A 59781-nucleotide genomic window follows, 5' to 3' on the forward strand; every position below is an offset into this window, starting at 1 on the left:
TGTTTTGATAAATATAGTTGTTTTAAGATAACATTATTAGGTTTTAATGTGTATAATTATATTAGCTGTTGAAAAATTAAATAGAACATGGTTTTTAAGTTTTAACTCGTGTCTGTAGAAATTTAAAAGAATTTTATTGAATTTGGTTGTTTGGTGAAAGTCGTGTTGTATTACATTTGAAGGAAATCGGCCTCAATTCTACATTTAATATGATGTTTAAAAGGCTATAATGTCAAGTTTCAAAACTTACAGTCACCTTATTAACTTGCCCAATATACCACAAGTAATATATTTTGACATTATTTTATGTGTAAATGTTGCATGAATTAGTGGTTGCCGTTTATTTGCCATAAATTTCTATAAATCAGATTCTCAAATGAAGCTTTTATAAGACCGTTTGTTAAGGGCGTGGTTGTAGCCTCCTTGTTATCCAAATCTTCGTATTTTATTGTCTCACTACCCTCAACCTATACTAGTTTAACCAATTAGTTTTAACTTAGTATTAGAAACATTTTAAAATAATGTTCTAATGTTAGCAAAAAGGTCAAACTTTATTAAAAATGTCAACCATAGACTATCCCAAATAGCAGACGAACCTAGTAACCACCACCCCAACATTTTTCCCTCCCTGTCTCTTTTATCTCCTTCCCATCACAAAATGATGTCCTGGCTGCCAAACGTCCACCCTCTCACTCATCCACATATGCTCCACGTTGGAAAAACCATTGTAGATTCTCTACTGACTAAAAAACCAAACTGCAGTAAATCGTCAAAGGAACTCTTTTCAAAAATCCAGAATAGAGAACGGTTATTTTTTCCGTGTTATATTAGCTAATAATTTAACCAATTTAAATTAAGGTAGTAGTAAGCACAAAACCTTAAATTTTTTAACAAAAACCCTAAAGTTTTCATAACTAAGAACATTAAATGACGTATGTGTACCACTTTCTCGACGGGGATTTGGACATTTGGTAACAACAAATACCCATATTATTTACGACCTCCAAAAAACATTCACTTATTTAAAAATTTTAATACAAAATTACAATAGTAGTGGAGAAGACAAGGGTGTGGTACGTGTGCGAGATTAGTGGATTATGGAAGGATCATAATTCATAACAATGATAAGACCAAATGGTATTGTGGAGGGAGCAGCAATCTTCTTTCTTGGGATAAGCTTCATCGGACGGTCCTCATTTCATACGACCAAACCTTAAATCCAACAGTTAATTGAGTGTTGTGGTGGCACGTGTCAACATATCACTCGATAAAACCTTTATAAGTCCAAAATTCTCTCATAAAATTTGACAAGGATAGTCTTTTTTAATAAGAGAAGCGAATATGACTTGATTGGGTGTAAAACTGGTGACAAAATGGTAAAATATTTATTGTAATGCCACAGGTATAAAATCTTTTTTATAATAGTGTTTATATATAGTATTTTCTATATTTATACTAGTGTATCCATAATGTATTTTATCCATAGTAATCAAATGGTGCGATCAATGAACTGTTTGTGTGACATGGGTTTTGAAAAGATAGGGATGGTTATCTTTTGGAATAGCTCTTTGAAGAATCATGAGAATAAATGTTTGGTCGTATGCTTTTATTGAAATTCAGTTAACTTATTTAAATAAAAACTTGATCATCATGCATATTTGCTTTACGCGATGCAAGAATGGTAGTATGGCACTTTTATTCCATGTCTAGCATGACGCAAAATGTGTTGTCATTGCAAAGGCACGCCAAATGGCATGATAGGGCGTGCGCCAAAGAATTACATGTTGCTCAACCATTGGTTATGCTTGGTATGAAAAGCTTAAAAAAAGATTTATTGCATAGGTACGTTAATAAAACAGCTTTGGTCTCTCGTTTGAGAAATTACATACTATATCATTACTGGTTAATCACGGATAACACATATAGTCCTTGGTCTCCATTATTTTGTTTAATATATTTGGTCAATCGTACTTTCCGTGATTTTCTTTTCTAACACTGCATTCTTGAGTTTTTTATTTAAAGGTTTAGAAAAGAAAAGATAAGAATATATATATATTTTTTTCATTCTTGAGTTTTTTCATTAAAAGAAAAGAATGAAAAGCTAGGGTTTTTTTCATTCAAAACTTTCCTGTCAAATATGGCATGATTCGGAAGGAAAGTTTATAGTCATATACAATATTACTAATTTAACCTATATTTTCCTTCCTATTTAACTCAATAATGAAGATATGATTGTAAAGTTACAATCTTTTTCCTATCTTTTCCTTCATATCTAACTCAAGAATGTAATTAACACTTTCTTTTCTATTATATTATTTTCACTCGAAAATGTCTTTTAAATATATAATTTCTTTTCTTTACCTATCCAATCTTATTATTTCTTTTCTTCGTATTTTAAACCCGAGAATGTAGTGTAAAGGAACAAAATGAATATCTTTTGTTTGTTTCCTTTATGATTTGCCATATTCTATTGATTTTAGTTCGTAGAGGTTTAGGAAGAAGACACTAGCTCTAATAATTGATGATTCATTTTATTTTTCTTTTACTGAAAATTGCATTCATTTCAGGTTATCCCTCTTTTCAAAACCAAATTGAATCATACCATATCAAAACCGTATATAGAATCGCAAAACCAAACCACATTGAACTTTTTATAGTGTTTTTTATACGATTTATTGCCCAAACTTTTTATTTGTTAAATTTTTCGCCCCAAATTCATTAATAAGTTGCAATCAAATATTTTGTTGAAAGTAAAACGAAAAAATTATTTTTGACCGAATCGTATGTACCCTAAATCGTAGGTGGTTTTGTACGCATTCCTAATAGATATATTATGTGCTTGGTAAAGTAGTGCACTTTGAGTGGTTCTTGCCTCATCTTAGAGGAAGTGATCCAAGTTGAATATATGCATTGTGATAGATATCAATAAACTATACTTTAGCAAAAATATCTGCATTATCATGCACGTTATATTCCCCTTTTATATCAATTTTTAAAAAGAAAATAAATTGTTTAATCTTTAATGTGTTATATTAAATACCATTTTAAATATTGGCATTGCCATCGAACGACTTCAAAATGATCTTCTAATACTAGTGTTAAATAAATAATTAAGAAAAATTAAATTTTAATAATCAAAACTACCATATGTTAGTCATTAGTAATTCATACTTATATTTTTACCAATGATAATTCAAAGTGTCATCTATTTCAGTTAGTGTTTTTTTTTTCAAATTTCTTTTAATTCCTATGGTGATTCCTAATGTTTTTATAAGCAGAACAAAAACGGGCCCTCGGGAGCAAGGGGTTCGCCGCCTTGGTCACCAAAATTCATTGGATTTTTTTTTAAATTTCTATTTTTATTAAATATGAGTTGTTTTTAGCAAAACATGAATAGACCCCTTCCCTAGTACTATAGAGTCTAGTCCGTAAACAAAATGACTTCATTATGATGGTTGAGCAACGAGTTCTGTTTCCGCACGTGTTATAAGGGAATAATTTGTGAGGAAATATTGTTTGATTGATAATTTATAAAATAAAAACAAATTGAAGTCAATTTTCTTTAGGTTTTCGTGTATGATTTCTAAGGGTTATATTCAAATAAAAAGTTTGATTTTTCTAAGAAGGCTAGGAAGGAGGGTATGTTAGTCTAACACTTAAATATCAAAACCCACTTACATTAATTTCAAAAACCCACTTACATAAAACCCAATTACATATTTACTCTCTACAACCAGCACCACTCCACCTCCCACCGCCACCACAACCGTCACCCATCGCCACCACCTCGCCGGAAAAGTCCGGAAAAACACAATGGAAAACACTATGAAAAACACAATGTAAAAAAAACACAATGGAAAAAGAACAATGAAAAAAAAACACAGTGAAAAAAACACAATAAAAAACACAATTGTATGACACAATGTAAAAAATACAATGAAAAAAACACAATGAAAAAAAAACACAATGAAAAATACTATTGTATAACACAATTTTGTAAAACACAATTTGTAAAAAACCCACTAATTTTTTTTAATTATATTACAATATGGTACGCATATGAAAAATGAAAGATAAAAAGACACTCGTTATTATGATGAATTTGTTTTTCAATAAAAATGTCGTAAAAAAAGTTATGGACGTTTTAAAATGATGGGGGAATTTGGCATGTGTCTTGCATGTGGAGAAAGAAAGTTGTCACACCCCGACCAATGAAGGTGGAAACATCGAGGCGCGACATGATTGCTCATTGCACAATGACGCTATAAATTAACAATATTTAAACAACTCATTTAAATCCATATCATCATAAATAACACAAAAATTGTTCATACAAAATGCCAAATAGATAGATAAACAAATAACTTGTTCTTTTATTTTCTAATATCCTAAAGCCAAGATAATAAGTTTCTTCAAGTAATCCAATCAAGCTAACATCAAACCTATAACATTGCATAAAATAGAGTTTGTCAACAAGAAAGTTGGTGAACAATTTTTATAGTTTTGGACAATAAGTATATAGTATGAAATCCACAACTAGTATATGAAAACAATAAATAATAGCAACAATTTAGATAATAAACCGTCAATAAGAATACATTGACGACAATAATGAAATCGTCAATAAGAAAACATTGACGACACCTTTCTATATGGGGATACCATATATACTCGGAATTAACGTATGATCATACTTTGATGAGGCTACCCGCCTTAGCATTCAAGAGGCTACCCGCCTTAGCATTCAAGAATTTGCACATAATCATGTAAAGCATATAACACCAAATCGAGCATTTATTTAAGTAAACATATACAATACGTGTTGTGGTTTAAGACGCAAGTATAAATCATTTAAATTTGAATAAGTATGCAATGCCACCCCCAAAATGAAGATGGAAAACAGGGGATGAAAAAGTACTCACATTAACAAGTAACTTGAAAGATAGTGTCGTGAATAATCGGAGAGATCGGTTTAACGAGCAAGACCTATATTAAACGGGTCTTGTGTTAGTAAGTAGTCTTGGAAGGGTTTAAAATAAAATACATGACAAATAAAGTAAATAAATAAAATTTAGGATTTAAAATGTAAATATTTGAGAAATTAAATAAACGAGTTTTGTAAAATAAGTTTACTCGAAACCGGGTCTCGGTATTCTATTCATTAGTTTTTTTTCTTTTTTTACTCAACCTATGTTAAGTAATAATGTGGGTTAAAATGCGATATTTCAAAACCCTTGGTTATAAGAATACCCAAAACGAGGTTTAAACGAGTGTTCGGGTTTGTCGGTTCGAGACTTGATAATTGACCAAGCTCACAGTTAACTTCCCAAAATAATAAATGTTATGAGATAACTCAATAAAATCAAAATAGACTTAACCAAGTATGTAGTTCTATTGTGAAGAACCTTAACGTTCGTTAAGCGAGTATACGACCTTATCGGTTCGAACTTGTTATAAGATCAAGTTGGTTACCGACATGCCAAGTATGTTTAGAAACTAACTAAAATTGATTTAAAATATAATTTTGAGGAAAAATATGAGTTTTGGTGGCTAAAAACACACTTGTGTGTCTTAAACGAGTGAACTTTGTTTAGTTCGGTTTTTGGTTCAGTCCTTGACTCGGAATAAGACCGAGGATGGTTACCACATACCCAATTACCATGGAACTTGTAAAATAACTTATAAATAATAATACTCAAGTTTTACATTCAAAAAGTTAATAATAAAGCTTTTAAACAAAAGTTCGGTTTTTGATTCGATCCTTGACTCGGAATAAGACCGAGGATGGTTACCACATACGCAATTACCATGGAACTTGTAAAATAACTTATAAATAATAATACTCAAGTTTTACATTCAAAAAGTTAACAATAATGCTTTTAAACAAAAGTTCGGTTTTTGGTTCGATTTCTCAACTCGGGATGAAACTGAGGCTAGTCACCACATACCCAATACCATGGAACTTGACAAATATGAACAATAAACTAAAATATGTAGAAGTTAAACAAGTATAACAAGTTATATGGTTAGATTTGTTAAATATATAAACAAGGACTACAAAGTCCTCCATGTAACCTTGCCTTAGTAGCCCGACATTTCAACCGGCCGAGACCGGAGAAATGAAAGACCGAAGGTAAACAAGGAGTGCATATTATATATATGTTGTAACATCAAGTTTTATGTGTTGATAATTTAGTTAAAATGAAAGATTAGCTTATGAAGAACAACCTTAGAATTCAAGAATTTGAGAGAGAAATGAAGAAATGAGCAAGCACAAATGAAGAAGATGGGTGTGTATATATAGAGTAAGTTGAATGGGTTTTTCATAAAGGGTGTTTCATGAAAATGGGTTGGTTATAGACCCAAGAAGCACAAACTATAAATGGGTCCTTCAAGTCTCCATTTTGGTAGTTTTAGTCCCTGGAGTTCGTTTTGAGTGTTTTCGGGGAATTTTAAGAACCGAAAAGGGTGTTTTTTTTATCCAACAATTATAAAACAAATATTTAACATACAATTCATCATTTTGATAATATCGAAAGGTTCGGGATACAAAACGGGTCGGGTTTACATTAAGAATACAAGTATAAAATAACCCGAAATAGACAAATGTCACAGTATCCCCTACTTTAGGAAATTTCGTCCCGAAATTAAGATGATGTAAATAAATATGGATATTTCTCCTTCATCGAGTCTTCTCGTTCCCATGTAAACTCCGCGCCACGCCGTGATTCCCATCGAACTTTAACTAACTTAATGCGACTTCGCTTGGTTTTCTTTTCACTGCGGTCCATGATTTCAACGGGTCGTTCAACCATAATCATTGATTCATTGACTTGTACTTCGTCAAGAGGTATATGGAGACTACCTTCGGCTAAGCACTTCTTGAGATTTGAAACATGAAAGGTTGGATGAACACCGGTGAGTTCTTCCGGTAGTTCGAGTCGGTAGGCTACTTTTCCGACTCTCTCAAGAATCTTGAACGAGGAGCTAGTTTTCCTTTCTTTCCGAAACGAACAACTCCTTTCCAAGGGGATACCTTGAGAAGGACGAGATCGTCGACATTGAATTCGATCGGTTTTCGCCGTGTGTTAGCGTAGCTCTTTTGTCGACTTCTAGCGGCAAGTAGGTTCTTGCGAATTTGGTCGATACGGTCAGTGGCTTCTTGGACCATTTCGGGTCCGGTAATTTGAGCTTCACCGATTTCGTTCCAACTAATCGGGGAACGACATTTGCGACCGTAGAGAGCTTCGAAAGGAGGCATACCGATGCTAGTATGGAAACTGTTATTGTAAGAGAATTCAATGTAAGGAATGTGAGAATCCCAATTCCCACCGAATCGAGTACACACGCTCGAAGCATGTCCTCAAGTGTTTGAATCGTACGTTCGGATTGTCCATCCGTTTGAGGATGATAAGCGGTGCTAAGATCAAGACGAGTTCCCAAGGTTTCTCGAAGTGATCGCCAAAAATGAGACGTGAATCGAGCATCGCGATCGGAGATGATAGTCAAAGGTAAACCGTGGCGACACACGATTTCGCGAACGTAGATTTGGGCAAGTTGCTCAACGGAGTATTTTTCTCGAATTGGAATAAAGTGAGCGGACTTGGTTAATCGGTCAATAATCACCCAAATGCTATCGTTGCCTTTTTGTGTAGTGGGTAGTTTCATTAGAAAGTCCATAGCAATGTCTTCCCATTTCCATATGGGGATTGGTGGTTGCTCGAGTAACCCAAAGGGTTCTTGATGTTCGGCTTTGACTTTAGAGCAAGTAAGACATTTCGAAACGTACGTTGCTACGTCTTTCTTCATACTCGGCCACCAAAAGGTAGAACGAAGATCGAAATACATTTTATCCACACCGGGATGAACAGAATATCGTGACTTGTGAGCTTCATCGAGTATGCAAGTACGAAGGTCATCACGATCGGGAACCCATAAACGATTTACATAATACAATAAGCCATCGGGTTTTGTTTCGAGTTAAAGCTCGGCTCCACATGACATTTCGTCGTACATGTTTCCTTCGTCAACGGAGGTACGTTGGGCTTGATAGATTTTGGCTTGGAGATCGGTTTGAACGGTGACGCTAAGAAGCAAGACGGATTTGACATTAGCCTTTCGACTAAGGGCATCTGCCACGACATTCGCTTTACCGGGATGGTAGCGAATTTCGCAATCGTAGTCACTAAGTAACTCAGCCCATCTTCGTTGTCTCATGTTAAGATCTTTTTGGTCAAAAATGTGTTGAAGGCTTTTGTGATCGGTAAAAACCACACATTTCGTTCCGTAAAGGTAATGTCTCCAAATTTTGAGTGCGAAAACGACGGCACCAAGTTCAAGATCGTGAGTCGTATAGTTCTTCTCGTTGACCTTGAGTTTCCTTGAAGCATACGCGATAACTTGACCTCGTTGCATGAGAACGCAACCGAGACCTTGATGAGAAGCATCGCAAATACTACAAAGTCGTCGTTTCCATCGGGAAGGGTTAGAACGGGAGCATTGCAAAGCATGTGTTTAAGAGTATTAAATGCTTCTTCTTGTTTGGATCCCCATTCATAAAGCTGTCCTTTGTGAGTTAGGGAAGTGAGGGGTAAAGAGATCTTGGAAAAATTTTGGATGAAACGCCGATAATATCCGGCCAAACCGAGGAAATATCGAATTTCCGTGGGTGTAATCGGAGTCTTCCAATCTTTTACGGCTTCGATTTTTGCGGGATCAACATGAATACCCTTGTCATTGACGATGTGTCACAAAACTTCCTCTAGCCAAAATTCACATTTTAAGAATTTGGCGTAAAGTCGTTCTTTTCTTAAGACTTCGAGAATGGAACGCAAGTGATGCTCATGCTCGGCTTTGGATTTAGAGAAGATGAGAATGTCATCAATAAATACAATAATGAATTTATCTAGAAACGGTTTGCAAACGCGGTTCATGAGATCCATAAATACCGCGGGTGCATTGGTTAACCCGAAGAGCATGACCAAAAATTCAAAATGTCCATATCGAGTACGGAATGCGGTTTTCGGAATGTCTTCTTCGCGAACACGCAACTGATGATATCCCGATCGAAGATCGATTTTGGAGAAACACGTTGCGCCTTGGAGTTGATCGAAGAGGTCGTCGATTCGTGGCAAAGGATAACGATTTTTGATAGTAAGTTTATTGAGTTCACGATAATCGATGCACATGCGAAATGAGCCATCTTTCTTTTTCACGAAGAGGACGGGAGCGCCCTAAGGAGAGGAGTTTGGACGAATAAAGCCTTTGTCGGAAAGTTCTTCGAGTTGGTTTGATAACTCTTGCATTTCCGACGGGGCTAAACGGTAAGGAGCCTTGGCCACGGGCATTGCGCCGGGCACAAGATCGATTCGAAATTCAACCGGACGAATGGGTGGAAGACCGGTAACATCATCTGGAAAGACGTCGAGGAAATCACAAACAATGGAGATATCTTGGATTTTTCTTTCCTTGTGGTCTTTTACCACCGCTTGGGCTAGGAAAGGAACATACTTTTGGCGTAAGTATTTTTGCGATTGAGAACACGACATGAGATTGAGCCTTTTAGGAAACATTTTGCCGTAGACTTTGAGAGTTTTACCGTTGACAAGCGGAATCCGAATGAATGTATCATAACAAACGACTTCGGCACGGTGCAAAGATAACCAATCCATGCCAACTATGACATCGAAACTTCCCATTTGCATCGGAATGAGATCGATGGAGAATTTATGCTTATGAAGAGTGAGAGAACAATTACGAAGGACCGAGTTTATGGTGATAGAATTTCCATTGGCGACTTCGACAGAAAAGGGTCGAGAAACTTTAGTGCGAGGTACGGCAAGAGTAGATTCAAACTTTAATAAAATAAAACTTCTATCGGCACCGGTATCAAATAATATAGAAGCCAAAAGCTCTTTCACTAAAAACATACCGTTCACAACATCGTTTGCCACTTGAGCTTGATTAGCATTCATCATAAAAGCTCGTCTTTGGTTACCCGGGATTTCCTTGAGGTGCATGAGGTGGTGGAGGAGGAGGTGCTTGGATGGCTTGCATGGGTTGGATGAGTGGTGCATTGAGTTGGGGAAGTTGAGGTTGGTAGGTTTGGACTTGGTAGGCTTGGGTTTGATAGTAGGGTATGGTTACGGTGTGGGCTTGGTTTGCAAAAGTGAGTCGTGGGCAATTGTTGCGGAAATGATTTGGGTCACCACAGTTAAAGCAAGCTCGGGGTTGTTGAGTAGGGTTTTGCGGGTAAGGTGCAAAGCGGTTTTGGGTGTTTTGTGGAGTGGTTCTTGGTTTGTTGGGTTGAGTACGTTGTGCGGAACGACATGTGTTATTTAGATGGCCAAAACGGTTACAAATGGTGCAATGGCGACAAGGTAAGTGAGATGGGTGATGAAGTTGACAATTGTTGCATAGTGGAAAAGTACCGGTATAGGGTTTTCAATTTTGTGGGGGAGCTTGGGGTTGTTGTTGCGGTTGCGGTTGGGTAACGGCATAGTTTCGGTGGTTTTGTTTGGGTTTCTTTTTGTTGTTGTGGCGGGAAGAGTTAGAGTAGTTGATGGCTTGAGGTGGTGGGTCAACTTTGGCTTTAGGTGCGGGTTCGGTTTTGCTTTTATCACTTTTCTTCTTGATGGTTAGGGTACCCGCCTTAACATGGTTCTCCGATAGCGCACCGGCTAGAGTAATTGCATCCTCAAGGTTCTCGGGTTTGCTACTCATGACTGAGTCCCGAATTAGCATGGGTAAACCCCCGATGTATTTGTCGATTTTACGTTCGAGCGGGGTAACCAAATGAGGTACAAGGGTGCTCAATTCATGAAAACAGAGCGAGTAAGCGGCATTATCACCACTTTCCTGTTTCAATTCCCAAAATTCGGCTTTAAGCTTTTGGAGCTCGTGTTTGGGACAAAAATTCTTCATCATGAGTTCCTTAAGTTCGGTCCATGGAAGCGCCATGACAATTTCCGCCCCTTGGGGATGCATAACACTACCCCACCACGTAAGAGCAGTTTCCTCAAACATGCTCGAAGCGAAATTAGTTTTCTTCGCTTTGGGGCACTCACTGTGTCGGAACACACTTCCATCTTTTCAAACCATTGCAACAAGGTAGTCTCACCGTTCGTACCAAGGAATTTGGTTGGGTTAGCACCTGTAAATTATTTATACAAGTAGGGAGCAGGTGTGGGTTCAACGGGTGCTATAACGGGTGGAGGTTGGTTTGCTTGCAAGTGAGTTAGGAGTTTGGGAATCACAGCGACGACTTGTTCGGCTACTAAAGCGGCCATCTTGCGTCTGGAGTCCTTGAGGTAGTGGCGTCGTAGCGGAGGCATTCTAAAAATTATAAAGAATTGTAGTGAGTTTGAGGGCATTGAGTTTAAAATAGAAGATGTGTGTAACCATTTTTTTTTACGTGAATCCTAGTGTCATAAGGATGAGAATGTTAGTAGAAATAAAGTTTATACATAAACCAAATGATAAAAACGTATATATAAGTATATGTTTCAAAGTTTTGAGAATTTAAAATTTGGACGTTTTGAAGTGTTGAAATTTGTATATAGTCGAAAAAATCGTACATGAACCACCATGATTTGATATTCCGAAAAAAAATAACATAATTTCTTGTGAACATATATATAGTTGGGAAAATCGTACATGAACCACCATGATTTGATATCCCGGCAATAAAAACTTATGTAAAAGTAATATATATGGAGTCGAACAGGTGCACGTATCACCGCGTCTTTCATGTTGTTGACTCAAATCATGATAATAACTTACAATAAAACGGAGATACAACGAGATGTTAAAAACACTTGTCCACGTATCACCGTGGCTTTTATGTTTTCAACACCAAAAAAATAAGGAGACGACTGGAACGCTCGCATACGACAACTTAAAGTGTCGGCTCATATAACTCGAGTTGCTTGACTTAGAAACCAACACTAAACCCAATCATCCCAGGTAAGTAAATCACCTTCGATTCTTGGAATTTTTTTGTCAAATGTTCGAATCAAGTGTTTCGTTCCATACGGTCGTCACAAAACAAATTATAGAACCTAGCTTTAAGGAGATTGTAAACAACGAGATCCAAGTTAAGCTTGTGATCCATAAAACACAATATAAAAACTAATGTTTTGTTTTAAGGTAAAAATACCTTAGAACACTGTTGAAAGTGTGTGTATGTGTACATTTATGATGAGATAGATTTTTAAACAAGTTTATAAATAATTAATAAATGCAATAAACAATCAAGTAGGGTAAACACGTATGAGCACACGTATAAGGACCCTAGAGCATAAACTATACTAGGCTGTTACGTCTAACCACCTATCCTATAGTCGATGGCTCTGATACCAATCTGTCACACCCCGACCAATGAAGGCGGAAACATCGAGGTGCGACATGATTGCTCATTCCACAATGACACTATAAAGTTACAATATTTAAACAACTCATTTAAATCCATATCATCATAAATAACATAAAAATTGTTCATACAAAATGCCAAATAGATAGATAAACAAATAACTTGTTCTTTTATTTTCTAATATCCTAAAGCCAAGATAATAAGTTTCTTCAACTAATCCAATCAAGCTAACATCAAACCTGTAACATTGCATAAAATAGAGTTTGTCAACACGAATGTTGGTGAGCAAATTTCATAGTTTTGGACAATAAGTATATAGTATGAAATCCACAACTAGTATATGAAAACAATAAATAATAGCAACAATTTAGATAATAAAACCTTCAATAAAAATACATTGACGACAATAATGAAATCGTCAATAAGAATACATTGACGACACCTTTCTATATGGGGATACCATATATACTCGGAATTAACGTATGATCATATTTTGATGAGGCTACCCGCCTTAGCATTCAAGAATTTGCACATAATCATGTAAAGCATATAACATCAAATCGAGCATTTATTTAAGTAAACATATACAATACGTGTTGTGGTTTAAGACTCAAGTATAAATCATTTAAATTTGAATAAGTATGCAATGCCACCCCCAAAATGAAAGATGGAAAACGGGGGATGAAAAAGTACTCACATTAACAAGTAACTTGAAAGATAGTGTCGTGAATAATTGGAGAGATCGGTTTAACGAGCAAGACCTATATTAAACGGGTCTTGTGTTAGTAGGTAGTCTTGGAAGGGTTTAAAATAAAATACATGACAAATAAAGTAAATAAATAAAATTTAGGATTTAAAATGTAAATATTTGAGAAATTAAAGAAATGAGTTTTGTAAAATAAGTTTACTCGAAACCGGGTCTCGGTATTCTATTCATTAGTTTTTTTCTTTTTTTACTCAACCTATGTTAAGTAATAATGTGGGTTAAAATGCGATATTTCAAAACCCTTGGTTATAAGAATACCCAAAACGAGGTTTAAACGAGTGTTGGGTTTGTCGGTTCGAGACTTGATAATTGACCAAGCTCACAGTTAACTTCCCAAAATAATAAATGTTATGAGATAACTAAATAAAATCAAAATAGACTTAACCAAGTATGTAGTTCTATTGTGAATAACCTTAACGTTCGTTAAGCGAGTATATGACCTTATCGGTTCGAACTTGTTATAAGATCAAGTTGGTTACCGACATGCCAAGTATGTTTAGAAACTAACTAAAATTGATTTAAAATATAATCTTGAAGAAAAATATGAGTTTTGGTGGCTAAAAACACACTTGTGTGTCTTAAGCGAGTGAACTCGGTTTAGTTCGGTTTTTTGTTCGGTCATTGACTCGGAATAAGACCGAGGATGGTTACCACATACCCAATTACCATGGAACTTGTAAAATAACTTATAAATAATAATACTCAAGTTTTACATTCAAAAAGTTAACAATAAAGTTTTTAAACAAAAGTTCGGTTTTTGGTTCGGTCCTTGACTCGGAATAAGATCGAGGATGGTTACCACATACCCAATTACCATGGAACTTGTAAAATAACTTATAAATAATAATACTCAAATTTTACATTCAAAAAGTTAACAATAATGCTTTTAAACAAAAGTTCGGTTTTTGGTTCAGTTCTCAACTAGGGATGAAACCGAGACTAGTCACCACATACCCAATACCATGGAACTTGACAAATATGAACAATAAACTAAAATATGTAGAAGTTAAGCAAGTATAACAAGTTATATGGTTAGATTTGTTAAATATATAAACAAGGACTACAAAGTCCTCCATGTAACCTTGCCTTACTAGCCCGACATTTCAACCGGCCGAGACCGGAGAAATAAAAGACCGAAGGTAAACAATGAGTGTATATTATATATATGTTGTAACATCAAGCTTTAAGTGTTGAGAAGTTAGTTAAAATGAAATATTAGCTTATGATGAACAACCTTAGAATTCAAGAATTTGAGAGAGAAATGAAGAAATGAGCAAACACAAATGAAGAAGATGGGTGTGTATATATAGAGTAAGTTGAATAGGTCTTTCATAAAGGGTGTTTCATGAAAATTGGTTGGTTATAGACCCAAGAAGCACAAACTACAAATGGGTCCTTCAAGTATCCATTTTGGTAGTTTTAGTCCATGGAGTTCGTTTTGAGCGTTTTCGGGGAATTTTAAGAACCGAAAAGGGTGTTTTTTTTATCCAACAACTATAAAACAAATATTTAACATACAATTCATCATTTTGATAATATCGAAAGGTTCGGGATACAAAACGGGTCGGGTTTACATTAAGAATACAAGTATAAAATAACCCGAAATAGACAAATGTCACAAAAGTTAACAAATGTGTTATTCCTTTTATGCCCTTTACCTTGTGTTCACACTTGATTTCCCCATAAACTAATCTCAACTCTCCATATTCAAAATCAATTGAAAGATTACTTCTTATCATTCCTACAAAAAGTATACTTCTCATTATAACCTAATTATAACCTAACCCTGATTTCTATATATATTTTAACTTTTTAGATATAGTTTGAATACAAATGTTTGATAAATATTTATTTCATCAACAACAATATTAATATAATAATAAGTGTTGTAGTAATAGCAATCATGAGCTATCTTGGGTGGCTATGGTGATTTTTCATAGGGTTTTCCTTTTGGGAGGTCCTCGTTTTGATTCTCACAAATATATGCTATTTATTGAGAAGAACATTATTGTAAAAGGATTTGAACTCGGATAATAAGCGGTTGCCCTTCATGACAGCAGGGAGCTTCTAGCCAGACTAACACCATAAAGAATAAAAATAAAGGCAATAGCACTAATAATACCAAAGATAATTAATAATCAGTAATAGTTGTGATAATTCTAGTAATAAAAGTATATTTAATTTTAAGATTAATCTTGGCCAATGTTATATCAACGGGAATTAAAATGGTTGAAAATTTGGAATTGATCATTTCTTGAACAGCAGCATATGATACGTTAATGTTGATTATGTACATGTGGGGACGGCAAACCAACAAGAATATGACACAGTTGTCTTTATGAATATGCACACTACAAGTCTTGTCCTTGTTGAAATAAGAAACCAATAATTTATATTTCATTTTTGTTCACTCGGGCATGAAAAATACTTTATTTTTTTTAAGACAAATTGGAAATAAATAATCTCATCTTTTATATTTTGGTCGATAATAATCTCATCTTTAAAAATCACTACCAATGGTCTCACATTTCAACTATTTTTGTCACAATGGTCATTCGTTAAAAAATACTTAACACCGTTAAGTTTTTTCCTAGTTTCAAATTGATGTTTTAGGGCTTTTGATCGCAAGAAGGATGAGTCGATTGATGTAAAACTTATCTCGAAATGGTGATTCAATCGACGAAACAATGTTTCAATTCGAGTGCTTGAATTTACAATTAACAAAAATCAAGCATTTTGAATCACCGTTTCTAGATAAGTTTTATCTTCTGATCAAAAGCCTTAAAACATCGGCTTGAAACTAGGGAAAAAAGTTAACGACGTTAAATATTTTTTAACGGATGACCATTGAGACAAAAATAGTTGAAAGGTGGAAGCGTTGGTAGTGATTTTTAAAGGTGGGATTATTATAGCTAAAATACAAAAGATAAGATTATTTATTTTCAAATTTCCTTTTATATTTCTTATACTTTTTTGTAGTGTATCTAGTCTAGAGTCTTGACCCGTCCGGACTCACCTAGGCGTTGGCATAATCAATATTTCTAAACTGTACATTATTTTCAGATACTAGCCTTTAATCCTAAACTGTACATGATCAACCTTTAATCCTAAACTGTAAGAAAGATACTAATTAAATTTAAAAGAACTGAAAATGATAATACCAATTAAATATATTGATGAATCTACCATCATCTAGAAATACACATTTTTCATAAGTTGTAACGGCCGATTAGTTGTAAGTTGTAACTAACTCATTTATTGCCACTAGTATAGTGCAAGTTTGTTTATAAGACTGTGCGTAGTGGGGCGCTATTCCACCCCATGAAGCCCTTATAGCGTGGGGAACACCGTTCTCCTAGACGTTATAAGCAGTGGCGGACTCAGGATTTTTTGCCAATGGGGTCCCATATTTTCGGTGTTCAAATTTTTCGGGTCGGTCGTTGTTCAGGTCGGGTCGAGGCGAAGAACATAATAAAAAACAATATCATAATAAAACTTTCTTTTCAATCATCACTACCTGAACGGGTCAAAATGGGTCGGGTTGACACATAAACACTTTGTTTTCCCTTTCTTAAACATTTTTGAGATAGAACCTAGATCCACCCTTTCATAAGCATGTGTTGAAAACCATTAACTTAAACTAGTGAAAAATAAAACTGATATTTTAAAGTGTTTGAATGTTTCTAAAGAAAACCATGCATAAAGTTGAAAACAATGATATGTATTTTAGAGGTGTTTGAATATTTCCAAAGTTATCATTGCAACATTAGCAATCAAATGATTGATTAACACTAAAAATTAACACAAAAAACAAAAAACTGAGCCTTGTAAGACTTGAACCCATGACCTTTCAAAGATAAAACAAGGGATTTTCCACCAGACCACATCAACATTAATAGTATGGGTTCCAAGTATTAAATCTTATGGGGTCCTCAAAAAATTTAATATACCGCTTCTAATAAATTTTTAAAAAAACATTGGTGTCCCGGGACCCCGATCCACACTATGTGGGTCCGCCCCTGGTTATAAGCGTTATGGGGGGGGGGGGGGGGCTCCCCTTAAAGCACTGGGATTTCTCCTCTTTTGGTCAACATAGTCGTTGATACGGCTAGATTTAAAAAAATCTATTTTATTTAATACCATCCACCTTATATATATCAATCATACCAATTTTTTTAAAACACCACGACTCCTTTTTACTTTCAATCAAAATCAAAACAAAAAACCTTACACTCTCTAACCACCATAAATCCATTCAACCATTCCATGTTCGATTTTGGACATTTGCAACCAACCAACCAACCAACGCCCGAACACCACCCAACAGAACGCCACACAACCGAACACCGCACAACCGACTCAACCGAACATCACCCGAGCGAGTTAACCAACCCCCACATTCCTAGCCGGTTTGAATTTCGACCCTAACATGTTGTCATACATGCAATATTTAGGGATGCCCACCAACGTACCACCTGGTCTTTTTAACCCATCGACTCATCCGAACTTCCTAGCGACACAAGAGGAGACGGTGTCAGAGACTCAACTCGATCAAGCGCTTGCTGCGCTTCAAGACGAGCCGAAAACACAACCTGGTTTGAGCAAATCTAAAAAAGTCGGTTTGAGTAAAGCCGGATGAGTACGGTCACAAAAAAAGACATGACCGAGCCTCGTAGTAAAAAAACAACTCAACAATGGACCCCCAAAGAGTATTTGACCCTTTCACGGTCGTGGGGCGTAGTCTCGGAAGATCCCAAATGTTGTAAGTGTTGTTTAATATTTTTTTCATTTATTTACTTTTTCTTAAACAAAATATTAACGGTTACTAGTATGCTTTATATCAAGAAAATGGTATGATATAAACGGTAGATGCCTACTCTCTCAATGGGTTTACAACCGGCTTTGTAAATCGTGGGGCAGTGGTGTCGGTGATGCTGAAATTATTGTAATGGCGTTGACTTAGTACCAAAGTGCTCGGGGGACCTTTATATATATATGAATTGTTGGAACTTTCTTCGTCATCACGCGAAGTAGGGGGTTGTACCCCCCGGAGGCCGAGTCTCGAAGTAGGCGACGAGCAAAAGGTTCAAAACCTTGTTCTCGGTTGATCTTGAATCGCCATAGTCAGAAGCTCGAAACTTCGACTTAAACGATGATGAAGTCGGCGATAACGAGGATGAGTATGCGGAGTTGCCTCGACCGGGCGGTAGAAGAAGTCGTCGAAAGGGGAAACCGGCGGGGTTGTCGGTGGCGGGTGCAAGTGTAGACGTTAGAGAAGAATTCACCGAAATGAACCACCGACTCGTCGATTTACATGACCTTGGGAGTCAACGTTTCCAAGTGATGCAACAAAATTCTGATTCCAACAAGGTGTTCACCGATGTACCGAACGAGAGGCAAATGGACACAGATTTTGCTTTTTTGCAAGAACTGATCGACCACCTTACTGGACATGCCCGGAGGCTAGCGGAAATAAAAAGGGATAAAATTATTAAAAAATATAAGCTCAAAGAGTAATATTTATTTTTAATACTAGTGATGTTTTTTTTAAGGTATTTGTTTTAATTTTAATGTAGTTTTTCTAATTTATTTTATTTAATAAAATGTTATTTGCGTTATTTTAAATAAAAAATAACACCTATATTGCATAGTCAACCGCTTCCATTTATCCCAATCTATATCTAAACAATGGATATATATTTTATCCACAAATACCTTAAAACCTTTATTCCTCCAATCACTTTGTCAATCCTTAAGGGCTTGTTTTCAAACATCAACTCATGACGAGCTCTCCAAAGACACTAGCAAAAGACCATTATTATAGACCGCATCATGCCCCTCTTGTGCACAATCATTGAAACTTTCTTATGGACACTAAGAATTTCTTGAACCAAACCAGCATCAAATTACGGAATATTGCACCACCAGCTGATATAACTCCAAATCACTGAAGCAACGTAACAATGTGTCAATAAATGATCAATCTTTCCCCCACAGCCAAGTAACAATTACAAAAATTTCAATCGTTTCCTCACAGCAAAGCAACAAAAAATAATCAAATTATTTCTATTTCATTAGTAAACAATTTATAATATTAATATATATTAGTAAACAAAAAACAAAGTAATGAAAATACTAATGTTTCATCCCTTCATGATAAAAGTAAACTATCATGATTTGTTTTTTTTAAATAAAATGTGAGAATTGAATGTGAAAAAGGTGAGGTTGGGTGGCAAAGAAATGAAGTTGGAGTTGATTGATGGGGACCTTGGCATGGAGTAGTAAATATTGGTGGGACCAACGCAGATATTTAGCCTAAAACGAGGAAACATTGGCGTCATCTATTACAAGTGAGTGGGCCACTTTCTATTTTAGGAAATGAGTTCATTTCATTTTTCCTCCCAACTTTACAATGTTCACTTTGGTCTTTGGCCCTCACCACACACATACACGCATGCATGCTCTCCTATACACCTGCACAATAGCCTTCTAAAGTTACTTTCTCCTAACTTAAGTCTATCTGAAGACAAAAACACATTATAGCCTTATAAAATTGCATATTCTAATGTTATAAAACAAAACAAATATGTGTAAAACTAGTTATATTAATATAATATTTAAATCAACACCTGAACAAAAAAAATGTCGCGTTTAAATTTTGAGCGGGCAACTTTTAATTTAGGTCAGACGATATTTATTTGAGGTGGAGAGATAGTTTTCGTTAATGCTGTTATAGGTTTTGTTAGTTGGATGCCGATTTTTAGGGGATATTTTCACAAACTTAAACTAAGTTTTGGACTATAAAAAAACCATGGAGAGTATACATTTTGGGATTACAAAATAATGATTATTTAAAACCAAAAATCGAAGTGAAATCCTTACTTTGAAATACAAAACCAAGTAATGGTTGCATGTTATCAACTGTAAAGCATTAGTGTGTACTTCAGCCCAAAATATTTAAAACTGGGCATAAACACAAAGAACTCACCTAAACACACATGCACCGCTAAATGTACATTTCTTAACTTTAGTCTGTCACTCACAAATAAATAGCTTACATATAATTGTTATGAAATTGAACATGATGAATCAAAATCAAGATGAACAAGTAGTCACAAATGACTCGTATATTGTTAAATTATAGATTTACAAACGATTTACAAGAAGTGATTACAATGAATTGAAGGAATTGTGTTGAACCCTAATTCTTAGATTGCCCCCTTTTTACTCACATACAATGGCTACTAACGCCCCACTTCTAATTTGACACAATTAGTCCCGACAATTCTACAAACTTAACAACTAACATCCAAACATGTAACGTACTATAGACAAGATACACAATTAACTAATAAAGAATGTTTCAATTGATGACATTTATACAACTAACATCAAAACTATGTAACCACAGGCAAATTACATAGTTTAAGCTTAAACAGGCTCGACTATATGTGAATCTTTGGCAGCCTACTCTCCAGGAAATTTAGTAACTTGTATTTTTTTATTGGTTTATTAGTTTGTCAAAGTAAGTATAAATCCCCTTTTAGATTATTATAAGTAATCAAAATTTTTTTAATCAATTTAATTTATTTTGGACAAATTAATAGTGGCATGGCATACCGTTCTTGGTTGTTATAAAGATTACTTACATTTAATTATAATAATAATTAAAAAAAAAGTTACAATATGATGTATTGCTTTTCAACCTATTAAAAGAATACAATTATGAACTTGAGACTGGAGCATTTATTTGGTGTCTAGGGTTGGTGATCCATCTATTGTGTCTAATATAGTTACATCAACATCATTGTAGTGATTTACTATTGTACAATGTACATTACTAATTAGCTTCTTCTTTTAAGATGTTTTAAATTGTTAATTCTTAATACAATATTTTTATTGGTGCTTGCAATGTCATATGTGATTCTGACTATTTTACATATTAGAGCATTTATAATAGCTTCTTATCTTTATTCATATAATTTTACTAAGGCATCAATCCATACAACTTTTTCTTTTAAATAATTATTTGTTCATTATTTTTGTTCTATTTACATTCTCAACTACTAACAATTTTATCGAATTATCCTTTTATTTTAAAAATTGTGACATATGAGATCACTCGTTTTGGTAGACCCGCGCAAAATCCAAGCACAAACCTGAGTTTGAGTATTGTTAAACCCATTAATTTGCTCAGCAATAAATTGCCAGTATGATGTAAGCATATTAAATCATTCTAGTATGGATGAAATCTATCAACAATAATGTTGCTTTGTTAACAGAGAACCTACATGGTTATGGTTATGACGAGGGTGATTCATATACTATAAATGAGTTCAACAATCAGATTTGCAATATAGTTGAACTCAAAATGATCATCTAAAGCTTCTAACAAGCTCAACAACAAATGACAGAATATAGTCAAGTAAACTATATTAATGTGGTTGCGGCCCAATTATTATAGGCCCAATTTGAATGTTCATCCGTCCACGGTCCACCATCAATCGAACCTTTTATTAGATCTAAAGAATTGAACGTCAAACAGTAAACAAAGGCACATATTCAAATATTCAATAACGTGTTAAACATGTTGTGTTTTAACTCAATGGATTTAGAGGTGCACAAAAAACCCGAACCCGGAATCGGAACCGAAAAAAATACCCGGAACTGGTTTTTTTAATACCTGGGTTTTTAATACCCGAACCCGTACCCGACCCTACCCGTAAGGTACGGATAGGGTATGCATTTTAGTACAAAAACCCGTACCCGGAACCGGGCCCGATTTATACCCGGTAATACCCGAAACCCGGAACCGATTCCATACCTGGAACCGAGTTTTTCAAATACCCGAAAAATACCTAACAAATACCCAAATATACCACTAAAAATTGTAACCCCTTAAAAAAAATCCAATCTATACCCGAAAAAACCGGAACCCCCCCCCCCCCCCCCCAAAAAAAATCCCAAAAATAGGGTTTTTTCAATACCCGGAAATAGAGTATTCAAATACCCGGTTTTAGAATACCCGGTTCTATACCCGACTCGAACCCGATGCATAGGGTATGGTTTTTAGAGACAATACCCAGACCTGGGTATTACCAATACCTGATTTTTCAATACCCAGTCATACCCAAACCCGGTTTCATACCTGAACCCGGATTTTTCAAAAACCCGATTTGCGCACCTCTATACGGATTGATGGGTCTAACTTCACGTCAACTTCAAAATCATTTGGACATATATACCAAACAAGATACAAATATTCATAGGTTAACAAAAAAAAAAAAAGAGGCTCATATAACTTTATTTTTCATTGTTTACATATTAATGTTTTAAAATACATTTAAAAAAAATTACAAGTGCGTTTAAAATAACGGGATTTTGGTTATAAAATCTTATGTTAATTTCAATTTCAACAATTTCATTTTATAACCAAAAATACAAATGTATATAAAAATAATTGCATTTCAATTATAAAATATTATGTTAAATAGGATAGAGCCCGTGCAATGCACGGATGGTTAAAAAAATAAAACACAAAAAGTTAAATTTAATAATATACATAACAAAATATCTTAGTAAGAATAATTTGTATGCTTATTTTAAAAGGAATCAAAATTGAAGGTGTGAATGTATACCAATTAAGAAAAAGAAAAGAGTTACATCAATTTATCATAATTGAGTTGGTAAGCCACAAACATTTTAAAAGTAAGAATGTAAGATAGTGAGTTTGATTTCCACCAACAACATATTTTCATTTTATCATTCATGAAGGGAAATTGTAAAAATAAAACTTATACACTTGGCAATCTATGTAGAGAGCTTAGTTGAATGACATGTGAAAAAAATTATATTGCTTTAATAGTATAGGTAGATTTAAGTTTCGACTTAATACATGTAGCTTACGACGTTAAGAAACATATTTGAAAATCTTTTAATAAACAAGTAAAACGGATCAATCTGTGAACCAATTAGGTCAAGATGAACACACCACGCTTAGCTAAACGTGTTGGCGTTCGACCTGAAACCATTTATATTACCCACAAATTTCGAATCAGGTAAAAGATGGTTCCCACCAACCCAATCCAACCCAATATAACATACTCCATTGGCCATAATATTCAAATATTAAAGCTGAGTAAATTTACCAAACCATAGATCTATTTCTGAAACAATCAGAATGCAACTATTATTATTATTGTTCTCAAAACACAAAACTCAACAATATGTATCTCATATTTGTATGAACTTTCAACCTATGAGCCAGCCATCAACTATTTTGATTGATGAACAAGAAGCTATGTCAATCTGTAGAAGCAATAACCATTGTGCTTGATCAACATTTCGAAACGTTTTCCACACGAACAACTCAACTCAAACCGCAAATCCCCATTCTTCAATCGCTCCACCCCTACACATTCTTCTTTCTCCTACATTTACAATAACATAATCTTATTAATCAATTATTTCGAAGATCCAATTCATGCGTTCAGTTAGGGATGTGCATAAGACCCAAAAAACCGATCTAAAAACGAAAAAAAACCACGGTTTAGTTTATGTTTTTAGAAACCGAACTTATGTTTTGGTATTGGTTTTGCTTGTTATAAAAACCAAGCCAAACCAAACCGAATTTATAGATTTTATATTTTTATTTTTAGATTTAAGTAACTTATAAGCATCTAACAAATATTAGATATGTAACTTAGATATTTTAGTCCAAATGTATAATAATTAATTAGTTATTAGTCAACAAAATAATTTAGAACCAAATACATTATTTTGGGCTAATTTTTTTCTTCTACGACCCAAAATTTTAAGCTCAAAAGGTAAAACCGAAAACCCGAAACCAAACCTAAATCAAAAACCGAAACCGAAGGGTTTTCATAATTTCAAAAAACCAAAGTTTCAGTTTTAGCCCAAAATCGACCAAACCAAACGGCACATACCCTTTGTATCATAAATTCATAATCAATTAGTTATCAATTAACAAAATGATTTGAAACTAAATTTATTATTTTGGACCAATATGTTTTTCTTTACGCAAAGTTTTTAAGCTCAGATGTTAAAAACCCGAAAAACCGAACAGTTTAAAAATAAAAAGTCAAAATCCGAACTTTCAGTTTTTGCCTCGGTTTTCACCCAAAACCAACCCAAACCGAACAATACTTTACACAAAGTTTTCAAGCTCAAATGTTAAAAACCTAAAACCCGAAAAACCGAACAGTTTAAAAATAAAAAGTCAAAAACCGAAGTTTCAGTTTTTGACTCGGTTTTCGCCCAAAACCAACCCAAACCGAACAATATGTTTTTCTTTACACAAAGTTTTCAAGCTCAAATGTTAAAAACCCAAAAACCCGAACAGTTTAAAAATAAAAAGTCAAAAACCGAAGTTTCACTTTTTTCCACGGTTTTCACCCAAAACCGACCCAAACCGAACCGTGCATCCCGTACACTCAATTGAAGTTTCATACCTGTGGCTGTGGCTGATGAATCTCCTCTTCAACATGTTCTTCATCTTCACGCATAATTTCCAAACACCTTTGTTCAATCTCCCTAACCATATCCTCCACTTTCTTCAATATAACCTGTTCACAAAACCATTAATTTTAATAAATAATAACAACAATTTATCACAATTCAACGGGTTAATTTCGATTCAACAAACCTCTGATTTGGGGCTCTGTTTCCCAGTAGAAGACTGTGGAGACGATGAAACCCTGGGGGTTTTCACCGGCTGCGGATACTCAGTCGTGTCAGAGAGTGTCCGGCGAAGCGGGTTCTTGGTTCCGGTAATCGAATCGGATAGTGTCCGGCGAAGTGGTGTGTGGTTGTTGTTGGTGGTGGTTCTTGGGATCTTGGGTGGTGTGAATGTGATGGTGGTGGTGGGTATTTGATTAGCAGATGAATCGGCGTCTGATAGGGTTCGGATAAGCGGGTTAGTGGCGGTGGCGGTGGTGGTTTGGAAGGAAGATGGTGGGATGTTTAAGAATGCGTGGCCGAGTGCGGCGGCGAGGCGTGACTCGGGGGTGGTGGTGGTGGTGGGTGAAGATGGGGTTTGGGGGAGGAAGGAGGGGAAAGTGACGGTGGATGACGGCGGTTGGCGGTGGAGTTGGGTGTCTTGGTGATCGGAGCTCATTTTGAATGTGAGTGTGTAACGAAGTAACGAACTCGGTTTAAAAAACGGTTGATTCTGTTAATTTTATTTGATGCGGAGTAATCTAGAGTCCTTTAAGTTATTGGATGTTGACAAGTTTAGTCCTTTGAAACTTTTTATACGACTTGTATAGTCGGTTTGGGCGTGTGTAATAGTTAAATGCTCGGTGCCACATTAGAGAGTTGGTTATTTAAAAGTGGTTACTCTGGTTCGGATGAAGGATGAAACATGTTCTGACAATGATAAGAAACACGAAGAGTATTATTGTATGTGGGTATTACGAACATGCGGTTTTTTAGTTTATATTGTTGCTAAACAATGTATATGGTTTCACATATGGGTATTATTGTCGTTTAGACAAAATTAACAAAACGTTGGATGATGTTTATTAAACCGTTGAATTGCAATGGTAATTTTTAACAAGCAAGTAAATGAAAATTGCAATTTTATAAAGTTTTATTTAATTAATGCTTTACTTACAAACAAAATCCGCTCCCCAATGATTAAGCTAATTACTCGATTTATTAGAATTAATAGAAAATATATGTGAGAATCGCGAAGATTTTAGTAGAAAAATGAGTGTGATAGTTGTATAAACTTCAAGGATAATGTATGGATCTGGGTCTAAAATTGTTTAAACTTTAAACATCTATTTATTCGAGTTGTATGCACATAATCATATCATATTCCAAATAAAAATAGAATTTTATAAAAAATAGCATACTGTTTTGTGATTTACATTCTAATTATAAATTCAAAAGATATGATAAATAAAAAATATAGTCAGTTAATCTTCATCCATGTAATACTATTTGTATTTATCACCACTTAAAAGAGTAGGCAAAATTTGTTTTTAAACGTCTATTTATTCAAGTTGTATGCACATAATCATATTATATTACAAATAAAAATAGAATTTTATAAAGATACAGCATACTGTTTTGTGATTTACATACTAATTATAAATTTAAAAGATATGATAAATAATAAACATATTCAGTTAATCTTCATCTATATAAATACTATTTGTATTTATCAACACTAAAAGAAGAGGCAAAATTTGTTATAAAAATAAATATTATTATTATTATTATTATTACAATTATTATCATTATTATTACATTACTATTACTATTATTATAACAATGTTATAATACATTATACAAAATTATAACAATAGTGAAAACAAGAAACCTACTCGTTTATTCGATTCGGGATATTTTCCGACGACATTATCACCACGGGAATATCCTTCAACATGGATGATTCCTGTTCAGAATTGTCAAATAAATTTGTTAATTTTTTTTTTTCGTAAATTCATAAAAAAATTTATTTACAAAAATAAAATATTACCTTGATTTTCTGAAGAAGCTCATATCCTGTCATTCATGGCATGCAGTAATCTGTAATTATCATATTCACTTTTGCACCCTGCCACAATTCAACATTTTCAATTTTAGCTCATCCGGTTTCGAACATCAATTAGTGAAAAATTTGAAAAACAAACAAATAAAGAGTTGCTTAAAAAGTTCTCGGCTTGCTCAAAGTTCACTTGAAAAAAATTCGTATGTAAATAAGCCGAGCTTGGAAAATAATAGCAGACATATATAAAGAAAATAATAATATTAGGAATATATATATTCAAAAATAACAAAAGTAATATATTGTTATAAATAATTCTCTTGTTTATAAATGCTGTAGTAAATGTGTTTTAAAATTTATACTTTTGTCTTTAATGTATCAATAGTTGTCAAAAAATTAAAAAGAGCTGCCTCGTGGCTTCTAACATGCCAAGCTCGGCTAAGATATATCATACATGTTAAAAATCATATTCTTTTATTATCTTTAATACATCAATATTTGTAAAATATAAAACTAAAAAATTAGCGAGTTACGCTCGAGCTTTTAACAAGCCAAGCATGGGCTAGATTTTTCAACTCGATAAAATAAAAGCGCCGAACCCGATCCAGCTCATTCAAGTTCGAGCTCGAGCCCAAGCTCGTGCCGCTCGTAACTTTGCGCTTACCTTGCCATTGGACTGACTCTTTTGTTGATTTTCCTTTAATCCTAAATACTCCAAAGGTCTCATTGCATTTTCTACTACTGTCACTGCAACAAAAAATCAACACCACCATCAACATGCAAATTAATACAATATAATCACAAAAAAAAAAAAAGCGCATGCACATTATATTACCTCGACACGACAACTTCTTGAGCAACATCTCAACGAGCTTACGGTCGATGATATTATCATCGACCACAAGCACAGAGGCACATCTTCTTCACAATCTCCATTGACATAATAAAAGGCTAAACAAAATCAATTGAGACTTGGTACAACTTTTAAACCAATGATTTATAATGTGAAGCACAATAGAATATATGTAATATACAAAGTCACAAATATGTCCTGATATCTTCTTTAGGTTTGTCTTGATTCGGTCCACAGGCCCACACAGACCCAATTCATATTAATATTATTATTATTATTATTATTATTATTATTATTATTATTATTATTATTATTATTATTATTATTATTATTCTCTACAGGATTTATTTATAGCATATATATATGTGCATATCGATTCTAGGGCAAAAGATTTTGTTGGAATTTAATTTTCAAAGAGATTTTTGGTTATCTCAAAATTAAATTGTAAGATTTTATATTTTGGGATCTCTCTTAATTATGTTATAAATTCTAGAATATATATATTTTGTAAGAATGGATATACTCATATAATCAACCAAACATATTGTTATTCAGGTGTATCAAGGTGTCATACGGGTGTAAACGAGATAAGCTTCTTGAGATCAGTTTAATAATAATAATACTTGAATCAAGTCGAGTTTAAATAAGAACGCGCTTAAAAACAAACCCGTTTAGTAAACGAGCCTGGACTTAAATAAAAAACAAAGCATATAAAATAATCATAAAGTTTTGTATTTTGTTAAGTGATACTTGACTATACTTGTTTGACAGTTGTGCTAACTTTTAGTAGTCTGCCAATTATCGACACGTCAAAACCTTTCAGTCTAGGCTATAGCCCTTGTAGCTTCGATTGTAGCTTAAGTTATGTATGTTTGAAGTTTTAGCCCTTTTTTATCCGGTCATGTTTCCCGCTATCCAACTTTATTAAAAGTATTAACAACTCTTGGATACGCTCGATCCCAATCATATTTAGCACAAATCAAGGGTGGTTTACAAGCTTTGGGATGTTTCCATCTTGTTAAATTGTGGCATGGATGTATGTCCGCATTTTAGGCGGGGCAGATGCATGTAATCGAGTATTTCAAATTTATTGGTTATATTTTCAAACCAATTGATATCGTATGAACTGTCCACAATAATAATGAATATGTAAAGATTTATTTAACTGTAGTTTCAAATAAATCAGTTTATGCATCTATATAGGCACACAATTGAATAAAAACTAATAAAAAGCGCTTAGACTGAGTGATGTGGAGAAGAGGCCAAGAAGGATGGCGCCCCCTTCTCCACTTGGATGGGAAGTCGTTTAACATCCACCGGCACAACAAAAAATTGATTTTTTTTCGGGGGAGAGGGTGGTACCCACCGCCACAAAAAAAATTTGTTTCTTTAATTTTTTTAAAGAAAAAAAGTGACTTTTTTTTTCGCAGGAGGTCCGCCCCTCCCCTCCAATTTTTTTTTTCTTTTCTTTATTTTTTTTCAAAGAAAAATATTGACTTTTTTTTTGTAGAGACATGGGTCGTCGATGGTTACATGTACTTGTGACGCTCGCTAGGGGAGAACGAGTAAGTGAGAGTTGCCGAATCAGGATCTTGAAAAGAGTCGAGCGGCTCACCGGAAAGTTTGTCAAGGACAATTACTTCACTTGGATCTTTTTTACCTTTCAATTTCTTTGATAAAATTTAAAACTCTTCTAACACCTCCTAAAAACTTAAAACATTAATATAATTTATTTCAGTCTCTCTAAATTTCAATTCCCTTAAAACACATTCTCAAACCAAAAGCCCAAAGCTGCATAACCATATATACATTATTTTCCTTATATTCCAATGATTAACCAACAAGCATGAAACAGCAAAAATGAAATTAACATCCATCACAAAACATATTTAAAAAATCCAATACCTAGATAAGAGTTTCAATAATAATCCAAGATACACAGATGTTCTCATTTAGGATTCTGAAACCACTCTCCCAGTTTACCATGCCCGATACTTAACTAAACTCGCTCTACGCTAAACCAATTGACCGGCTTTTTATCCGTCTTTCCATTAATTACAAAAAAATATGTTATCGTGTCTAAAGCAGTAAAAAAAAAAAACTTTCATTGTTACCGTTTATTCGCAGGCTGGGCCAGGGAGAAAACAGAACCGAAACCAGAAAATGTTCGCCCGAACACACCAGAGCTTGAGCTTGAACTTGAACTTCGTTCAGTAATATTCAGCCCCCGGGAAGCGTTTCTAGCTTCATCAGACACATCTTGAATGACCTGCACAGGATTTCCACAAAACTAAATTTTTATTTTGATTCTGCAAATTATTCACACAAGAAAAGATTGTAGCAGTACTACTGACCTTCAAGCCAGAGGCAGAAACTGCGGTTTGCGAAGGCTGCTTAGCCTGAAAGATGCAGAGATTGAAACTTATTAGAACTTCTTATATATAACTATTGTGCTAGTTTCACTTCTAAAAAGAGGTATTGCAGTAATAATTAAAATTAGTGGTGGCAAATGTGACCCATTGGGTTGAATGGGTTGTAATAAAATGTATATAATGGGTCAAACTAAAAAAAGAAAAGAATTGAAACGGGTCAAAACGGGTCGACATTTTTTAAGTGTTTTTTTTAATGGAACGAGAAAACGGAGGAAATTTTTAGTTTTTTTTTACTTTTTTAGTTTTTTATTTATATTTCGAGTTATGATTTTTTTAATTATTTTTTTTTGAATTTTTTAATGAGGGGTTTTTGAAATCTTAACTCCAAATTCAAGCTTAGTGGCAGATAGAGGAGGTTCTAAGCCAAAACGGGTTTTCGATTTTTTTTGAATTAACTATTCGACCCATTTTAAAAACCTCTTATTAAAAAATTCAAAAAAAATAATTAAAAAATCATAACTCCAAATATAAATAAAAAAACTAAAAAATTTTCTCCGTTTTTCTCGTTCCATTAAAAAAAATAAAAAATAATGTCAACTCGTTTTGACCCTTTTCAATCCTTTTCTTTTTTTAGTTTGACCCATTCTGACCCATTATATACATTTTATTACAACCCATTCAACCTAACTCACATTTGCCACCCCTAATTAAAATCTATAAAGGAAAATATACTTTGGGAGACACAGGAAGTGATGATGATTGTACCTCTTCTATCTGAATTTGTGGCAAAGACATAACCTGTTGGGCGATGTGGTATCCCCGGACCCACATTTAGACAACTGCATATTAAAGGAGTTAGGGAGGTTATTTTTTTAGCAGGCCCTAACCCTATTGGGCCCAATTGGGTTCTAGCTTGTTTAGCAAGGGAGTAGCCCTAATATGCGGTCTACAAAAAGTCTCTTGTACTTGTTATTATATATCACCAAAATAATACAAACCTAATTACCCCGTGGACGTAGGTTGTACACCGCAACCGAACCACGTAAAATTCTCGTGTTCTTTATCGCTTTGATTTCTTGTTCGTGTGTGCCTTTTGTTCCTAACAACTGGTATCAGAGCAAGGATCACACTATAAACCCCAGCCGCCAGTCGCCACCAAACCCTAATCAGAAACCCTAGCCGCCGCTACAGTGTTTCCGGCGTGTGAACAGTGCGCGCTACAGTACAATCTGTCTTTTGACCAGAAGAGGTCAAACAGTTCTGATCAGTATTGCAGGTTGCTTCCGTTAGAAACTCGGTAAAGATAATGACTGAGGACGGTAAGATCAGAATCGAGAAGTTTGATGGGCAGGATTTTGGATGGTGGAAGATGCAAGTCGAGGACTTGTTATGCCAGAAAGATTTGCTTCCATGTTTGAGAGGTCAAAAACCCGAGAATATGAAGGATGAAGAATGGGCCGATCTAGACAGGAAAGCCCTAGCAGTCATCAGATGCACGTTGGCTAAGAACGTTGCTTTCAATATAGTGAATGAGACCACTGCTAAGGGTTTGATGACCGCGTTGTCAAACATGTACGAGAAACCTTCCGCGTCTAATAAGGTATTCTTAATTAGACAATTGGTGAATACGCGTATGCGGGAAGGTGCGTCTGTTACCTCTCATATAAATGAGTTCAATTCTATCATATCCCGGTTATTATCTGTTGATATTAAATTTGATGATGAAGTGCAAGCTTTGCTATTATTGTCCTCGTTACCTGAAAGTTGGTCAGGAACAGTCACTGCCGTTAGTGGTTCAGCCGGAACCACCAAACTCACGTTCGAGGGTATTCGTGACTTGATCCTAGGAGAGGATATCAGGAGAAAGAATGCAGGTGAATCATCCAGTACTTTGCTAAGTACTGAGGGAAGATGTAGAAAGAAAGATAAGAGGGTAAGTAACAGGGGAAGATCAAAATCAAGAGACAGAAAGGGGAGTTCAAAAACAAGAAACGACATAAAGTGTTGGAACTGTAATGAGAATGGTCATTTCAGAAGTCAATGTACAGAACCACCCAGAGACAAGAAAGAAGTGAATGTTGCCTCCTCAACAGCATCAGATTCTGATGATGCATTGATCTGCTGTATTGAGGATATAGTCGAGTCCTGGATTATGGACTCAGGTGCGTCGTTTCATGCTATCTCAAGCTCGAGAAAGATGAAGAATTTCAGACGGGGCAATTTTGGTACTGTAAGTCTTGCTAATAACCAAATCTTGGAAATTACTGGGTTGGGAGATATTGACTTGAAAACAAGTTTTGGAACAATTTGGACATTGAAAGATGTCAGGGTAATTCCAAAACTGAAAAAAATGTTAATTTCCATTGGGCAATTAGACGACCAGGGTTATGATGTAACATTCGGGGGAGGACAATGGAAGGTCGTCAAGGGTAGCATGGTAATTGCCAAGGGAAAGAAACGGGGTACTTTGTATATGGTTGAGGTTTCTGCAGGTAGTGCTAATGCAGTAACGAGTGTACCGAGTCTATCAAAGTTGTGGCATCAACGACTCGGCCACATGAGTGAGAAGGGCATGAAGATGCTTGTCGCCAGAGGAAAGCTTCCAGATCTTAAAAGGGTTGAATCTGAATTCTGTGAACCGTGTGTTTTTGGAAAAAAGAAGAGGGTATCTTTTGTGAAGACAGGGAAAGCACCTAAAGCTCAGAAATTAGAGCTTATCCATTCAGATGTTTTCGGACCAACACGTGTTGAATCCTTGGGAGGCTCGAGATTCTATGTGACTTTCATAGACGACGCCACACGCAAGGTATGGGTTTACTTTCTTAAAAATAAATTTGAAGTATTTGATGTTTTTAAGAAATGGAAAACTGCTGTTGAACTTGAATCTGATCTGAAGGTAAAGTGCTTGAAGTCAGACAATGGAGGGGAGTACATTAGCTCAGAGTTCACTAGCTTTTGTGCTGAGCATGGCATTCGGATGATAAATACAGTTCCAGGTACTCCTCAGCAAAATGGAGTCGCAGAAAGGATGAATAGAACGTTAAATGAAAGAGCCAGAAGTATGAGGATAAATGCAGGGCTCCCTAAAATGTTCTGGGCAGACGCTGTTAAAACTGCTGCCTATCTTATCAACCGAGGTCTATCAGTTCCGTTGGGTTACAAAACACCTCAAGAAGAATGGAAGGGGAAAGCGGTTAATTATGAGCACTTAAAGGTTTTTGGGTGCAGTGCATATGACCTAGATCCGAATGCTGACAAGATAGATTCAAAAGCCAAGAAGTATGTTTTCATTGGTTACGGGTCAGACAAGATGGGCTACAAGCTTTGGGACTCGAAAAGCAGAAAAGTAGTCCGCAGCAAACATGCTACATTTAATGAGGCTGAGTTGTACAAAGATGTGATAAATCCAAACTCTAGGGTTCAGAAGCAACAGGTTGAATTCAAAATTGAAAACCAGAGATCTGAACCGATCCCCGAACCGGTTCAGGAACCCGCTACAGAAACTGAAGTCGACACAGTTCCTGAGTTTGAAGCTGGTGGAAATAATGAGTCAGAAGAAACTTCTGACAGTGGGAGTTCAGAGTCTGAAGACGAGGAGATCCCACAACAGCCTGACCAGACAGAAAATTGGGTCAGGAGATCCACCAGAGTTACTAAACAGCCAGAAAGGTATAGTCCCGGTCATTCCAATCCTTCAGTTAACTATATTCTTTTGACAGAAAACGGTGAACCCGAAAGCTACTCTGAAGCAGTCAAGATGAAGGATTCTCGCCAGTGGGAGAATGCTATGAAGGATGAAATGAGCTCTCTAGAAAAGAACAAGACATGGGACTTAGTCAAGCTTCCGCAGGATAAGAGAGCATTGCAAAATAAATGGGTCTTCAGGGTCAAAGAAGAACATGATGGGTCTAAACGATATAAAGCCCGTTTAGTGGTCAAGGGTTTTCAACAAAAGAGAGGAGTTGATTATGATGAAATCTTCTCTCCCGTGGTGAAAAGGACTACCATCAGACTTGTTTTAAGTCTTGTAGCAGCAGAAGATTTACATCTAGAGCAACTAGATGTGAAAACGGCATTTCTACACGGTGATCTTGAAGAAGACATTTATATGATGCAACCTGAAGGGTTTCGGGTTGTGGGGAAAGAAAATTGGGTCTGCAAACTAAAGAAGAGCTTGTATGTTCTGAAACAGGCGCCTAGACAGTGGTACATGAAGTTTGATAATTTCATGGAGAGGTCGGGGTTTAAAAGATGCCAGATGGATCATTGTTGTTATCTGAAGAAATTCAACAACTCTTATATCATATTACTGTTGTATGTTGATGATATGTTGATTGCAGGATCTGATATGAAGGAAATAAGCAAGTTGAAGAAACAGATGTCCCAAGAGTTTGAAATGAAAGACTTGGGTGCAGCAAAACAGATACTGGGAATGAACATCACTAGAAACAAGAAGGCAGGTACTCTAACACTATCCCAGGAAAAATACATAGGGAAAGTGTTAGAAAGGTTCAAGATGAATGATGAAAGAACCAAGCCTAGGAATACTCCATTGGGAAGTCATTTGAAGCTCACCAAAGATCAGTCTCCTAAAACTGAAGAAGAAAGATCGAAGATGACCAAAGTCCCATATGCATCAGCAGTCGGGAGTCTAATGTATGCAATGGTTTGCACTCGACCAGATGTTGCTCATGCCGTTGGGGTTGTTAGTCGGTTTATGTCAGATCCAGGAGAAAAACATTGGGAGGCTGTCAAATGGATACTTAGATACTTGAAGGGTACTCAGAAGATGGGGTTATGTTTCAGAAAAAAGGATGCCATACTCAGAGGTTACACAGATGCTGATCTGGGTGGTTGTAAAGGGACGTTCAAGAGCACTACCGGGTATGTTTTCACAGTGGGAGGGACAGCAGTTAGCTGGATGTCTAGACTTCAGAAAAGTGTGGCTCTGTCAACTACAGAAGCAGAATACATGGCTGTTGCAGAGGCCAGCAAAGAACTAGTTTGGTTGAAGACTTTTCTTGAAGAATTAGGAAAACAACAACCCGACTACTCATTGTACTGTGACAATGAGAGTGCAGTTAAACTTGCAAAGAATCCAGTGTATCACGGAAAGACAAAGCATATAGGGATGAGATATCACTTCGTGAGGGGGTTGATCAGTGAAGGAACAATCAGTCTGAAGAACATCCCAGGTGCTAAAAATCCAGCTGATATGTTTACCAAGTGTGTGGTGCTGGATAAGCTGAAGCTTTGCATAGCTTCAGCTGGTCTCCAGGAATAATGTTGAGGAGACAAGGGTAATTAGGATGGTTTGAAGATCAGGAGGGATTTTCATTTACAGAAGTACAGAAGAGATGGTGCATTTCTAGGTCCGAAGACACCAAGTGGGAGATTGTTGGGCGATGTGGTATCCCCGGACCCACATTTAGACAACTGCATATTAAAGGAGTTAGGGAGGTTATTTTTTTAGCAGGCCCTAACCCTATTGGGCCCAATTGGGTTCTAGCTTGTTTAGCAAGGGAGTAGCCCTAATATGCGGTCTATAAATAGTCTCTTGTACTTGTTATTATATATCACCAAAATAATACAAACCTAATTACCCCGTGGACGTAGGTTGTACACCGCAACCGAACCACGTAAAATTCTCGTGTTCTTTATCGCTTTGATTTCTTGTTCGTGTGTGCCTTTTGTTCCTAACATAACCTGCAAAAAGAAACATATCATATTATGTGACATAAGTATATGTTTTTAAATCAATGACAGATAAAAACACGGGTTTAAGAGTTCACCGTCTGTGGCGATTCAAGAGCTGCCCTTGATGCAGTGGATAGGTTTCCCTACAAGAAACAAAAATAAATAATACGAAATGGTAAAAAAAATCTTCGTTAGAAGTCTTAACTATAAGAATTAAGATCAATATATAAACGAATTAACGAACATTTAATATTCTAAGAGATTATTGTCACACCCGGCCCTGAGCGGCGGAAACAGCCGGGCGCGCGCGAGTGGGGATTGATAATTAAGCACGGGCCATTGCAAACATTCAAAGTAAGATTTTCATTGCGCATAAAATGTTTAATACAAATACATTACATTGTTTAAAAATTACATAAAAACATCCAAGTATAAAAACTGTTGAAGATTTCCACGCCGTATCCCCTTGCGCGGCGGGAACAACCACGCGCATCGAAGGGATAGAACTAAAATCTTCCAAAAAGCTAGTTTTAGATGTTCAGCGTGAGGTGCTCTAAGTGTGACTCCATGCGCTACCTAGTTATCTCCTGAAAGACACGTAAAAACATTTGAATCAGTATAAACTGAGTGAGTTCACAAGTTTTAGTAACTTGATAAATCGTATTGCATCATAATCTTGATAAAAATCATTCTGAAACATAATTCTGATAGCATCATTAAAACACATGCTTGGTAAAACATAGTTCTATCAACACATTCTGATAAAATCGTCCCGCGGGTTACGCGCGAACATTTCTGGGAACTGTGCTCGTCTGTGTAAGTGGCGCTGCCACTACGAGCGAAACAAATAATACCGTCCCGCGGGTTACGCGCGGACACATCTGAAAAACCGTGCTCGTCTAAGTGGCGCTGCCACTACGAGCGAATAATACCGTCCCGCGGGTTACGCGCAGACGTTGTGCCGGAAAACAAGGCGCTCGTCCATGCAAAGAGGCGCGACCCCTACGAGCGGGCTCAAACCCATAGTACTGCCCCATGACCATACTAGGCACTCGTCCATGCAAAGAGGTGCGACCCCTACGAGTGGGTGGATCAAACCAGCAGTCCCTACCCTTAGAGTTCCAATGGTAAAGTGATCACTTACTCGAGTTCTAGCGCACATACATCGAAAACCTTAGATAACCGTTCGCATTGCTCATTATGAAATATAATTTAAACACATAATCGCTTGCATAGCTTGTAAGTATACCATGATAAAACATTATTTAAGTACGTGTCCCTCGCCCCGAAAACAGTTTAAAAACAGTGAAAACAGCGAGAATAGGGGCTGTGAGACTCACCTGTGGTTCTTGTTAAGGGATTAATCGAGATTCGGGTTTTCTTGGTGTTGGCCTCGGAATTGAAGGTCTAGAATGCGATTAAATAACAAGAAGTATATATATTAAGATCAAGAATTAGGAGAATATAAGGGTTGGAAAGCAGATCTCAAGGTTATATTCTTGGCTTACCTGGTAACAGGATCGGAAACGAAAACAACGGATGCTTGGGAGATGATTAGTGCAAGTTGCAGTTCTTAAAAGAGAAGTTTGAAGTGTGTTTTGGGTGATAGTTTAGGTTACATATTTATAGGCAAACTCAAGGGAACACAATCCCTTGCTTTAGGGAATTGTAATCTTTTCATATCTAGGTGTAATGATGATAAGGTATGGAAATTATTATTATTTATTTAAAAGTGGAGTAGTGGATAAAAGATTTTGATTTGATTTGGTCAGGATATGCAGGTCTGGGGTTGGTGAGAATAGGGTGGCTGACAGTTGACTTTTCATGTTACAGTGTGCTTTTTCAGGTACTTTTGTCCGTGTACAGTAAAAAGTGGAAAATCTCTGAAACACGCTACTGTTTCCTTTTGGGCGGGAGTAATCTCCTTACGTCTGGAGAATAGACTAAGTGTTCTGTGCGTATCACTTTGTGCGCATAGCTTTCTGCGTGAAGGACATTTCTTTGCTGCGGGTAGGTGCGTAACCTTCTCGCAGTTAGGACATTGAGTTTCATTTGTAGATTCTCCAGGTGGCCTTGGTATTTCAACATAGTGATCAGTTATGTTGAAGTCAATTGGAGCTTCAGACAAACTAGCTCTCAATGTTCCCGCCATGCGGGGAGGTTAGTTCCCTTCCGCACGCGCATAAACGATTTAGGATGCACCCGCCTTAGCATCATGCGGGATGGTCAACCCATTAGACAACATAACGTTAAGGTACATGAAAACATAAAGCCAAAACATTCGCGCATGGCGCATATAACATATGCCCACGCTGGTTCTTAACATGGCGCGCTCGCGCAGGGCGCACATAACAATTACCTAATATTTAGGTTGATTACTTGGTTTAAGGGATTGGGAATTTACCGGGTGTCACATTCTCTCCCTGTTAAGCAAATTTCGTCCCGAAATTTAGGAGATGTTGCTGGCAGAAGCCATGCTCTGAAAGAGGTGTGGGTATTTCTTGCGTATTTGATCTTCTCTTTCCCAAGTGAATTCAGGCCCACGCCTTGATTTCCATTGAACCTTTACTAACTTGATTTTGCTTCTGCGCAACTTTTGTTCCTTCCAACCGGTTACTGCTATAGGTTCTTCTACGAAGTGCAGCTGTTTGTCGATGTGAATTTCTTCCAACGGCAAAATCAACGTTTCGTCAGATAAGCACTTTTTGAGGTTGGACACATGTAACGTATGATGAACTCCACTGAGTTCGGCGGGTAAACGGAGTTTATAAGCAACCGGACCGATCCTTTCCAGGATCTCAAATGGTCCAATGTAGCGCGGATTCAACTTTCCTCGCTTGCCGAAACGGGGGACTCCTTTCCATGGAGAGACTTTCAAAAGTACTCTATCCCCTACTTGAAACTCCAACGGTTTCCTTCGCACATCTGCGTAGCTCTTCTGTCTGTCGCGCGCTGTCTTAAGGCGATCCCGTATCTGAAAAATCTTGTCTGTTGTTTCTTGGATCAATTCTGGACCAGTCATTTGCTTGTCACCCACTTCAGCCCAGCACAGTGGGGATCTACACTTGCGCCCATACAAAGCTTCAAACGGCGCAGCCTTGAGGCTTGTGTGATAGCTGTTGTTGTAAGAAAATTCAACCAATGGGAGATGAGTATCCCAGCTACCTCCGAAATCGATCGCGCACGCGCGTAGCATATCTTCCAATGTCTGGATTGTTCGCTCGCTTTGCCCATCCGTTTGAGGATGATAAGCTGTACTCATATCAAGGCGAGTACCTAGAGCTCCTTGTAACGATCTCCATAACCTTGATGTGAACCGACTATCTCTATCAGAAATGATGGACACTGGGACTCCATGTTTTGAAACTACTTCTCGAATATACAATCGGGCTAACTTTTCCATCTTATCGGTTTCCTTGATCGGCAGGAAGTGCGCTGACTTAGTTAGCCGATCCACAATAACCCAGATCGTGTCGTAACCCCCAGGTGTCCTTGGCAATTTGGTGATGAAGTCCATAGAGATTTGTTCCCACTTCCACATGGGAATTTCTGGCTGTTGAAGCAACCCTGATGGTTTCTGGTATTCAGCCTTTACCTTCGAACACGTCAGGCACTTACTGACATACGTCGCGATGGCGCCTTTAAGATTGGGCCACCAATACAGCGCTTTAACATCTTGGTACATCTTGTCTGTGCCAGGATGTACGGAATACCGCGTCTTGTGAGCTTCGTTTAATACTTGCTCGCGCAATCCTCCCTTGAGAGGGACCCATATGCGGTTAGCAAAATACCGAGTGTCGTTCTCTTTGAGCTCCAAATCCTTAATCATACCCCCAAGGGATTCGTTTTTAACAAACTCTGGTTTCAAGGCTTCTTGCTGAGCGTCTCGGATGCGGGTAGAGAGATCTGCGCGAATGGTCAACCTTAGAGCCTTGACTCGTAGCGTTTTTATTCGCTCCTTCCTACTTAGCGCGTCTGCTACCACATTCGCCTTTCCAGGGTGGTACTTAATTTCACAATCATAATCATTCAACAACTCCACCCATCTTCGTTGCCTCATGTTTAAATCCTTTTGATCAAATATATGTTGAAGGCTCTTGTGATCCGTAAAGATTATACACTTTGTACCATAGAGGTAATGGCGCCAAATCTTTAGCGCGAAGACAACCGCTCCAAGTTCCAGATCATGCGTTGTGTAGTTCTTTTCATTGGTCTTGAGTTGGCGCGAGGCATACGCTATGACTTTGTCTCGCTGCATAAGGACACATCCGAGTCCCTGATGTGAAGCGTCGCAGTAAACGACGATGTCATCCGTCCCCTCGGGTAAAGACAAAATTGGCGCACTACATAATTTCTGTTTTAACATTTGAAATGCCGCTTCCTGATTTTCGCCCCAAACAAACTTCTTGTCTTTCTGAGTTAGCGCGGTCAGTGGTAGAGCTATCTTGGAGAAATTCTCAATGAAGCGTCGATAGTAGCCAGCTAGTCCTAGGAATTGCCTCACCTCAGTTGGGGTTTTTAGCGCTTCCCAGTTTTCGATGGCCTTGACTTTGGAAGGATCAACGTGTATTCATTTCTCGTTTACAACGTGACCGAGAAAATGAACTTCTCTAAGCCAAAACTCGCACTTGGAAAACTTCGCATACAACTTTTCTTTCCTCAACAATTCCAAAATCAATCTCAGGTGTTGCTCATGCTCGGCCTTGGTCCGAGAGTAAATCAGAATATCATCTATAAACACAATCACAAACTTGTCCAAGTATGGTTTGCACACGCGGTTCATCAGATCCATGAACACAGCCGGCGCATTAGTTAGCCCGAAAGGCATCACTAAGAACTCATAATGGCCGTATCTAGTTCGGAAGGCTGTTTTCGGCACATCTTCCTCATGGACCCTAAGTTGGTGGTATCCTGACCGTAGATCTATCTTCGAATAATAACTGGATCCCTGCAACTGGTCAAATAAGTCGTCAATCCTCGGTAAGGGGTACCGATTCTTGACTGTCAGCTTGTTCAGCTCCCTATAGTCAATACACATCCGGAAAGAACCATCCTTCTTCTTAACAAACAGTACTGGAGCTCCCCAAGGTGAAAAGCTTGGGCGTATGAAACCCTTATCCAATAGTTCCTGTAACTGATTGGATAGCTCTTGCATCTCAGATGGAGCTAATCGATAAGGCGCTCGAGCTACTGGCGCAGCTCCTGGGACTAAATCAATACGAAATTCGACTTGTCGCGGCGGCGGTAATCCGGGCAAATCTTCAGGGAAAACTTCTGGAAATTCGCGCACTACTGGTAAGTCTTCAATTCTTCGCTCATCTCCTTTCTTCTCTACTACATGCGCCAGGAAGGCGTAGCACCCTTTCCTTAGGCACTTGCGCGCTTTTAGGCACGAAATTAGTTTCGTCGCAACTCCCCTTCTTTCCCCTTGAATCACCAAGGTTTCTCCGTTCAACAGTGGGACCCGAACCTGCTTCTCATGGCAAATAACTTCCGCGTGGTTCTCGACTAACCAATCCATACCTACCACAATGTCAAAACTTCCCAAGTCTATTGGCAACAAATTAATATTGAACCCGTGACCTCCCATGACTATTACACATTGTTCAGTTCTTTCGTTCGCGCATAACTGCCTACCATTGGCTAGTTCTATAGTATAAGGCGTGTCTAGCCTACTGCTTGCTAGGCCTAGGGAGTTTTTAAACTCAGCTGATATAAAACTTAGGTCAGCGCCAGTATCAAATAAAACAGATGCAAAATGGCCGTTAAGCAAAAACGTACCGGTTACCACATTCGGCTCTTCTTTAGCTTCGCCCGCGCCGATCACAAAAGCTCTTCCGCGAGCTTGGTTTCCCTTTTGCGGGCAATCCCGACTAAAATGCCCTGGCTTCCCGCATGCGTAGCAGTTGTCGCTCGCTCCAGCTTCTCTGACACGGCAATTCATCGTCTTGTGCCCTGGTCTGCCACATTTGGCACATTCGATTCTTGCGCATTCACCCTCGTGGTGATACTTGCATTTGTTGCACCATGGGCGAGGCCCGCTGTATCCTTTCCTTGATGGCTCCGCGGCTTGGATCGCGTAAGCCCTTACGCTCTCCTGCTTCTTGAACGGTGGTTGCTTGGAGTCGGACCCTCGGTGGTGAGAGTTCCACTTCCTCTTGGGATCAGAGGTTCGCTGCTCGATTCCGCGCGTAGTTAACATACCCGCACGGACCGTATCCCTTGTAAGGGTGATGGCCCGCGCTACCGCCTCATCAAAGGTTGGAGGCGCTGCGGCGTTGAGCGGAACCCTAACAACAGGAGGTAACCCAAAGATATACCTCTCGATCTTCTTTTCCTCCGTGTTTGCCATGTCTGGCACCAACTGGCAAAGCTCGTTGAACCGGTTGTTGTAGGCGTCGATATCCGTTCCTACCATGGTGTGGTTCCAGAATTCCTGCTGCAGACTCTGGATTTCTGCGCGAGAGCAGAACTTTCTCATCATCATCTCCTTCAGCTCCTCCCAGGTTTTGTGAAGAGCAACTTCTCGCCCCAAGGTCTTCACTTGAAGCTTCCACCAAGATGAAGCTGCTTCTTGGAACATGCAGGTCGCGTAAAGGACCTTCTGGTTCTCACTACATCCGCTAATGGAGAGAACTGTCTCCATCTTGTCAATCCAGTTGTAGAGCCCAATGGCCCCTTCGGTACCCTTGAATGGCCAAGGCTTACAGGCCATGAATGTCTTGTAGGAGCATCCTTTGTCCAAGGCTCCTGATTCGGGTTCTGGGGTCTCATTCTGACGACCCTGACTTGATTCGGCCTTGCTGGCCTCATGTGTCGCGATCACTTGCGCGATTATTTCCGCGAGTTCCTCGGGTGTCATGGTAATTCCCTTGGCTTTAGTTGGAGGCATTCTCGCTTTAAAAGAGAATGAAAATATATTAAACTTAGCGCATTTACTCTGAGCACATAATGTTCTTTATCTTTATTCATTAGACACTGTGTGACCCGTGTTCCTAAGTGTGTGTATAGTTTCTTTTGAAAATATTTTTTTTGAAAAATATTTCATGCGATTCCCCAACGGTTATAGTCTAGGTTAAAACTTCTTTTCCTAGTTCGCTATAACCAGTGCTCTGATACCAATCTGTCACACCCGGCCCTGAGCGGCGGAAACAGCCGGGCGCGCGCGAGTAGGGATTGATAATTAAGCACGGGCCATTGCAAACATTCAAAGTAAGATTTTCATTGCGCATGAAATGTTTAATACAAATACATTACATTGTTTAAAAATTACATAAAAACATCCAAGTATAAAAACTGTTGAAGATTTCCACGCCGTATCCCCTTGCGCGGCGGGAACAACCACGCGCATCGAAGGGATAGAACTAAAATCTTCCAAAAAGCTAGTTTTAGATGTTCAGCGTGAGGTGCTCTAAGTGTGACTCCATGCGCTACCTAGTTATCTCCTGAAAGACACGTAAAAACATTTGAATCAGTATAAACTGAGTGAGTTCACAAGTTTTAGTAACTTGATAAATCGTATTGCATCATAATCTTGATAAAAATCATTCTGAAACATAATTCTGATAGCATCATTAAAACACATGCTTGGTAAAACATAGTTCTATCAACACATTCTGATAAAATCGTCCCGCGGGTTACGCGCGAACATTTCTGGGAACTGTGCTCGTCTGTGTAAGTGGCGCTGCCACTACGAGCGAAACAAATAATACCGTCCCGCGGGTTACGCGCGGACACATCTGAAAAACCGTGCTCGTCTAAGTGGCGCTGCCACTACGAGCGAATAATACCGTCCCGCGGGTTACGCGCAGACGTTGTGCCGGAAAACAAGGCGCTCGTCCATGCAAAGAGGCGCGACCCCTACGAGCGGGCTCAAACCCATAGTACTGCCCCATGACCATACTAGGCACTCGTCCATGCAAAGAGGTGCGACCCCTACGAGTGGGTGGATCAAACCAGCAGTCCCTACCCTTAGAGTTCCAATGGTAAAGTGATCACTTACTCGAGTTCTAGCGCACATACATCGAAAACCTTAGATAACCGTTCGCATTGCTCATTATGAAATATAATTTAAACACATAATCGCTTGCATAGCTTGTAAGTATACCATGATAAAACATTATTTAAGTACGTGTCCCTCGCCCCGAAAACAGTTTAAAAACAGTGAAAACAGCGAGAATAGGGGCTGTGAGACTCACCTGTGGTTCTTGTTAAGGGATTAATCGAGATTCGGGTTTTCTTGGTGTTGGCCTCGGAATTGAAGGTCTAGAATGCGATTAAATAACAAGAAGTATATATATTAAGATCAAGAATTAGGAGAATATAAAGGTTGGAAAGCAGATCTCAAGGTTATATTCTTGGCTTACCTGGTAACAGGATCGGAAACGAAAACAACGGATGCTTGGGAGATGATTAGTGCAAGTTGCAGTTCTTAAAAGAGAAGTTTGAAGTGTGTTTTGGGTGATAGTTTAGGTTACATATTTATAGGCAAACTCAAGGGAACACAATCCCTTGCTTTAGGGAATTGTAATCTTTTCATATCTAGGTGTAATGATGATAAGGTATGGAAATTATTATTATTTATTTAAAAGTGGAGTAGTGGATAAAAGATTTTGATTTGATTTGGTCAGGACATGCAGGTCTGGGGTTGGTGAGAATAGGGTGGCTGACAGTTGACTTTTCATGTTACAGTGTGCTTTTTCAGGTACTTTTGTCCGTGTACAGTAAAAAGTGGAAAATCTCTGAAACACGCTACTGTTTCCTTTTGGGCGGGAGTAATCTCCTTACGTCTGGAGAATAGACTAAGTGTTCTGTGCGTATCACTTTGTGCGCATAGCTTTCTGCGTGAAGGACATTTCTTTGCTGCGGGTAGGTGCGTAACCTTCTCGCAGTTAGGACATTGAGTTTCATTTGTAGATTCTCCAGGTGGCCTTGGTATTTCAACATAGTGATCAGTTATGTTGAAGTCAATTGGAGCTTCAGACAAACTAGCTCTCAATGTTCCCGCCATGCGGGGAGGTTAGTTCCCTTCCGCACGCGCATAAACGATTTAGGATGCACCCGCCTTAGCATCATGCGGGATGGTCAACCCATTAGACAACATAACGTTAAGGTACATGAAAACATAAAGCCAAAACATTCGCGCATGGCGCATATAACATATGCCCACGCTGGTTCTTAACATGGCGCGCTCGCGCAGGGCGCACATAACAATTACCTAATATTTAGGTTGATTACTTGGTTTAAGGGATTGGGAATTTACCGGGTGTCACAATTATTACTTTCTACCTGATTTTCCATTAATATTGCAGTATGTATCAACCTCCCAACTCCTAGATTTGTTTCATCCTGCAAACGTGTCAAAAATAACGATTTGAAGTTTGAACAAAGCGAATAATAATCTTGACCACGTAATACAGTCCTGCTTCAATGCAATCATATTCAGCTTACTCTCCTGCAAACCAAGAAATTATTAAAACATGACAAGCAACATAGAGAGACATAGTTAAGGTCACAAAGGCAGGATAAGAACCGCGCACCAGAGTGTAAACCTTGTTATGTATAGATTGAACATCCTCAGTAAACAATTGCGCCTTTCCACGTAACGCTGACACCTATTAACATTTTTAATAAATTATTCCATACATCAAATATTAATGTAACCTTCAGCTTATCAATTTCATACCTCTTCTTTCGTAGAAGTAGTAATTTCGGCAACCTCATCTAAATTACAATCGACACGATCGATTCTTGAAGATATATGCCGTTTCGTAGCCTAAAAACATAATATTAACCGACAATTCATTAAACGTATCATTAAAAATAATAACATAATACCGCAAGTGACGAGTTGACAGTGTCAAGTTCTTTAGCTACAGATTTTGTTGCATCAGATAAACTACGTCTCGTAGCAAACATCATATCCGGAAATTTCCAACCCTGCGAGATCAAATAAGTGAAAATAGCAAAAAAAAAAAAAAAAAAAATGTAGCAAATATTAAAATTAACAGCAGCCTCTAGTTATTACCTTCCACCAAACATACCCGTATCCTGCAGCAGCAACAATGATGATGATACCATATTTGTTAGTAGTGTCTGCATTACAGAAATCTATAATAAATAAAAACCAATCAAGCTAGAAAATAAAACTGCAATGAAAGGTTGTTTCAAGTTTCAACTTCATGCATAACAAAGTAAAATAAAAATCCTCCAGTCGAAGTGATGACGGTAACAGATCTATTTGATGCTATTAGTTGCAACTCCTGCCTTAGCATGTTGATCTGTTTACAGAAAATAAAAAGCGACCGGTAATGCACGTTAGAAGTATAAAGAAATGAGCATATAATACACGAAAATTTACCATATCATAGAGTTGTCAAACCTGTGCCAACAATGAGTCATTGAGCGGTTTCGGATTTGAAGTGGATTTCTCATCATTTGTCAAAATCTTAAGTGCCTAAACAAAGTGACAGTCATAAAACCTTAAATGACCAAATAATTGTACATAAATTATAAAGTATAATAATCTTAAACATAGAACAGGTTACAGTAAATTAGCTAGAAAAAGAACTACTTACCTTAGAAGTACCGGAACATAAACCATGAAATGTGGACATGAGACCTTCTTTTGCAAGAACTGACCCTACAAGGCCTACAAATAGAGTGATGCATTCAGCAAGACTGTCTTTTTGGCTTACCAATGGCACAAATCGGTGACATTTAGGAGTGCAAACGAGCCGAGCCGCTCATCAATAAAAAGCTTGAAATTAGCTGAGCCTGAACCTCAAATAAAGCTCGTTTAGTTATCGAGCCTGAGCTCGAGCCTTGTGTATTTTTAAGTGTTACCTCTTCGGGACTTGTATGTATTAGTTTTGCACTACACAATCGAGCTTAAGCTGACCTTTGGCTCGTTTAAAGGTACTACACGAGCTCGAGCGGAGCTTCGGCTCGTTTAAATTTTTTCTCAAAATACATGAAAAGTATTAATAACATATATAAATTAATAAATAAATAATAAAAGAGCAGAGCCAGAGCTTGAAAAAAAATTAAAAGCCGGGCTCGAGCTTTAAGAAAAAACCTCGAAATGAGACGAGCTCGAACTCGAGCTCTCGTAAGTTAAAACGATCCGAGCTCAAGCTCAGCTCGTTTACACCCCTAGACCGGCACGGTAAGTGGTCAAACTCGGTCAAATAGGTAAAAAATGGTTTTTAAAAATTGGACCTCTTTTTAAGTTTTTTTTTTTATTTTAATTTATTAAAAGGCAATCAGACCTTGGTTTTCACGTTGATTTCTTCCATTTACGTTTATTTGTTTATATTTGAAGTATTTATGTGAACAAACTTATAGATACATATACTATACATGTATATAATTTTAAAATTCAAGTCCGGGACCCCATTAATCCTAATCCAATTACAATTTACTAACTGCAGCAGGCTATCAGTTCGTGTCTTAATGTGCTTAACAGGTTAGAGACGGCGTGATTAATACAAGTTTCAAACATGAAAACGGCTCTTTTAACAAATGACTATAGTGGTTTGAGCATGACAGTTATGCGTTTTATGTACCAAAAAAGAGAAATAATGTACTCGAACGGTCTTAATTTCAATTCTTTTTAAAAATGTATAAAATTGCATGGCGCACTTTTTTACTAAACAGGTCTTATCGCGTCTAAACGGTGCCCATTATGACGGCCGTCTGCTAACAATTACAACTTTCATGAATCAGATTAACTAGAAACTTAACCATGCATTAAAAACTAACGTCACATGAAACTATTATGAACTGATCTTTATGTTGTATAATAATTAAGTTAACAAGAAGTTAATACCTGCTCCGATAAATAACGTCAGATTAAGAGCCATTAATGTCAAAATCGATTAAGCAAAAGAAATCAAGGGTTGGTTTATCTTCGCCGGAGGTATGTTATAATGACTTGGAGAACAAGAAATGCTGACTCGGATTTCTTGGAGAACAAACCCTATTATTCAATATTTTTTTGTTCTTTGATATTTTTTTAATCTTTTTTGGAAAATTACATTTTTAAGCCCAATATCCGTAGCCCGTCATAAGCCCAAATTTATTATTCTGTCCAGTTTAAATTTTGGCATTTATTTATGGTGAAAAATTACGAGTTTGGTATATCTACTTGTTTTATAATTCATCATTTGAGAATTAATAAATATTTCTTTTCTCAAATTAACTTTCATATGTATCTATTTAAAAATTAATGTTTATATATATATATATATATATATATATATATATATATCTTAGTATATTAATACAACTAGTTTTAGAGCATGTGGGATTCACGGGATGCTTAAATGAAACACAATTAAGCTATATAGATTAAATGATTATTTTTTTATAAAAAAATCTAAGGTTTTATCAAATTATATAAGTTCAAATTAACCCGATATACAAAATGGTTCTACAAGTTCAAATTATATTTTCTAATGGAATATTGATACAAATACGTGGTTTATTCTCACACAATTTCTCCATAATCACTAAAAAGAGCACATAGTGATTTTAGAAGTTGTACTTATACTTTTTAATGGTTTAATGAATTCTAACAAAAATGATAAGATGTTTTATTATGGATGACATTAAAAAGGATCATGTATAAACTTAGCGTGGATAAAGCACCCTTTTGCATTACAGTTTCGAAAGATATGGATGAAAACTCCGTGGATCCATGGAGGTTTAATGGATATGTGAGAATAAAATTGCATTGCATTCAAAAAATTTTCTTGTCTTATTATCTTAGCCTCTTAGGCATATAAATATCGTTTATTGAGTTTTACTAATCAGAACATTCATTCGAGTTAAAGCAGACTATATGGAACAAGTATAAAAAAAGTGTATGGAAATTGATTTAAATGTAGATATTATTTTATTAAAGATATAAATGTTTTGATTATATTGACATAAATATTCGTATATCTTTAATCCTTATAATTTAGGCAATTAGTTATTTGATTAAAGTATGGATTGATATGCTTTGATTACATTTACATAAATATGTTTTTACTAAAAATAAAAGTATAGTTTGAGCAGGAAATTTGTGCTATCAATGAATCTTCAAGTGACGTGTTTCTCCAGTTATTTTCTTTTATTAAAACAGATAAATAGATAAAACACAAAAATATGTCTGTTTAATAATTTACATTATTGAAATGTTATAATGATACTTGTATTATTTTAAGTCTTATATAGCAGTGTTTATTTTCTTTAATGTGGTTAATCATAAAAATAATATACTCATATATATTTTCTCTGTCTCAAAAGCATTAGAAGTAAAACTGATAATAACTTATATTATGTAAATTCAAAATCTTGTCGTGTTTGTATATCCAAGCCGAATACTTGGTGAATAACAAGTTTCGTTAAAGCGAATGTTTTGAGTCTTTTGACAATTGTGTTGACTCTATGGATGACAATCGTGTTGATATAGCGTGTTTTGAATTAATGATACTCATGTCAAAGAGAATGTTTTGAGTCTTTTGACAATCATGCTGTTATGGTTAGTTTTGAGTCGACTTTAACACAATAACCCAAACATGATTTGTCTACCTTATCACCTATGAAGTCAAAACATTATGCAATGTTGTAATTAAGTTGTTAGCTCGTTAAATGTATCATAAAATCATAGATATCAACCAAATAAATATGTTAAATATTAAGGCATTTCTTTTGATTCCAAAATTTACAGCCATGGAGGTCTCATAAATAACCACATACATAACTTGCATCTAAGTCAATAGCCTTAAGTTGTTTTAACTATGTAACAGTTTAACACGAATTTCATTACACGATAATCAAGCATTACTAAAGTATATATGATTATTAGTTCAAGAACTCAGAAAGCATACAAGCATTATAAAGTACTTGAAAACAAAAAAAAAAGGAAACATTAACTTATTATCACAACCTTGCTATCATACACAACCCGAATCATTTTAATCACACGATAAAAGAGTTCATATGGCATAGTTCAACAACAGCAGCATCATTCCATACTTTGTTTGTCTTCTAAAGTTCCAACACCAGGTCTGATAAAAAGCCATCAAACAATGGGTCAGATATAATATACCAAGAAACCATATAAGTTATAACAACCTTATTTAGACCATCTATCTTAAATATATATAAACGAAACATTTAAAAGCTCTCTGTTTGCACCATACATTTTCTCAGGCCACCAGATTGTTTATTTGTAAATGGAGGCTTCTCATGAATTTGACCCGAATTTACGGGTATTGGTCTCACCAAACCCAGATAGCCCTTAAACGGGTTATAACATCTCGTTAAATTAAAAATTAATCTCACCAAATATTTGATGTAAAAATCCTATAAAATAGGGATATACTAAAAATTAATATCCGATTTAAAAAAAAGATATTATTTATAATTAAGAAACAATTTTATAATAAAAAAATATGCGGGTCATGGGTCACCAAATCCAGATAACTTTTAAATGAGTTATAATATATCATTTATTTGTGAAACCCTTTCATTATCTAACCCCAAGTATATTATTAACTTTCTTACAACAAAGAAAATTAAAATCCAAAAAATAAATACTATAAAGCGAAAAAATGTAAAGCAACCCCCCCTGGTAATACGGTGGATAAAACCTAGTATTAATATATTATAGTACTTACAGTCTGCGTCAGATTTGATCCAGCATTCTCTATTCCCATTTGAATCACTAGCACCACATGTCATGTTGCTTCTTATGTTGTTTGCATTCTTTTTAGAAACATCTTTATCAGGAAACATAGGCATGTCTTCTCCATACAGCATTTGGTTTCTTTTTTTGTATCCTTCGTCGTTCGCAGAGGTGCTGTTCATTATAAACTTGGAACGGTCTTGAGATTTTGTGGTGCTTTCAGGATGGACTTTTCGATGGAATAGTTGCAGGATCTGCAAGTCTTACATTCAAGATTAGCAACTTAAATTTAACAGTTTCGTGTCATATAATGCAACTTACCGCAGACCATCAAGTGAAAGTTTTTAACAGTTTTCCATCTAACAACCTTTAAGGTGTGATTACCAACTATTAAGTGTTTGGTTAAACAAATTCTGCTTCTTATTATTTAATTGTTTATGGAACTAATAATTAGTTGCATGATACTTGTAAAGAACTTGCTCATTTTTAACATAATTTGATATACCTTTTAATCACACTACACCAGAACCTCTGCCTTTTTCTTGAAAATGTTTTTATTTTTTTTATTTTTTTTTTGTGTGTCAATTTATCTATTAGTTCCTTGGATAATCATGAAACAGTACTCTTGGTGGTGGTCCATTTCTTACATATAACATTTTTTTGGACTAGTTTATGTAATCACAGGTTTTTTTTTTTAAAGAAATGATAAAAAGTTATACTTGCTTAAATGGCCGCCAACAAATACACCAACTCCAATAGCTAAATTAGTGCAATAAGAGGTCATAATTCATGACACGTCAAGAACTTGACACAAAAATAGTCAGGTTTAGGGCTGTCATGTTTAGAGTGTACGTTTACTAAACGGATTGACTTGTCAACCCGTTTAAAATTTAAACTAAAAAAATAAAAACTATAACTTAGAAGTTCAATGCCTACCTGTTTACAACTTTATTGTAACCCACCAATCCATTTACAACCTGCCAGCCCGTTTGACCTGTTTTGATAAGTGGTTTAAACGGGTCGTATCGGGGTTACATGGTTTAAGTGTGTCTAGATTACTGTATCTGTATTTTAACACAAATAAATATGCATGTCATATTTGGGTTCATCAATTTCAACCCGCCAACCCAACACCATTTCCAACCTTACTACAAGTTATACAAATCTTAAACGAACATACCTTATTCAGTTTCTTATCAGCTGAAGCGGTGTCCATGGTTCCGCCAGAACCTTTTCTTCCTTTAAGTATCTTTTTCATCAACTGAACCGCAGACTTTTCACCGTCTTTCTCCTTAAGTTTTTCAACCCGGTTACATTTATTCCCATTACTCTCTTCAGTCAGTTTAGTTTTCTGAAACAACTCACCTAGTGATGTCCTATGCTCTTTCTTCCCACTAGTTGTTTCGGGCAGCCCAACGGTTGACCCAAACAGATAACCCTGAAGTGGGCAAGCACCCGACCCATACTCGCCTTCAGAAGCTTCTAAAGGCTTCCCACTAAGCGTAATCGTGCTTCCGTGGCTGCTTCTTCCATTACTAACATAACTGTTTCTCCCAGATGAATCTTCTTCTTTCCCTTCAGCAATCAACACCTTTTCCAGCTCATCATTAATGAACTGCAGTTCATTTTCGGTTGCTTCGGTTTCTTTTTCCATTATGTATTCAACTGATGTGGAGAAAGTAGGCGTTGCGGGATCACTAGTGACCGGATCGTTGCCAAGTGTCCCTATTGCAAGAAATCCATGAAAAAGTTCAGAAAGTGCTGCAGAGGATTCTTCCTCCATGTGATCATCATCTGCGCTCACGGCTTCTAGGCACGCAAACGACCTTCGAATCTGGTTTTCGCGTGATTTGTTGGAGTGTTTGGTGTAGTAGTTTGACTTTGGATAATAATCAAAGTCATCAAGTGATGGTTGTCCCATTAAACAAGTGCATGGGTTCCCTGCAAACAACAATTACAAAAAATTTAAAATAATTTCACTAAATCAAGAAAATATATCTATATCTATATTTTCTAATAAAAAGCTACAAGTTTTGCCACTTGTCACTCCCACATTAAACCTCACCATTTTTCATAAATTTATAATAGTAAAATAATATTTACCATTCTTAAAACTTATGCTTCAAAATTTGTTAATTTAGTATTTACTTCCTATTTTTTTCAAATATTTCATATTTATAATAATCTTTTACTTTAAATTTGTTTTAAAGACTATTGTACGACGACTGTGTATATCGATTATTTATTAAATATTGTATTTTCAAAATGTAACATATAAACATATACCTGTAGTAAACTCTTTCAACGGCTCTCCGTTTCGAAACTTACGGTGCATCCAATCTAGCAACTGTCATGTTAGCATGCAAGCATGATCACTTGATCAGTCACAAAAGAGTTACATTGTTATATTGTATTGATGATATGCGAGAAAATTAAAACTTACCTTCATCTTTTTAGTTGTAACTCAGCTTCTGACAAGAATGAGGAAGAAAAATATGGTTTCATATGTTAATATGATGTGGTGAAGGTCAATTTAGTTGCTGGTGAATACAAACATGAGGAAAATAACAAAGATTTGGTTGTATACTTGTGTAAAGATCAAATATTGGCCCATTGGTATTTGGTTAGTAATCTTTGGGCCAACAAGGTGTTTCAGATTTGCTTACATTTGCCATGTGCCATAGTCTTTATCATACAACATTCAGTCAATTTTTTCTGTTTATTATTCATGTTCATACCTATTTACCTGGTGTTATATGATTGAGATGTGACACATGATTTCCTTTTGGCCTTCATTTTAACTGCTTACGTGTTAAGTTTGAAAACCTTACAATTAGATAAGTAGTTGGCCCAGACAACATACCCATCGAGGTGTGGAAGTGTCTGGGGGAGGAAGGAGTCATGTGGTTAACTACTCTGTTCAATAGTATTCTCAAATCAGGTAAGATGCCAGACCAGTGGAGGAGCAGCGTTGTAGTTCCTATCTATAAGAACAAAGGAGACGCCCAATGTTGTGGTAACTACCGAGGAATCAAACTACTAAGTCATACTATGAAGCTATGGGAAAGAGTGATTGAGGTTAGACTTAGACGAGAAACTCAGGTCACGGTCAACCAATTTGGCTTCATGCCGGGGCGTTCCACCACAGAGGCAATACACCTTATAAGAAGATTAATGGAAAAGTATAGGGAGAAGAAGCGTGATCTACATATGGTGTTTATTGACTTAGAAAATGCCTACGACAGTGTGCCACGACAGGTGCTCTGGGAGTGCTTGGAGAGTAGAAGAGTACCCAGGAAATACATAGAGATAATTATGGATATGTATACCAGGAGTGAAACAAATGTCCGTGCGCCAGTGGGGGATACTGATTTCTTTCCTGTAGAAGTAGGTCTTCACCAGGGGTCAGCGTTGAGCCCGTTTCTTTTTGCAGTAGTCTTGGATGAGTTGTCAAAGTCGATTCAGGGGACTCTCCCGTGGTGCATGATGTTCGCAGACGATATTGTGTTACTTGCTGAGAAAAAACAAGATCTAAACATGAGGCTTGAGGAGTGGCGAACAACCTTAGAGACAAAAGGTTTAAAGATTAGCCGATCTAAGACGGAGTACCTCCACTGTGATTTTGGTGGGATAAACGACAATGAAGACGCACAGATCACATTGAAGGGCAGGTGGTCCCGCAGGTAACGAAGTTCAAGTATTTAGGTTCATTTGTACAGGGCGATGGGGAATTAGACAGTGATGTGACCCACCGAGTTCAGGTAGGATGGTGTAGATGGAAAGCAGCCACAGGTATATTGTGCGACAAGAGTTTCCCGACTAAACTAAAGGGATAGTTCTATAGGGTGGCAGTTAGACCTGCAATGCTATATGGAACAGAATGTTGGGCCATCAAGAAGGCACAAGTGCGGAAGTTGGAGGTAGCAGAAATGAGAATGCTACGTTGGATGTGTGGGCACACAAGGCTAGACCGAATAAGAAACGGTGTGTTTCGCGAGAGATTAGGGGTGGCGAACATAGCAGACAAGATAAGAGAGTGGAGATTGAGATGGTTTGGACATGTAAAAAGAAGACAGACGACGAATCCTGTTAGATCCGTAGAAAACATTACTATAGAGGGGAGGAGGGGTAGAGGACGACCGAAATTGACTTGGGATGAGAGGATTAGGCATGATTTCATAGACCTAAACCTCTCCGAGGACATGGTTGAGGATAGGAATTCGTGGAGAAGTAGAATTAAAGTTAAGGATTTTTAGAGAGAATTGAATACCTTAGGGCTTAGACTTAACTTATTTAGGTCACATACCATAACGGTATTTCCCTTACATATATTATTATTATAATTATTATTAGCTTTTATATAGCTGCTAAACTGTGATCTTATTATTAATATTATTATAATTAGTAGTAGTTTTTATATAACGGTTAAACTTTGATTTCCTTTATTTCCTTTATTATTAGCTTCTATTTTGCTTCATACACATGTACTTAGAGCCGAGGGTCTCTCTGGAAGCCACCTCTTTATTCCTTTGGATAGAGGTACGGTGTGCCTACATCCCACCCTCCCCAGACCCTACTTATAGCTTTGCTGTCGGTGGGATTTTACTAGGCATGATTGATTGATTGATTGATTGACAATTAGATAAGTAGTGTTATGTAATAAGAACTTGAAATGAAGTTAGCATATGTGAAGCAACCGAATGCCGGCAATTGGTGATATGAAGCCGATCTAAGAGTGTAGAATAATGACCCCCCCCCCCCTCCCGGTTGATGTGTAATTATTATTGATCAACTATATATAAGAGTACGATGAGATAAATATAAGGAACATAACGAGATACAATCTCCTATGGTAACCGAATAATAATCAAACTTTAATAATATATTTTATTATATTCTCTAATAAAGAGTTAGTATACTTCTACTTGGACTAGCTAAAGAGAGAAAACAAAGTAGAAAATGGCCCAAGCATTAAAAAAAATCGAGCGAGAGTCACAGGGTGCATAAGTAGTGTACAGAAAGACTTGACGAGCCGGATCATGGGAAAACACCATAGGCTCGGATAATAGCGAATTCCCCCCCCCCCCCCAATTTTAGCGATTTCATAATCTTCTTTTTAAATTTAAAATGCGTAAATCACCAACTGACTTAACTTACGCGTATATTTGTGTCCTTAATTTCAGTACTTATTTGAGAATTTGCAATTTAAAAAATTTGACAATACTTGACAAATATACAAGTATTGAAACTATCGACTAAACAAGTGTTGAGAATTGAAAGGCTAAAAATTGTATATTGATTTATACTTTTTACAATAGAATAAGTTCATAATAAATAGTTGAATACAAATAATGCATTAAAGGAAATGAATAAGATTGGAAATTCTCTTGATTTGTCTAACGGTTCATAATTGGCAATCTTCAATGGCTGACATGATCTCAAAAAGATGGAAATTATTATTTGGCTGATCTTTTTATTTTTCTAATACTCCCCCTCAAGTTGAATAGTGGGATCTCCAATATTCAACTTGTCAAGACATGTGCTGAAGATTCTTTCGTTGACGGCTTTGGTTAGTATATCTGCTAGCTGGTCTTCTGATCGGATGAATGGAAGTTCTATAATCCTTGCTTCAAGTTTTTCTTTGATGATGTTCCTATCGACCTCCACGTTGTAACATCCTAAAATTTATAATGTTGAATAAAGAAAGTTATGTTAGTGATTTCGCGTTTTTAATTATTAATATCGGGTAGGAGCGGGTCATGGACTTGGATTAATTGAGTTAGGATAAATGAGAATGGGATTTCAGGGATATAAATACCCCCAAAATCCCAAAATATCTCATTTCTCACCAAACTCCACACACACTCCACACACTCCTCAAAACACACACATAACCGACCGAGATCCGAAGTCGAGACCCGAGATTTTGCTGGTAGATCTGAGTTGGAAAGGTAAGAACTAATCCCGCAAAGCTATTATTACTGAAAATGGTTAGGATTTGACGGGTTAATCGGACCCGAAACACAACTGCCCAAATCGGACCCCTAAAACGTCGATTTTAGGCCGATTTGATGGTTGGGATTTGTAGGCGCCGATCATACGATTCCGTGGGTACCAAAATCGAGTTATTTGGCTAAGAAACGAAGGAGTTATGGGCAAACAGATCTGCAGCGCGACAACTTCGCCTTCATCTGGGCAACTTCGCCTTCAAGCGATGAACTTCGCCTGCAAGCTAAGTTCGCCTGCTGAACTTCGCCTGCAAGCCAAGTTCGCCTGATGATAAGTTCGCCTGAAGCCAAGTTCGCCTGATGGCAACTTCGCTGAAATGATAACTTCGCCTAAAAGCCAAGTTCGCCTGAGGGTTAACTTCGCCTAAAAGCCAAGTTCGCCTGAGGTTTAACTTCGCCTAAAAGCCAAGTTCGCCTAAGGTTTAACTTCGCCTAAAAGCCAAGTTCGCCTGAGGTTTAACTTCGCCTAAAAGCCAAGTTCGCCTAAGGTTTAACTTCGCCTGAAGCCAAGTTCGCCTAAGGTTTAACTTCGCCTAAAGTGAAGTTCGCTTAGAAAATAAATTAAAAACCTAATGGAAAATGTGTTAAGACAGTTATCGAAAATAAAATTTTTCCAAGCTGACCTGGCAGCTTAACCCCAGCCAGGGGCTCTGCCCCTTGGACCCCGCTAGGGGCTGCCGCCCCTAGAACCCCGCTGCCAGGGGCGCTGCCCCCGGACCCCCGTTCGTTGTGGGTCATATATAGATAGAAATACAAAACGAGTAGTAGTAGTTAATTGATATGTGTAAATATTATACAGTTAGCCGAGCCCAGTTAAAGAAAGGAATTACGATCAACGGCGAACGTAACAGGATCCAGGTGAGTTTCTAGCCCCATTCCTTGTTATGTTTTCGGGGCTGTGTGCATACTTGATGTGTTGTTAATACATTTATCCTAAGTGATAAGTGTATGCCATATGTGATATATGTGATATGTATGAATGATTGCTTGATGGTTCGTGAACGATCTTCGGATATTGCACGTACTGTCAGGTTGTAACGTTATAAAGCCATATGCGATATATGTGATATGTATGAATGATTGCTTGATGGTTCGTGAACGATCTTCGGATATTGCACGTACTGTCAGGTTGCAACGTATAAATATGGCAAGTATGATATGTATGTTTATGTGTATGAACGTAATAAAGTTAATAAAAGAAGGAAATGACGGTTGTATGGTTACGAAAAGGGTACCAGACCCTAATAATATCTGTGATGTTAGGGACCAGACCCTCATAATATCTGTGATGTTAGGGACCAGACCCTTATAATATCTGTGATGTTAGGGACCAGACCCTAATAATATCTGTGATGTTAGGGACCAGACCCTCATAATATCTGTGATGTTAGGGACCAGACCCTTATAATATCTGTGACGTTAGGGACCAGACCCTTATAATATCTGTGATGTTAGGGACCAGACCCTTATAATATCTGTGACGTTAGGGACCAGACCCTTATAATATCTGTGAGGTTATAGGGCGAAAGGCTCTTTAAAACGTATGATTATGAATGTAAAGAAAGTATGTAAGTAAGAAAGAAAGTATGTAAGTAAGAATGAAGGTATGAGTACTTATGTGTGTATAAAAGAAAGTTATGAGGTTAAGTACGTATGTATGTAAGAAGGTGTTGTATAGTATTGTATGATTAACTAGAACTCACTCAGCGTAGCTGACTTTTAGTATGCACGCAGGTGAGTAGGTTGAGACAGCTGGCTTGAGTGGAGGACACATGGCAGAAGACTAAAGCCTGGCATCTGAAGATCTGATATGTTTTATAAGTTATGTTTTGATTTTGAAAGACAAGAGGAATGTTTTAAGACATGATTATGAATCGATATGTAATGTTTTATGAAAGTTTTATATTCCGCGTAAAGTTTTTAATTAACTCTGATATTTAGAACTGTGTTTATGAGTAAATCCAACACGAAAGTAGGGTTACCGGTAACGGGGCCTTACACACGTGCTTTGTACGATCGTGTTGGACATGATTTTTTGATATTTGTATTGCGGCCTTGTTGTCACACATGATACTACTAGCTTCGGTTTGTAGAAAACCTATTTCGGTCATGAGTTTACGTATCCATAGAACCTCTGTCACGCCGCGTGCAATTCCTCGAAATTCCGCTTCGGCACTCGATAATGCCACGACCTTCTTCTTTTTGCTTCTCCATGTTACTAAATTTCCACCAACTAGAGTGAAGTACCCGGATGTTGATCTTCCATTATCTTTGTCTCCTGCCCAGTCTGCATCAGTATACAGTTGCACTTTTAGGTGATTATTTTGTTGGAAGAGAACCCCATGGCCTGTTGTCCCTTTGAGATATCTGATAATTCTCCATACTACTTCCATGTGAGTATCTTGAGGTTGATGCATAAATTTGCTGACTACCCCCACTGCATATGCGATGTCTGGACGAGTATGTGAGACATAGATTAACTTTCCTACCAAGCGTTGGTATCTTTCTTTGTCTGCCAATTTCCCTCCTTGCATATGGAGTTTATGATTAACCATCATTGGCGTGTCGGCCGGTTTGCAGTCGATCACTCCTGTTTCTGCTAAAAGGTCAAGAATATATATTTTTTGACATATAAAAATACCCTTTTTAGATCTTAGTACTTCAATTCCAAGAAAGTACTTAAGCCTTCCTAAAACCTTCATTTCAAATTCTTTAAACAGATTTGCTTTCAACTTCTTCATTTCTTCATCTCTTCATCATCATTCCCTGTAATAATCATGTCATCAACATATATAATTAAACAAGTTATGAGTTTACCTCTTCGTTTAAGGAACAATGTATGATCAGAGTTGCTTTGTTGATCCGTATGTTCTCATTGCTAAGGAAAATCTGCCGAACCACGCTCGAGGAGATTGTTTAAACCCGTACAAAGATTTTTTTAATCGACATACTTCTTTTACTTTAAAGTTGGTTGTGAACCCAGGCGGAGCTTCCATGTAAACTTCTTCTTTTAATTCTCCATGTAGGAAGGCATTCTTTACATCAAATTGATGAAGAGGCCATCCTTCATTTGCAGTAATCGAAAAAAGTACCCTGATTGTGTTGATCTTGGCTACCGGAGAGAACGTCTCTGAGTAATCAATTCCGTATGTTTGGGTATATCCTTTGGCCACTAACCGTGCTTTGTACCTTTCAATGGTTCCATCTGGTTTATGTTTGATTGTGAAGACCCATCGGCATCCTACTGGTTTCTTTCCTGAAAGGAGGTCACATTTTTCCCATGTGTCATTTTTCATTAGTGCCTTCATTTCTGTTTGCATTGCATCCTTCCAGTTCTTTGATTTTAAGGCCTGTTCCATGGATGTTGGAATTTTTTCAGCGTATAGGGAAGAAACAAGGGCCTTAGCTTCTTCGGATAAGTTTCCTTCGACTATATTCACCATGGGATACTTAGAATTCTTGCTCTGTTTCTCTGGAGAGTAACGTTTAGGTGGGACTCCTCTGTTGGATCTTGGCGGTAAA

General features: G+C 36.9%; 2 protein-coding genes across 2 annotated transcripts; both read right to left on the minus strand.

Moving 5' to 3' along the window:
• Positions 1 to 35472: 35472 nt before the first annotated feature.
• LOC143589900 (uncharacterized) lies at positions 35473 to 47438 on the minus strand. The gene is made up of 12 exons (XM_077070528.1): positions 47405 to 47438; positions 46152 to 46225; positions 45956 to 46030; positions 45781 to 45854; positions 45602 to 45665; positions 45412 to 45513; positions 45260 to 45349; positions 45076 to 45188; positions 45025 to 45028; positions 44863 to 44922; positions 35670 to 35717; positions 35473 to 35583 (listed from the first exon to the last, which is right to left on the minus strand). The coding sequence occupies exons 1-12, from the start codon at positions 47436 to 47438 to the stop codon at positions 35473 to 35475; spliced, it is 849 nt and encodes a 282-aa protein (XP_076926643.1).
• A 2139-nt stretch (positions 47439 to 49577) lies between these two features.
• On the minus strand, positions 49578 to 53070 carry LOC143589904 (protein LAZY 1-like). Its single transcript, XM_077070530.1, has 5 exons — positions 52695 to 53070; positions 52538 to 52598; positions 51432 to 52192; positions 50244 to 50505; positions 49578 to 49631 (listed from the first exon to the last, which is right to left on the minus strand). The coding sequence occupies exons 1-5, from the start codon at positions 52698 to 52700 to the stop codon at positions 49612 to 49614; spliced, it is 1110 nt and encodes a 369-aa protein (XP_076926645.1). The 5' UTR covers positions 52701 to 53070; the 3' UTR covers positions 49578 to 49611.
• Positions 53071 to 59781: the final 6711 nt, after the last annotated feature.

This window comes from Bidens hawaiensis, unplaced genomic scaffold, assembly GCF_021521415.1.
Source record: "Bidens hawaiensis isolate Kalapana, Puna unplaced genomic scaffold, B.hawaiensis_p1.1 tig00038014_1, whole genome shotgun sequence".
In the NCBI taxonomy this organism is placed as follows: Eukaryota; Viridiplantae; Streptophyta; class Magnoliopsida; order Asterales; family Asteraceae; genus Bidens; species Bidens hawaiensis.

Bases quoted from the DNA above. Each gene is read 5' to 3' on its own strand.
- LOC143589900 (XM_077070528.1), bottom strand. From the start codon at position 47,438: ATGGCTCTTAATCTGACGTTATTTATCGGAGCAG. The intron at 45,514-45,601 runs GTAATAACTAGA...TTGATCTCGCAG, and splicing joins ACGGGTATGTTTGGTGGAAG to GGTTGGAAATTTCCGGATAT. The intron at 45,189-45,259 runs GTATGAAATTGA...AAATGTTAATAG, and splicing joins CTACTTCTACGAAAGAAGAG to GTGTCAGCGTTACGTGGAAA.
- LOC143589904 (XM_077070530.1), bottom strand. The intron at 50,506-51,431 runs GTATGTTCGTTT...TAAGACTTGCAG, and splicing joins CTGATAAGAAACTGAATAAG to ATCCTGCAACTATTCCATCG. The intron at 49,632-50,243 runs GTAAGTACTATA...GCTTTTTATCAG, and splicing joins GATCAAATCTGACGCAGACT to ACCTGGTGTTGGAACTTTAG.